Raw genomic sequence first — 72,089 nt, 5'->3', positions numbered from 1 at the left:
CCAGATGATTAAAGGCGCCTAATTATCTTTTTTCACTACATGCCTTCCGGGGCATAGTGAACCTGAATACTTCAGGAGAGCATCCTGCATAAAATAATGTAGCAGAGAGTTTGCCTACCACGAGGGAGAACACCCTTATTGGATTGCTCAATATAAAGTAAATAAAATATTATATTCAGTACCTGAGTTCTAGAAGTGGACCCAGTGTAATTCTATATCAGAAACAATCTATTTCTTGCATGTAAAGTAACAGCATTAGGAAAACTCCTCAACTGACAACTGCCCAGCTTGATAGAAGGATTACTGCCTATTTGATATTTGGACTATTACATTCTTTTGTACTAATGAACTGTACTGACTTCCTGAAGACAAGTGATTTAGTAAAAGTTCTGTTGTTTACTACAATTGACTCCTCATCCTTTCCACCACCTTCATTTGCCTAAGCATACCCATTATCATCAAGGGCACCTCAACTTCCATCTGGCTGGTGTTCCCTGCAATAGAGAGTGCCCCAGAGGATTTAGTACTGTCTTCCCCCTCACTGCACGCCGACCCAGGGAGGCTCTGCTAACCGTGACTAAGAACTATTAATACCCCCATCGGCTCACCATAGCTCACGTGTTACCCTGCAGTCCGGTCCGCTGCAAGAGGAGGAGTAGAAGCAACCGGATTAGCCACAGGGCGATGAGGAAGACGAGGCAGATGACCGAGACACCGTGGCAGCATGCAGTGGAAATGGAGGCAAATTCACAAATGGCCTGATGCATACTTAATCAGCCAGGATTTCCACACACCAGTGCCTGATGCATCAGACTAGATCATCCATGGTGCCACACCCAAACTTTGTAAAAAGAGACCTGTTTCTTCTGGCTACCTGCTTCAGCTACTATTCTGATTCTGCCACCCGCCTGATGCCACACACCTGATCCTATGTGATCCTACTACTCCCAACATCTTGTACTGGTACTGGCAAGGCTTCTGCCCCCCACCTCCCCACTGTTTAACTGGGCCACTCTGTGGTCTTCTTATGCTGCTGCTATCTCACCACTCTGTTGACTTATCATGCTGCTACCACCTCACCTCTTGGTCACTGGGCCACTCTGTGTTCTCCTCATGCTGCTGCCACCTCAACACTCTGTCACTGGGCCACTCTGTGGTCTCCTTATGCTGCTGCCAATTCACTACTCTGTGGTCTTCTCATGCTGCTGCCACCTCAACACTCTGTCACTGGCCCATTCTGTGTTCCCCTCAGGCTGCTGCCATCTCAACACTCTGTCACTGGGCCACTCTGTCGTCTCTTCATGCTGCTGCCACCCCAACACTGATGCCACACACCTGATCCTATGTGATCCTACTACTCCCAACATCTTGTACTGGTACTGGCAAGGCTTTCGCCCCCCACCTCCCCACTGTTTAACTGGGCCACTCTGTGGTCTTCTTATGCTGCTGCTATCTCACCACTCTGTTGACTTCTCATGCTGCTACCACCTCACCTCTTGGTCACTGGGCCACTCTGTGTTCTCCTCATGCTGCTGCCACCTCAACACTCTGTCACTGGGCCACTCTGTGGTCTCCTTATGCTGCTGCCAATTCACTACTCTGTGGTCTTCTCATGCTGCTGCCACCTCAACACTCTGTCACTGGGCCAATCTGTGGTCCCCTCAGGCTGCTGCCATCTCAACACTCTGTCACTGGGCCACTCTGTGGTCTCCTTATGCTGCTGCCAATTCACTACTCTGTGGTCTGCTCATGCTGCTGCCACCTCAGCACTCTTTTACAGGGGCACTTTGTGGTCTCCTCATGCTGCTGCCACCCCAACACTCTGTGGTCTCCTCATGCTGCTGCCACCTCAACTCTCTGTCACTGGGGCACTCTGTGGTCTCCTTATGCTGCTGCCACCTCACCACTCTGTCACTGGCCACTCTGTGGACTTCTCATGCTGTTCCCACCCTCCACACTCTATGACGGGGCCGCCATTTTCTCTTTTTGGCCTTGTTGACATCACCATTTATTTTACCCTTCTTCTGATCTGTCAGAAGGATGGAAAAATGAGACGCAAAACAGATTCTGTTTGTGGAGCAGCCGTAAGGCCTGTATCACATGGTCCCTATTTTTCATCAGGATTGACTCATGATTTGGTAGCCAAAAGCAGGAGTAGGTACAAAACACAGAAGACATGCAAATATTCCATTCACGTGTCATCTCTGTTTTGGATCCACTCCTGGTTTTTTTTTAGCTTTAGCAATACTGATGGATTACTGACCAAATGCTGACCGAGAGAAGGCGGATGCTCCACAGACAGGATCTGTTTTTGGGGGGTTATTGTTCTGACGGATCAGAGGAAGGGCAAAATAATCAGTGACGTCAACACAAACTTACTGCTGACACTCTCTCCACTCTGTCGGGGGGGGGCTCTACTTGTATAAGCGTTTAATAGAACAGGTTCTGTAGACATCTATGTGGAATCAGCTGACGACGGTGTAAAAGGAGTGTGCTCTTTCACTCTATAGTAGAATCTTGGGCCTCTGTACGGTTCTTTATACCTGACGCTAACATTGACCTGTAAGGCTGAGTTCACACTTGAGTTATTTGGTCAGTTTTGGCCTTGTAACTGACCAAATAAGTGAAATGTGACGTGATTCTAAGAGTGACGCCTGTCATCTGCATGCAGGGCTGGGACAAGGCCATTTGGTGCCCAGGGCGAAGATGGCAAACTGCGCCCCCCCCCCCCCCCCCCCCCCCCCCCCGTTTTTAAGAAAGAATCAATGTTGTTTCAAAACAAGAATATACTTAAAGCAATAGAACAAAGGACTGTGGGACTTTGAAAGTATTCATTTTAAAACACGTGTGTAAACACGAATATGAACTTTGCCCCACGATAGCTCTTTTGTAGAACCCCCATAAAAACTTACAGTTACTTGACTTGGCCTTTGGGGATCTCGGACGCCACTTCAACACTTGGCCGGGGGCTCGGCGGAGCTGATGTTGTGCTTTATCCTAATGAGAAAGATTTCATAATAAGGATTTGGAGAAGGGGCAGAGGAATAGCAGAGCAGGGAGAGGCTGGTGCTGCTACTAGGGGGTCATACCATGGGGGAGTAATAAAGCCCACCATAATGCCCCCCCAGTAGTAATAATTCTCCTTATAATATGCAAATGTCACGGCTGAGGATGGGGGAAACCCTCAGCCGTGAGGTGCCAGGTGTTGAAGTAGCTACTCGGCCATGAAGCCACAGGACAGGGAGCAGGTCACCTCCTACAGCGTCCCTACCCTGACCCTAACTCCTAACCTGCATGGGCCGACCTTTAAGGTAGGAGGGCCCATGCGCCGGAACCTCGGAGCCCTATCTTACCCTCCGCAGATCCCTGAGCTAGGAGCTGGGTAAGGCAACCTACTCCTCCTTGACACGGAGGAGCAGGAGCCTCAATGGCCAAGCTGTTGGGAAAAGGGGAACAGAAACAGCAATACGGAAATGGCAGGTGAACAGACATTCACCAACCTGCCACAGCCCTGCTGACTGGATCCCTAAACAGACAGGGATCCAGAACCGTTATGCTGCACAAACACATATGAAAATCCCAACAGACAAACTTGCTACAAGACACACATAAAGACATAGGCATACATAAAACTTTAACTTATACTAAAACTCAAACTCAAACTATGACCACAGTGGTGGCTCTCACTGGCGGATGACAAACACAGGAGGCTGCTATCAGCAAGCATGCTGAAGCAACCTACTGAGCTCTGCAAGAGAGAGGGTCTTTATAGGCCCAAGTGGCCACACCCAAGGATTGGACACACCCAGTGACATCACACACACACTGGGAAGGGAGTTAACCCTTCCAGTAACACAGAAGGGAAAACAAACATACATAAAGGGAAAGTGCACACAATAACTACAACACAGTGCACACAACACACACACCTAACAATAGGGTTGCTAGGTGTGACCGCATGCCAGGGCAGCAAGCTACCTAGCAACGCTCAGGCTGCTCTGCTGCAAATTGCAACACTGGTTGTCCGCGGCAACCACAAGTGAGACCACAAACAAGCGGCCCTCACCCGTGGTTGAACGCCCATACAAAACCACAGACAACCGCATGCGGTAAGAGGAGTCACGGTCATGGGCATGGCCGTGACAGCAAAACATACCCCTTTGTAATGCCCCCAGTTGAGCTAATGTTCCCATAATGTGCCAACATAAAATACCCCTTCTCAGTGCCCCCGTAGATGACCCCCATAGTGCTCCCCCCTTCCCCATAGTACCCACCATAATGTGTCCCAGTATAAAATGCCCCTATACAGAGCCCCCCATATAAAATATCTTCTTTTTAGCCTCAGTAGATGCCCCTAAATAATCTGCAGTAAGATGTGCCCCCATAGATGCCCCCATATCATGTGCCAGTAGCCAGAGCCCCCCCCATATCATGTGCCAGTAGCCAGAGTGCCCCCATATCATGTGCCAGTAGCCAGAGTGCCCCCATATCATGTGCCAGTAGCCAGAGCCCCCCCCCCATATCATGTGCCAGTAGCCAGAGTGCCCCCATATCATGTGCCAGTAGCCAGAGTGCCCCCATATCATGTGCCAGTAGCCCCCCATATCATGTGCCAGTAGCCCCCCTTATTGCCAATAGCCCCCTTATGGGCCAGTAGCCCCCCTTATGTGCCAATAGCCCCCCTTATGTGCCAGTAGCCCCCTTATGGGCCAGTAGCCCCCCTTATCATGTGCCAGTAGCCCCCCTTATCATGTGCCAGTAGCCCCCCTTATCATGTGCCAGTAGCCCCCCTTATCATGTGCCAGTAGCCCCCCTTATCATGTGCCAGCCCAGTAGTCCCCCCTTATCATGTGCCAGCCCAGTAGCCCCCCTTATGTGCCAGCCCAGCCCAGTAGTCCCCCCTTATCATGTGCCAGCCCAGTAGCCCCCCTTATCATGTGCCAGCCCAGCCCAGTAGTCCCCCCTTATCATGTGCCAGCCCAGTAGTCCCCCCTTATGTGCCAGCCCAGCCCAGTATTGTACCTATATAAATAAAAAAAATAATAAAAAAAACTTATACTTACCTCCAGCAATGTGATGCGATGCAGGCCGCCTCTTCCGTCTGTGTCCCTCGCTATACGGCAGTCAGGCGACGCGATGACGTCATCGCGCCGCCTGCACCGGCCTCTGATAGGCTGCCAGCACTAGGCCGGCAGCCTATCAGAGGAACAGGAGGGGACACACCTCTCCCTCCTCTGCCGCAGCGCAGGCATCTGTATTGCCGTCCTGAGGACGGCAATACAGATGACTATGGAGATGAGCGCTTCCGCAATGGAAGCGCTCATCTCCTGCTCTGCCCTGCCGCCGGCCGCGGCCGCCCCCACTTGTCACCAGGGCCGCGGCCTTGCGGCACTCAGGCTTGCCGGCCCACCGGGAAATTTCCCGGTATCCCGGCAGGCCAGTCCGGCCCTGCTGCGCCCCCCTCCTGTCCGCAAATGGTAGCGCCCAGGGCACCCGCTCCTTCGGCCCCTGCCTTGTACCGGCCCTGTCTGCATGTCATACTGACTCACAGTTCTGTTTCAGTACTGTGCAGCCAGGAAATAGCAGTTTTTTTAATGCGATTTGGATCGCTTCAAATCTTTTGGAAAGTTTGACAAACTGACCGAATCGACCAAATGCTTCCTGTAGATTTGGGAGGAATTGCAGACCATTCCTTCCTTCAAGTGTGTTTCAGTTCATCAGTATTTCTGGTTTGTCTTGTGTGCACAGCCCTCTTTAGGTCATAGCATCTCTATAAGGTCAAGGTGAAGACTCTTCAGGTCACAGCATCTCTATAAGGTCAAGGCCAAGACTCTTCAGGCACAGCATCTCTATAGGGTTCAGGTCTGGACACTTCAGGTCACAGCATCTCTATAGGGTCAAGGTGAAGACTCTTCAGGTACAGCATCTCTATAGGGTTCAGGTCTGGACACTTCAGGTCACAGCATCTCTATAGTGTCAAGGTCAGGACTTTTCAGGTCACAGAATCTCTATAGGGTCAAAGTCAGGACTCTTTAGGTCACAGCATCTCTATAGGGTAAAGGTCAGGACTCTTCAGGTCACAGAATCTCTATAGGGTTAAGGTCAGGACTCTTCACATCATAGCATCTCTATAGGGTCAAGGTCAGGACCCTTCAGGTAACAGAATACCTATAGGGTCAAGGTCAGAACTCTTCAGGTCACAGCATCTCTATAGGGTTAAGGTGAGGACTCTTTAGATCATAGCATCTCTATAGGGTCAAGGCCAGGACTCTTCAGGTCAGGCCATAACATTTCCATTAGTTTAAAGTCAGGCGTCTTCAGGCCTTGTCCCAGCATTTCCATAGGGTTAAGATGAGGCTATAGCATTTCCATTGAGTTAGGGTCAGGGATTTATGTTCTGCCAGCATTCCATATCCACCAGTGTCTCTTCTCCACCGGCAGGTGGGCCACAGGAGTACTCACCCCTTCTGCAGCCCTGCCATGGTTGAGGTCTGTGCCCACCAGCAACTTTCTCCTCTTGGCCATGGAAGCCTCCTCTTCTCCTGCTTGCTGTGATCTGTTCCCTAGGATGCATGCTATCATTGGCTCTTAAAGGGTCAGCACATGTGACCTATTCTGTCCCCAGAGAATGGCTGCTATTCCTGGGTGATGTAAAGCACCTTCACCTATAGGAAGGTGCCTGAGCAAAAAGGTTCCTAGCATGCCTGGTGAGCACAGTCGGCTCCTGGCAGCTTTACAAGTACAGCACCATATATAGTACAACGGCTGTGCTTGGTATTGCAGTTCAGCCCTATTCACTTCTATAGGGCTGAGCTGCAACTAGGTTATCTGATGTGACTGATATATGGTGACATCACATGGCCTAGGAAGAGGCTGTGGCTCTCACTGAGCCCCCAGCCTCTTCTAACAGCTGATTGGTGGAGGTCCCAAGTGTCCTGAGTATAGGTCATCAATATATATTACCAGATAACCCTTTTAACTGGATTGTTATAACTAGTGTTGAGCGCGAATATTCGAATATCGAATTTTTTTTGCGAATATCGGCACTTCGCTAATTCGTGAATATTTCGAATATAGTGATATGAATTCGATATTTCGAATATTCTTTTTTTCTTTTTTTTTATTGTTATATTATTTTCTCTCCCACTTCCCTAAAGTTGTTCTTACCTGTCCTTTGGATTCCTGGCTTCCTGGCTGCTCCAGTCAGTGCCCGTTGCCGCTTCTGCCGACTTCCGTGCTCATGGAGCGTCCCCATCACCATGGGAACGTCTCCATATACTAGAATGTACTGTCGGATTTGAGAATTACGTTAAAATCGCAATTTGATTATTTCAAGTTATAATAATAGAATTTCGATTTTAAAGAGGACCTTTCACCAATTATTACACTATGAACTGACTATACAGACATGTAGAGCGGCGCCCGGGGATCTCACTGCACTTACTATTATCCCTGGGCGCCGCTCCGTTCTCCCGTTATGCCTTCCGGTATCTCCGCTCACTAAGTTATAGTAGGCGGAGATTCCAGTCACTAAGTTATGGTAGGCCAGCGCTACAGAAGAACAAGGGCAGACTCCGCCTACCATAACTTAGGGAACGGAGATACCGGAGGACATAGCAGGAGAACGGAGCGGCGCCCAGGGATAATAGTAAGTGCAGTGAGATCACCCAGGAATACAGCTAAGTTTAATTCGCTATGCGATTATATTACTTAGCTTTTTTTTAATAAATAGAATAATTATAATAATTATCAGGTATTATAATTATTCTATTTAATTTATTTTTAAAAAGCAGTCATATAATCGCATAGCGAATTAAACTTAGCTGTCTCTATAGTAAACTTTCCTATATGATTGCTAGAATTAGCGAAGTTGATGAATATGGAGCTAAAACGAAGATGGAGAATACTTCGTTATCTTCGTTTTGTGGAATATGACGAATACATTCGTCATATTCGCTAATTCTACCAAGCCAACCATAGTAAAGTCCAAGTTGAAATCGCAATTCGATTAATTCAAGTTATAATAATCGAATTTCGATTTTAACTTAGCACTGCTATATTCCATATTAGGGTAGAATTAACGAATATGGAATATAGCAGTGCTAAGTTAAAATCGCAATACGCGATTATTTAAATCGCATATTAATCGCGATAACAAGAATAATGACGAATATTCAATTTCGACGAATATAAAACAAATATTCTATTGAATATTCGCGAATTTCGTCAAAATCGAATATGGCACCTGCCGCTCATAACTAGTTATAACTCCGGACCTCAGCTTGTCCACTGACTACGATCCCACTAGTCCACTTGGTGCCACACACCGGTGCCTGTTAACCCACCTGGCTCAGCTGTCACTGAACGGGGACCACTCCAGGAAATAATGGCCAGGTGGTTCCCCTGCGGCAAAGGCCTGATCCCTTGATAAGGGTTAAAGGGTGAAAACCAGGGTATCGTGCACCCACCTGTCTGCTCTCCCGCGGTAAGTCCGGCTGCAAAGGCATTGCTCTGTTGCTATGGCTGACAGTGGGGCTGCTCAACCTATCAGGGAGCTAGGATATTGGACCAATCAGGCTCTGTGCCATGTTACATCTCTCTTGATGAAGGCTATTTAACCCTTTGCCTCTGCAGACAGTTTTGGCCTCAAAGACCAAGCCCTATTTTTCAAATCTGATATGTCACTTTATGTGGTAATAAATCTGGAATGCTTTTACTTATCTAAGCCATTCTGAGACAGTTTTCTCGTGACACATCGTCCTCCATGTTAGTGGAAAATTTAAGTTGATATGTTTTGCTTTTATTTATAACAGAAATCCCAAATTTACAGACATTTTTTTTAAAAATTTCAATTTTCAAAATTTCTCTGCTTTCAAGAGTGATACTGTATACAATAGTTATAACTTAAAATTTCTCATTCGTCTACTTTATGTTGGCATCATTTTGTAAATATCTTCCTTTTTTTTTAGGACGTTAGAAAGCCTAGAATTTTCGAAACAATTTTTTTAATTTTGAAGAAAATTTTCTTTAAAGAAACAATTTAGTTATGAAGTCACTTTAAGGGGGCTGATGTAGTAGAAACCACCCAATGACCTCAGTTATTCAAAACAGATTTTTATAACTTTGTTAACCCTTTAGTTGTTTCATAGGAATTAAAGGAAAATGGAGGTGAAATTTACAAATGTCATTTTTTGTGCAGATTTTCCATTTTAATAAATTGTTCCTGTAGCAAAGCAAGGGTTAACATCAAAACAAACCTCAATATTAATTACCCTGATTGTGCAGTTTACAGTCATAAACTGCTGTATGGGGACATGGCAGGGCTCAGAAGGGAAGGAGCCGTACCTGGATATTCTGACATGGAATTTGCTCTAATCTTTTTAAGGGCCATAACTTTTTTATTTTTTGTTGACTAAGCCACAGTACAGACCAAAAGTTTGGACACACCTTCTCATTCAAAGAGTTTTCTTTATTTTCATGACTATGAAAATTGTAGATTCACACTGAAGGCATCAAAACTATGAATTAACACATGTGGAATTATATACATAACAAACAAGTGTGAAACAACTGAAAATATGTCGTATTCTAGGTTCTTCAAAGTAGCCAACTTTTGCTTTCATTACTGCTTTGCACACTCTTGGCATTCTCTTGATGAGCTTCAAGAGGTAGTCCCCTGAAATGGTTTTCACTTCCCAGGTGTGCCCTGTCAGGTTTAATAAGTGGGATTTCTTGCCTTATAAATGGGGTTGGGACCATCAGTTGCGTTGAGGAGAAGTCAGGTGGATACACAGCTGATAGTCCTACTGAATAGACTGTTAGAATTTGTATTATGGCAAGAAAAAAGCAGCTAAGTAAAGAAAAACGAGTGGCCATCATTACTTTAAGAAATGAAGGTCAGTCAGTCAGCCGAAAAATTGGGAAAACTTTGAAAGTAAGGGCTATTTGACCATGAAGGAGAGTGATGGGGTGCTGCGCCAGATGACCTGGCTTCCACAGTCACCGGACCTGAACCCAATCGAGATGGTTTGGGGTGAGCTGGACCGCAGAGTGAAGGCAAAAGGGCCAACAAGTGCTAAGCATCTCTGGGAACTCCTTCAAGACTGTTGGAAGACCATTTCAGGGGACTACCTCTTGAAGCTCATCAAGAGAATGCCAAGAGTGTGCAAAGCAGTAATCAAAGCAAAAGGTGGCTACTTTGAAGAACCTAGAATACAGTGGCGTAGGGATCTCCATAGCAACCATAGCAGTGGCTATAGGGCCCTACGCCACTGGGGGCCCGTCCGGACCGCATTTATTTATTTTTATTTATTTTTTTATTAACACACTACACACAGGCAGCCAGGCAGTGGCGTAACTACCGGGGAAGCAGCTGCTTCGGGGCCCAGCACCCCAGCAGCATGTGTGACAGTTTATTTTCAAGTTAGTTAAATATTGATTCTTGTCTTAATGTTCAGGGCCCCTTCACAGCAGCAACTGGGGGGTTGGCACCTGATACTGGCACATGGGGGGGAAGAGAGGCACCTGATACTGGCACATGGGGGGGGGGAGGGAGAGAGGCACTTGATACTGGCACTTTTTTTGTGGGAGGAGAGATGGCACTATGATACTGGAACATGGGGGGGAGGAGAGAGGCACTTGATACTGACACCTGGGGGGGAGGGAGGGGTTGGCACCTGATACTGGCACATGGGGGGGGAGAGGCACCTGATACTGGCACCTGGGGGGGGGGGTTGGCACCTGATACTGGCACCTGGGGGGGAGAGGCACCTGATACTGGCACATGGGGGGGAAAGGGGTTGGCACCTGATACTGGCACATGGGGGGGGGAGGGAGAGAGGCACTTGATACTGGCACTTTTTTTGTGGTGGGGGGGAGATGGCACTATGATACTGGGACATGGGGGGAGGAGAGAGGCACTTGATACTGGCATGTGGGGGGAGGTTGGCACTTGATACTGGCACATGGGTGGGTTTGGCACTATGATACTGGCACATGGGGGGGAAGAGAGGCACTTGATACTGGCACTTTTTTGGGGGGGGAGATGGCACTATGATACTGGGACATGGGGGGGAAGAGAGAGGCACTTGATACTGGCACATGGGGGGTTTGGCACTATGATACTGGCACATGGGGGTGGGAAGGAGAGAGGCACTTGATACTGGCACATTGGGGGTGGGGGAGATGGCACTATGATACTGGGACATGTGGGGGGGAGGAGAGAGGCACTTGATACTGGCACATGATGGGGGGCATGAATGGGGACACTTACTGGCACATTATTGGGGGGCATTATGGGGGACACTAGGCCGGCAGCCTATCAGAGGCCGGACACTGAGGGGCATCTACTGGGGCACCAATATGGGGCATTTTATACTGGTACATTATGGGGGGCAATAGCAGGAAGGGGGGAGAGGAGCACTATGGAGGCATTTACTGGGGGCACTATATAGGGGTATTTTATACTGCAACATTATGGGGGCACTATGGGGGGCACTATGGGGACATTAGCTCAATTGGGGGCATTACAAGGGGGTATTTTTGCACTGTCACATTATAAGGAGAATTATTACTACTGGGGGGGTGGCATTATAGTGGGCTTTATTACTCCCCCATGGTATGACCCCCTAGTAGCAGCACCAGCCTCTCCCTGCTCTGCTATCCCTCTGCCCCTTCTCCAAATCCATATTATGAAATCTTTCTCATTAGGATAAAGCACAACATCAGCTCCACCGAGCCCCCGGCCAAGTGTTGAAGTGGCGTCCGAGATCCCCAAGGGCCAAGTAACTGTAAGTTTTCATGTGAAATATGTTTATGTTATACACATATAGCATCCACTGTGCCACACAATATACAGTATACCGCTACACTGTGCCACACAATATACAGTATACCTCTACACTGTGCCTCACAATATACAGTATACCTCTACACTGTGCCTCACAATATACAGTATGCCTCTACACTGTGCCTCACAATATACAGTATACCTCTACACTGTGCCTCACAATATACAGTATACCGCACTGTGCCCCCCAATATACAGTATACTGCTACACTGTGCCACACAATATACAGTATACTGCTACACTGTGCCACACAATATACAGTATACCTCTACACTGTGCCAAAGGAGTGGGGTTTACACAGGAGGAGGGAGGTGCGAAGCGCGCTGGAGGGGCCCTTACAAATATTTGCTGTGGGGCCCAGTCACTTCTAGTTACGCCCCTGCTAGAATATGACATATTTTCAGTTGTTTCACACTTGTTTGTTATGTATATAATTCCACATGTGTTAATTCATAGTTTTGATGCCTTCATAGTCATGAAAATAAAGAAAACTCTTTGAATGAGAAGGTGTGTCCAAACTTTTGGTCTGTACTGTATGTGAGGGCCTGATTTTTGTAAGACAAGATTTTTTTTTTGGTACCATTTTCGGATACGTTTGACTTTTTTATCGCTTGTTATATCAGTTTTTGGGAGGTGAGGTGTGAAAAAATTGCAATTCTGTCAGTGTTGTTTTTTTAATTTATTTTTATGCTGTAAATATGATATGATAAGTTTGTTCTGTGGGTCGATACTGTTATGGCAATACCAAACTTATATAGTTTTTTTTATGTTTTACTACTTTTGCAGCATAAAATCACTTTTTGTATTAAAAATAAATTATATTTTGAATTGCCATATACATAACTTCCATTCTTATTTTTTCACCAATGTAAATGTGTGGGGGCTTGTTTTTTGTGGGATGGCCTGTAGTTTTTATTGGTATCAATTTGGGATACATATAACTTTTTGATCACTTTTTTTTCAACCTTTTTGGCAGCTGAGGTGACAAAAGCAGCCATTTCCATATATTTTTTTTTTTTTACGGCGGTATTAGTAACATGATCTTTTTATAGATCAGGTCGTTACAGATGTGACCATGTGAGATTTATTTAACTTTTTATTTTTTTATCAATTACATATAAATGAGCAAATATGGGAAAAAGCTATTTATTTTATTTTTATTTATTTATTTTACTTTTTTTAACACTTTTTTTTATCAAGTTCCACTTCTGATTGCTATACAGTGCACTGCAATAGTCATCTATTACAATGCACTGTATTGTTAGTATCACACTGACATTTAAGCCTGATCAGACCCTCAGGGTCTGCTAGGCTTAGATACATGGCAAGCCTGGATGCCTTTGTAAGGCACCCAGTTGCCATGGTAACCATTGTGCTGCTGCCGTCGCAGTGCCGTGGGCACATTGGGGAGAGAGGGAGCTCCGGGCTTCACTGTTCCCTACTCTTCCATGATACAGGGGTTCTTTGAGATAACTCCCTTAAGAGTAGCCATAAGCCAAAACCATTCAGTAAAAAAGCGGGTCTATATCTGCTGCTTTACAATTGAACATTTACAAAACTATTCTTTTTCCACTATTCCACCAGAAACAAACCATGATGACTTCTCCAACAGGCCCAACTCATGATGGCACCTCCACCAGCCCAAAACCCTGATAACCTCTTCACCAGCCCTGAATCCTGATGCTCCCACAACAGTTTCCTAACCACAATTCTCCCTCCACCAGTCCCAACCCCTGATGCCACCAGCCCCAAACCACAATGCCTCCTCTACCAGCCCCAAACTCTGGTGTCACCATCCTCAAACCACAATGTCCCCTCCACCAGCCCTATACCACAATGACACCTCCATCAGTCCAAAACCCTGATGCCACCTCCTCCAGCCCAAAACTCTAATGTTCCCTCCACCAGTCACAAACCAAGATACCAGCCCACTATGAAGCCTTACAGGGTGTGACAGGGGATGCATGGATAGACAGATATGAGATAGTAAATACTCTAATTGACCTCTTTGTTTTTCTGCAGGGCTCCATGTCCAAGCTGGGTCCGGGCGCTTCTCTCTTCAAATCTAAACATCCAGACATCGGTGATCTTAGGACAACTGCAGCTGTCCAAGACAGGGAGAAAGATACAACCTCTGACCTGACCAGGAGAGCAGAGGGGAGCCCTGGGAGACCCCTGGGTCTGCATCTCATTCGGCGTTTTGTTGCCAACTCCTGTCTCCTTTGTATAAACTGTAAACTTATGAACATCAAGATAAAACCACTAATATGTGAACTACTGCCGCACTCCTAAACTTCCAGAAATAAATAACATTTCTGCAGAAATATGAGACACGATTGATGTGTGCGCGGCGGATCTCCGCACAGAACAAATGCTTGTGATTGTAATTCATTGTTCATTTTGGAGTTTTAATGGTAAACTCATATGCAGTGAGCCCCCCATTGGTGAATCCAATCATTCAGAATTCTATCATGCATTGCTGTGTCTTTGCAGAATATTTAAAATTCGTTATCTTAGTAAGTGAGATAAATATCTGTACCTGCGGGGTACCCCCCGATGATGCTGCCACCCTGTCTGTTTTTTTTAAAATAGCGCTCTTGCGCCCCGTTATGGCCCCCCGCACATTTCACACTCAGTATGCTAATACTGAGCATCGGAGCAATGGAGAGGAGACGCAGTCGTTCTCTGTGGGCGCCCACAGAGAAAGACTGCGCTGGTACAGATATTTATCTCACTTACTACAAACGCATGAAAGGTCCTCTTTAACACTATATGGAGTTAAGGATCAGAAATCACATCATGTTAATAATTGACTTCAGGTGTTTCATTTAGTCCATTACCACAGGTGTATAATATCCAGTCCCCAGCCACGTAGTCTGCCATTACCACAGTGTATAACATCCTGCCTCTAGCCATGCAGTCTGCCATTACTTTGAAACATTATTACCACAGAGTATAACATCCAGCCTCTATTCATGCAGTCTGCCATTACTACAGGTGTATAACATCAAGCCTTTAGCCATGCAGTCTACCATTACCACAGGTGTATAACATCCATCCTCTATCCATGGAGTCTACCATTATCACAGATGTATAACACTCATCCTCTAGCCATGCTGTCTGCCATTACCACAATGTATAACATACAGCCTCTAGCCATGTAGTCTGCCATTACCACAATGTATAACATACAGCCTCTAGCCCTGGAGTCTACCATTTCCACAGTGTATAACATCCAGCCTCTAGCCATGCAGTATACCATTACCACAGTGTATAACATCCAGCCTCTAGCCATGTAGTCTATCATTACCACAGTGTATAACATCCAGCCTCTAGCCATGCAGTATACCATTACCACAGTGTATAACATCCAGCCTCTAGCCATGCAGTCTACCATTACCACAGTGTATAACATCCAGCCCCCAGCCATGCAGTCTTCCATTACCACAGTGTATCACATCCTGTGGGAGGAGCTGTGTTTCTTCCTCTGTGCTGCACTGTCGAGAGCCTGACATTGTGTGCTGGGGGATACGCTGCCCTTTCCCCAGGGGGTGGCGTGTTCTCCAGGTATGGATCCTCGAGCCCCTGACTGCCGCCGTTTATCTACACGTGCCGGCAGCCATAGTGGAACCCCGCGTGCGGCAGGAAGACCCCCTGAAACTGGAGACTTACCTCCTGATTCTCCAGCATCAAGAAACAGTGGCAATGTGACATCGGCGGCCAGTGGAAAGCCTCAGAGAACCCCGCAGCGTAGAGCAGATGACAGCCCCGCTCAGACTGCGGGCAGGAGAGGAGCAGCAACCAGGAGCAGCAGAGATCCACTGCAGGAATCCCTGTGTGACTCCAGCAATGCACCGGGCGGGGTCAGGAGAGGTCCTGGGAGGAAAACAAGCCTAGGATCCTCTCTGAGCTCCTCTTCAGAGCAGATAACTCTGCACCTGTAGTGTCCCACTAGATAAAGGTGGGCACTGCACAAAAGGGGTTAATGTGTCTTAATTACCTTTAATGTTATGTGTATGCATTTCCCTGTGTTAGCTGGTGTCAGGCCTGTCAGGGTGCAGTTTAGCCTCCCAGACGTTAGAGGGAGCTAGAGAGCCTGGAGATATATAGGAAGGCCCAGACAGGGGAGTGGTAGTTCATTCCAGGGGACTAGAGGAGTTACTTCGTCCACCTGAAGCTCCTGAGGCTAGGATTAGCTCAGTAGAGACACCCCAGTTGCAGGACAGGAACCTCCTGGGAGAAACCCACAGTCAGGATCTTACCAGCAAAGATAAGTAACACTGATGGGCAGATGCTATATAGGAAGCAAAGCAAGGATTTAATACGAGAGGAAGATATATATATACCAAGGATTTAAGCCACCATTTAGGCATCCGGGCCTTGGGATTGAAGCCAGACAGGAGTTCTAGAAAGGACAGTGTACGCTATTTCTGAGGAAAGGTACAACCTGATTCTGAGTGTGTTGTGGATTTACCCTCTGAGTATCTTGCATAATTACTACCTGCCATCGTGTGGAATAAAGCCTGCTTGTAAAGCTGTGATCTAAAGGACTGTGTTACCTTCTGTATGTACAAAGTTGGACTGTTCAGTAAAGCAACGTTTGGTTCACTATACCATCTGTGTACCTCAGTTATTCCAACTATAAATCGGTGTGCCACCGTTACAGGCACTGGCGTCACGAATCCAACAGGGACCTTGCCCCAGGCACTAAAAATACCTGTAACATCCAGGGCACCTCATCCACCATCAGGCCTGGTCCCTATATACAGAGTGTGCCCCAGAGGAACTGTGTCTACCTCTCCTTCACTGCCGCATGCCTGCCCAGGGTTCTCCAATACAGTGAGCAACCCTCGATTGCCCATAACCGTGACCTCGCTTCGCTATACCCTGCAGGTCTGGCGTGCTGCACACCCAGGAAAGCTGGATGGAAAAGAAAGGCCCGCTGATGAACAGGCAGCAGGTGAGCAGAGAGCAGAGCCGGCGGGTCAGGTTGCTGAACAAGCAGCCTGCGAAGTCTCTGGACCAAGAAAAGCTGTAGGAATGGAGCCTGGAACCCCAAAGGGTGAGGTATGTGAAGCTGGGAGTAGTGTTTCTGTGCCTCAGCCCAGAAGGGGTGCTTCAGGTGTAACTAGCAGTGACTTAGCTCCTGGTGTTGTTGCTGGTGTTTCTGGTTCTCCTGGTATCTACTCTGGTGTACAAGCTGGAAAGGCCAGGAGACTGTTTAATTGGGGTGTCATGAGCCCCACTGAAACCCCCTCATTATACTCATCAAGGGTGGCGTATTTTTTAAACCAGTATGAGGAGGTAAAGAAGCAATTAAAACGACTTAAATTGCAGTATAAGAATGTGAAAGTTCAGGACAACATGTTACCAAGAAGTAAAAGAGCGGTCCTCTCCTCCAGGCTGGAGAAGCTGGAGGAGGAGATTGCGACTTTGAAGGAAAAGAGGGCCTCTATAGTGAAAAATGGAGGGCCGTTTATGGAAAAATTAAAAAATGACTGTCGGTTTGAAAGCATGTCTGGCTCCAGTCCGTTAGGGCTGCGGTCTGGAAGCCAGAGGAAGGTGAAGGAGTTGGCGGTGGAATCAGAGGTGGACTCATTACCGGGTGGCCAAGGAGACCCCTCTGAACCAGTTATGTCATCCTCTGGGGATGAAGACAGGTCTGGGGGGAGACTAATGATGGAGATCAGGCAGCTGGAATCCCCAGTGGGAAAATTGTATTTCGGTGATGAGGAGGTCCCGGAAGACGAGGTGGTAAAAGAAAAGAAAAAGAAGATCATAAAAGAAGAAGTATTACGTTTTGTGCCTTCTGAACCCATTGCTGAGCCCAGCCCGGTTCCTGTCGTGGAATCGGGCCAAACAGCACGGGAGAATGAATCTGAGATGGTGGCAGAAGGTGTCCCCCTTTCCTGCAGTGGAAAGGAGAACACAGGAGCAGACAGGGTTAAAACCCCTGATAGTGTTGCGGACAAGGTGAAAGATGGAATGGCTGCGGACAAGGCTCAGAAAAAGGCAGCTGAAAGGGCCAGAGCAAAATCTGGAAGGTTTATAAAGAAACCAGTAAAGAAACCAGTAAATAAACCATTAAAGTCTGTGGAGGTTGCAGAATCTTCAGGGACTGTGCGGGCTGCAGAGAGGGTGAGGGGTGTGGGGGATAAGAAGTCCTCCGCAGTTCCTGAAATGGGGGGCCCTTCAAACCCTTCCCCCAATGACGCCAGTACTTCTCTAGGGAACCCGACCAGTCTGAGGGGAGTGAAGAGCGATGGGATTGTAAGCAAGGTAAAAGATGTTGCGAGTGGTAACTTAGGAAGAGACGCAAATGAGAGTATGAATGAGAGTATGAATGAGGACATTGTTACAAATAAGGATGGAAATAGTGAAATGAATGGCGAGGCAAATGAAGATATAACTGGTGAGAGTATGAACGAGGAATTGGTAGCTGCTTATGCAGCAGATACGGAAGTCGAGGAGGAAGAGGCTGAGGAAGAGGCTGACGGGAGGAGGCAGGTTGAAAGGGAAGCAGGGGATTGTGTAAGTCCAAATAGGAGATCATATGCTAGTGTGGCTGCAGGTGACTCTTTGCCCAGGGAATCAGGTAATGGTAACTTGCAATGGCGCCTCTTGGAGGCTTTGAGGAAGGGGAAAGAGACTTCCATGCAGGTGGAGGGTGAACCGGTTAACCTGTCTTTTTGGACAGAGAGACATGGTCTGAGAACCTTCCGAGAGGAAAGAGCGGGAGAGACCGTTTGGTCTCTCCCTACATCCGGGGGGAGCCGTAGGAATGTGGCCTGTCTCTCTTGGAGGAGTGAAGAAGCAACGCCTTCTAGGAAAGACGTTGTAGAGCTTCTCCTGGGGATGGGCTTTGTGGCAAATGACATCTTTGCCCTAATCCATCCCTACGGCACCAAGAGTTTCGATGTTAGTTTTGTTAGACCAGAGGGGCTTGAGCTCTTCTGGTCTAAATATGAACTGGCAAAGAACACCCCGGCCTGGCGGGGATTTTCTGTCCAGGCTATAACCCGCCAGACGATGGTCAAGAAAGTGACTGTATTAACCTGTAACGAATCACTTTCTAGCGTGGACATTATGACATGGCGAGGTTGGACAATTCCCCGCCAAAGTTTTGGATGATCACGGCATCTGGTCAGGTGCCTGGACCTTCAGCGTAAAGCTGAGGGCACAGGGCAACTTTCTTGGGTAGAGATAGAATTATGGTTTTCTATCAGGGACAGCCGAAGGTCTGCTATAGGTGTGGTAGTCCCACCCACTTTAGCGCACAATGCGACGTTTCGCAAGTGTGCAAAGTGTGGGGACATTGGCCATCTTGCCGCATCCTGTAGGCGGATTCGGTGTAACCTGTGCGGGGACCTGGGTCATCCCTTCAGTCGTTGTCCGCTTGCCTTTTCCAACAAGGCTCAGGGCCAGGCCCGGATTCAAGCGGATGCTAGCCATGAAGCTGGGTCTATTGTTGAAGAAGGGCCTGCTGCCGGGACTGGGCCGGTTGGTGAAGGGACGAGTGCCAGCACTGGAAGAAGCAGACAGGGTACAGTTAAGAACTTAAGGCCTTCCAAGATTAAACGGCAAGAAAAACGCCGTAGAGATAGGGAGCAGGCGGCAGCTGGTCCCTTGGTTGATCCTCTGGCAGGCCTTTTAGCTGGGGATACAGGTTGTAGCGACCCAGGGTACAGCGATGAGGAGGGAGGACCTGAGGTTCAGCCTGAGGAAGCCAACCCCTCTGCTACATCTGCATCCTCGTACGGCGAAAGCATGGACGAGGATTACAGGATGTGGTTGAGGGATAGGAGGAACAAACGGAGCAAGAGGAAAAAGAAAGGAGAGGGTCGCAAGCCCTCTCTGGAGTGGGATTCATCTGTCCCACTCACCCTTGACCAGATGCCAGAGGAAGAATTAGTCGGGGCCCCTCCTGTGGATTTCTCCAACCGGTATCAGGTCCTTGACGAGGATCCCCCAACTCCAGTTGGGGAGGAGGAGGATGTGGTACCGGAGGGCGCAAAGGCCTCCTCGCAGGTTGTCGGGCCCTGCCCTCCTTTTTCTGGAGGTGGGGCTAAGCCTGATTCCGTGGGCAAACAGAACGGTATGGATGTATCAGTGTGTCTGAAAAGGCAAAAGGAAAATGAAGGATCAGGAGATAATGATGAGGAGAGTGGTGGTGGAGGGGGGAAAAAGAAAGCTATCCAACTCGATCATGCATGATGGCGGAACTCACCCTGTTGACGCTAGCAAGTATTAATGTTACTAGCATTAAGTCAGACGTGGCCCGTTTTATGGCCTTTGATTTTTTCAGCCGTATTGATGCTGATATTTTATTTTTGCAAGAGACCTTGTTAACAAGTGTTGAGTTGCTGGCGAAAGCCAAGCAGGAATGGCGGCTCGGTCCGTCATTCTGGTCTCTTGCGGCCGAGCCACGTAGCGGGGTGGCGGTCTTTTTTAAAACCGCCGAAAGAGTAGAATGCAGGAGGATTATCGAGTTGGAAATGGGAAGGTGCCTGATTCTAGATGTCCTCATGGGAAGACAAGAATTAAGATTAATCAACATCTATGGACCACAAAGTAGGTGGGACCGTAAATGTCTTCTTATGAGGTGATCTTTGGAGGAGACTTTAACAATGTGACTAGAGTCTGTGATAGGGGGGTCTCCAGAGGTGGGCTGGATGCTGATGGTGTCGTCTTGAGTAGAATAGTTGAGGAAGCTCGTCTGGTGGATGCTCATTTACGGCACAAACCGGATCACGTGGATTTCACCTTTAATCAGGGAAATCGTAGGTCTAGAATAGATAGGTTTTATTTGAAGGAGGAGGCTGTTTTTTCGGCTTTACAAGCTGAGGAAGTGGAATTCTCCGATCACTGTTTAATTAGTTTCTCTCTGAATGTTACAGAGACTCCCCGCATGGGAAAAGGAATATGGAAGTTGAATTTGTCTCTCATGGAAGAAGCGATGGTAAGACAATCCTTTGAGGATATCTCTCGTGTAAAATCCTTGCTCAAGAGGTGGTTACCGAGAGGGATTTCGGGAAATACCGCTCGCCCGACCCTTACGGGAACTGTAAGATGGCAGTAAGAAGTAAACTAGTGTTGGGCCTGGTTGACAGTACAGGCTCCCTGAATAGGTCCAAATCAGGGATCCTGGAGGTCGTCAGGTCCTTCTACTCTCACCTCTGTAACGCACCTAGTTGATCAGTTAGGATCTCAACTGCGGAAGCAATGGACATGCACTATTATCCCACCGCCCTTGTTCTTGGCTGTGGGATTCGCGGTTACTCAGTATGTACCCCAGGCGTCTCTCTCAGTCTTGGGCGGAGAGTTTGGGGTAACAAAATCATTTACCGCTATCCATCTATTTAGTATTACTGCTGGAGAGGAAGGTCTCCCAGTATTACAGGAGTCACAAGTTAGTATAAGCTTGTGCACAGTTCAGAGTTAGTATCTAGTATGCAATAGGTTCAGGGTTAGTATCTAGCATGTCCTCAGTTTAGTATATTGTATGCCATAGGTTCAGAGCATGTCCACAGTTTAGTATATAGTATGCAGTAGGTTCAGAGCATGTCCACAGTTTAGTATATAGTATGCAGTAGGTTCAGAGTTAGTATAGCATGTCCACAGTTTAGCATATAGTATGCAGTAGGTTCAGAGTTGGTTTGGGAGTATCGTCTCACACCAGTCAGGAACCACCCCACTCAGAGTTCCAGGACATTAATCAGAGCAGGTAACAGGCATATACTTGCGGTTAGTTGGTCCTGGCTAGGAAGCCAGCAGTGGGGAAGCCAGTGGCAAGAAGGTAGACAGTCCTTCACGCTGTTGTTAGGGATCCAGGTCTGGATATGTGGACAGAGTCCTCATGTAGTGTACGGGGACTGTAATACCCGTCACTACCAAAGTGTCACTTCTCACTTGGTGTGCTGTCGTCCCTCCTATTTATGGGGAAGTTGGTATATGTCAGTTTTATAAAATGTCATGTAATGTAATGCATGTATTTCCCTGTTACTGTGAAACTTGCATGTACAGGCCTGCTAGGGGTGTCATTCCAGCTTCTAGTCATTAGAGGGAGCTAGGGAGCCCTAGTTTATATAAGGCCCAGTCAGGGAAGTAGAAAGACAGACGGAGTCTAGTGTCTGTAATCTACAGTTGGAGATTAGACAATGTCAGAAACCAGTCCAGGCCTGAAGCCTGCCGTCAGGAGAAGGTTCCCCTCCTGAATTCCCTTATGCAGAAACAGGAATACTTAAGTGAGCGAGCACCTAAGGAAGCTGAGAGGGACAGAGGCAAAGTGCAGAGAAGAGGTACTCAGAATAACAGAGGAGGTACTTTATAAAGCTACAGCCAAGGATATAAAGCCAGAACTAGGTTAATGGGCCTTGGAGAAGATTTGCTATATTCCAGGATCAGACAGAAATAGAGTGCAAGCTCCTGTACTGCAAGTCCTGTGTTTAACACTCTGTAATCACCTTGCTCAAGCTGTAATTGCCTGCATCAACCGTATTGCAAAATCGACTGTATGCCAAGGAACTGCGATTCCAATATTGTCTCTGCATGAAAACTACTAAAGTTGGAGTTCTGTGTTAATACCACGTGTTCCTCAATTTATTCCTGCATCCGCAAACGGCGTGCCACCGTTTACTTGGCACTGGCGTCACAAACTATTTCTGTCATCACCTGCCCTTGCAGAGAGTCAGCCGTACCAGGTTAGTGTCTATTGCACTACATCACCCAGAAACACCTATTGCACACAACTTGAGTACTCTGCACTCAGATGCAGTGGAGCTAGCAGGGTGCGCACTCCATTAGTGGAACACCCTGCTTAGCACCTGTCTTCTATTTAAGGGCCGGACGGTAAGTGGGCGGAGTCACAGGAGGGCCCAGCAGCCACTGCGTTCCACGCTGGAGCGCAAGCCAGCGTAACAACACAGGCGGTCGCTGCGTTCCACGCTGGAACGTAAGCCAGCGTATCATCGCAGACGGCCGGTGCGTTCCACGCTGGAGCGCAAGTCAGCGTATCGTCACAGGGAGCCGCTGTGATCCAGGCTGTACTGTTACAACCTCTTGGGTAGGAAAAAACTAAATCGGGACAGTCTTTCAGCTTTCTTGGCTGGGGCGATTCCCGGGGTGGGAATGGACCCCTCTCTTGATATTTTGACAGAACCTATCAGGGAAGAGGAAGTGAGACTGGCCATTGATGGGCTTAGGCCCAAAAAATCGCCAGGTCCGGATGGCTTAACATCCGAGTGGTATAAGACTTTTAGGGAACAATTAGTTCCTCTCTTGACCGAGGTGTATAATGAATGTCTTTCCTCGGGCACTCTGCCAAGGTCAATGGGTTAGTCCGCCCTGATTCTTCTGTCAAAGGGTAGGAATCCATCCCGCATTGAGAATTGGAGACCCATATCGCTTCTCAATGTGGACAGAAAGATTTTGGCAAAGATACTCTTCTGCAGACTGGCGAAATTTGCGCCGAAGCTCCTTTTGGGGTCCCAGCATTGTTCAGTTCCCGGGCGGAGCGCTTTTAGCGCCGTTCTCAGTGTCCGGGAGGCCGTGGAACGGGGCAGGGCGGGTCTTTGGAAGGGGCTTTTGTTATCCCTGGATCAGGCTAAGGCTTTTGACCGAGTGAATCACGAATACCTGTGGTCTGTCCTCTTGTGGTATGGTCTACCCGGGAGGGTTGTAGATTGGCTAAAAACCTTGTACAAAGGGGCCGAGAGTTTCTCGTTGGTTAATGGTTGGCTGGGTCGTCCTTTTGAGGTGGCGTCCGGTGTCCGCCAGGGATGTCCTTTAAGCCCTCTGCTGTACGTGTTTGCAATCGATCCTTTCATCAGAAGGGTAGATCGTGGACCGTTGGCGGGGGTGAGGATGGAACTGGCGGTGGGGGGGGCCATCTCTGAAGGTGGTAGCGTACGCCGATGATGTCTCTATTTTTACCTCTTCGGAAGAGGAGGTGGGATGGGTGATGTCGGAGGTGAATCGCTATTCGGAAGTTTCCGGGTCCCAGATTAACCGGGACAAATGTGAGACTCTCTGGCTGGGGGAAGGGAATCCTGTCTTCGATCTCCAGGGCACTCTTCCAGAACCCCAGAAATCAGTAAAGATCTTAGGCATCAACTTTGGCCAAGATGAGGATTATCATCAACAAAATTGGGAGGGTAGACTGAAAGATGTCACCCAAAAGGTGGACCGCTGGAAGGGGTGGTCTTTATCCCTCAGGGAAAGGGTTCACTTGTGCAAAGCTTACCTGATTCCTGTGCTTTTATATCTGAGCAGTGTTTGTGTCTTGCCGGGCTCTCTCTGGGCAACGGTCTACAGACTCTTTTTCCAGATGTTATGGGGAAATAGGCTGAACCTAATCAGGAGAGAGGTGACTTACCGCACAAGGAGACTAGGTGGGTTGGATATGGTCAACCCAGTGGTATTTTTAACAAATACCTTCTTGAAAATAAACATTGCAAACCTCTGGAAAGAGAGGGCTCCTTTGTGGGTAATTTCCTGTAGGGAATGGTTCCGGCCCTTCTTCCAGGAATGGGAGACAGGAGGGCGTGTGAAAGACCTGCGTGCGTCACATGGACATCTCCCGGCTTACGTTGCCCCGGTTCTGAAGCTCATAAGGCGGTGGGGCCTGAAAAGGACTGAGATAGAGACCATGTCGAGGGGTTCACTTGACAGGGGGGTCCTGTCTTCTTTCTTCCAGGCGCCGCTGGCCTTGAAGGATTGCCCAAGTCAGGATCTGGAGGGTGGGCTACTTTTGCTTAATTCAGAAAGGATCCCTAAGAAGGTTTGGGATGTGACTTGGCGCTGCTTTCATGGAAAGCTATATGTATGGGATAATATGAATATCACGGTCGGCGTGGCTATCACATACGTGACACAGAGGGAGGGAACGAGGAAGGCCCTGCCCAAGTGAGAGGGAAGGTGGTGACCCCTGACTCACCTGGCGGCTGGCACCTGGCTGCCCTGACGTCCCTAGACGGGTTCCTCACCCGTAAGCCGATCACGTGCCTAAAGCCCTGGCTTTCCCTGAGCTGAGCCCTAGATAGTGAACAGGGCGATGGGAACACTAGTCCGCACCACTAGCTCTAAGGGAAAACACCAAGGGGAGGACAGACAACACAGACTCAACATATAATCCCAGGTGGGCGACAACAGGAGACAACAATAAGCCCAACAGGGATCCGGAGGGTAGCACTCTGGAACGACAACCAGGATTCACAACTCCAGTGGGTCAGTATAGATGTCCAGGCAGGAAGCTCTATAACTGGCAACTAGAGAAGTGTGAGGGGAGAATATAAGGAGGTTGGGAGTGGCAGACAAGAAACAGCTGAGGAGGAGAAGCTACGGATCCCTGAGTGAGACAAAAAGGATAGCAAGGCAAACACAGAAAACAATCACTAAGAAACAACGTGATCTTTAGATATAGAGCGCGCAGCCACCCGCTGCGACTTCCTGACCCCGGGTATAACGGAGTCAGACGTGGCTCTTGATACCCTCGTGACAGTACCCCCCCTTTCACGAGGGGCCTCCGGACACTCAGGACCAGGTCTCTCCGGATGAGAGGCATGGAAAGTCTGAATTAACCTGTTGGCGTTTACCTCTGACGCTGGAACCCACATTCTTTCCTCGGGACCGTAACCCCTCCATTGCACCAGATACTGAAGAGAGCGGCGGACCCGACGAGAATCAACAATTCTGGCTATTTGAAACTCCAGATTACCAGCCACAATGACAGGAGGAGGTGGCAGCGGCGATGGTTCTAGAGGTGGAACATACTTCTTGAGTAACGATTTATGGAAGACGTTATGGATCTTAAAAGTCTGAGGTAGCTCCAGGCGAAAAGCCACAGGGTTAACGACGGCTACTATTTTATAGGGACCAATGAACCTAGGACCCAGTTTCCAAGAAGGAACCTTCAACTTAATATTCCTAGTAGACAACCACACATAGTCATTCACTCCTAGGTCCGGACCTGGCGACCGTTTCTTATCGGCCATGCATTTATATTTACCACTCATCTTTTTCAAGTTAACTTGCACCTTCTGCCATACCGATGAAAGAGATGAAGAAAACCTTTCCTCTTCGGGAACCCCAGAAGACCCCCCCTCTTTGAAAGTACAAAATTGGGGATGAAAACCGTATGCACCAAGGAATGGTGACTTGCCAGTGGACTCCTGATAATGATTATTTATGGCAAACTCAGCTAACGGTAAATATGATGACCACAACTCTTGGTTTTCAGACACAAAACACCTTAAATATGTTTCTAGGTTTTGGTTGGTACGCTCAGTCTGTCCATTCGACTGAGGATGGAAAGCTGAGGAAAAGGACAAGTGAACTCCCAAACGGGAACAAAAAGCTTTCCAAAACTTAGAAATAAACTGGGTTCCCCGATCCGAAACCACATCGGAAGGGACCCCGTGAAGCTTCACGATTTCACTGATAAACACCTGAGCGAGAGTTTTAGCATTAGGAAGTGCGGGTAGCGCAATAAAGTGTACCATTTTGCTAAACCTGTCTACTACTACCAAGATAACTGTTTTACCCGCCGACAACGGTAAGTCAGTGATGAAATCCATTGACAGATGTGTCCATGGCCTATTGGGGATGAAAAGTGGCAATAAAGACCCTGCTGGACGTGTATGAGAGACTTTCGCGCGTGCACAAGTAGAACAAGTAGACACGAAATCCATTACATCCTGACGCAACCTTGGCCACCAAAAACGACGAGATAAAAGCTCCAAGGTTGCTTTACTACCCGGGTGTCCAGCAAGTGCCGAATTATGATGTTCTTTTAATAATTCAAGACGCAGGTTTAACGGTACAAACAATTTCTCTGAGGGGCAAGAGGCCGGGGCGTCCCCCTGAGCCTCTAACACCTTTCCCTCTAGAACAGAGTGTACAGCAGAGACAACCACTCCTCTTTGTAAAATAGGTACCGGATCACAAACATTACCCCCTCCAGGGAAACTACGAGATAATGCGTCTGCCTTGGTATTTTTTGCCCCAGGACGATAGGTGATTACAAAGTTAAATCTGGTAAAGAATAGCGACCACCTAGCTTGTCTAGGGGTGAGACGCTTAGCCGATTCTTGGTACAGAAGGTTTTTGTGATCCGTAATCACCGTGACGGGGTGGATTGCCCCCTCTAAGAAGTGACGCCACTCTTCAAGCGCCAGTTTAATCGCCAACAGTTCCCTATTTCCAATATCATAATTCTTCTCCGCAGAAGATAATTTTTTGGAAAAGAAAGCGCAAGGACGCCATTTGCCAGGAGACGGACCCTGAGACAATACAGCTCCCACTCCCACCTCTGACGCATCTACCTCGACAATAAAAGGCTGGGAGACATCAGGTTGAATTAGAACAGGTGCCGAGGTAAACCTCTCCTTAAGAGAGGAAAATGCATTTTTAGCGGCGTCAGACCATTTGGAAAAATCCGTCCCCTTCCTAGTCATGTCGGTAAGGGGTTTAACGATCACTGAATAATTTTTAATGAACTTTCTATAGAAATTAGCGAAACCCAAAAACCGTTGTAGGGCTTTAAGGTTCTCAGGAAGATCCCAATCTAAAATTGCCTGGACCTTCCCAGGATCCATGCGGAAACCTGAAGCAGATAATAGATATCCCAGGAACTGTAATTCCTGAACGGCGAAGACACATTTTTCAATTTTCGCATATAATTTATTCGTCCGTAGGACCTGCAGTACTTGCCTGACATGCACCTCATGTGTTTTCAGATCAGCCGAATAAATTAAGATATCATCTAGGTATATGACTACAAACCTGCCGATGAGATGACTAAAAATATCATTAACGAAATGTTGGAAGACAGCAGGAGCATTGGTCAGACCGAAAGGCATAACTAGATTTTCATAATGCCCCTCAGGGGTGTTAAAAGCTGTCTTCCACTCATCCCCTTCCTTGATACGAATCAGATTGTAGGCCCCCCTAAGATCAAGTTTGGAGAACCACTTAGCACCCGCAATCTGATTAAAAAGGTCAGGAATGAGAGGAAGAGGGTATGGGTCACGGACGGTTATCTGGTTTAACTCACGGAAATCTAAGCAAGGACGCAGGCCCCCATCTTTCTTTTTAACAAAGAAAAACCCTGCAGCCACGGGTGAAGAAGAGGGTCTGATGTGTCCCTTAGCCAGACTCTCGGAGATATAATCTTTCATGGCTTGTCTCTCGGGACCCGAAAGATTATACAACCTGGACTTGGGTAATTTTGCCCCGGGAATCAGGTTAACCGGGCAATCATAAGGACGATGAGGTGGTAGTTTCTGACAACCCTTTTCAGAAAAAACGTCCTCAAAGTCCGAAATAAACGTAGGTAGGGAAGCTATGGAGGCGATTAAGCAATTGTTATTTAAGCAATTCTCTCTGCAATGCTCACTCCACTCCAATATCTCCCTGGCCTGCCAATCCACCACTGGATTGTGCGCTACCAACCAGGGAAGACCCAATACCACCGGAGAGGGAAGGCCCTCCAGAACGTAACATGAAAGACACTCATTATGGTGGTCCCCTACCCGAAGGTGTAAATTATGAACAATGTGGGTGAGGTTTCTCTGAGACAGAGGAGCAGAATCTATAGCGAATACGGGAATAGGTCTCTGCAGCGTACAGAGAGACAAACCCATAGTGCGGGCAAAATGGGCATCAATCAAGTTTACCCCTGCTCCACTGTCTAGAAATAGACTCCGTCTTAACACCAAAAACAATGACCGCTGGTAACACAAATTGAGATGTCCGTATGGAGGAAACATATACCCCCCGGCTGACATCCTCCGCACAGCCCGGGGTTAGTAGTTTTCCGACGGTCTTTTGTTTTTGAGAAAGGAGGGACAGACATTAATGAAATGACCCTTCCCCCCACAGAAAAAACAAGCCCCCCCCTACGGCGAACCTCGGGAGGACGGACCTGACGAGAAGTTCCGCCTAGCTGCATAGGCTCATCTAAGTCAGTACAGGCTGACTGTTGCTTGGGAGAGGTAACCAATTGCTCCGGAATTTTCGATCTCTCCCTAAGACGTCTATCTATTCTGATAGAGAGGGACATAACAGCATCAAGGGAAAGGGGGGTCTCATACAGCGCCAGTGCATCCTTAACCCTTTCAGATAACCCAGAGCAGAACTGACTCCTGAGAGCCGGGTCGTTCCACTGAGTATCCGTAGCCCACCTACGGAACTCTGAGCAATATTCCTCTGCTGACCGATCTCCCTGTAGGAGTCTCCGTAACTTCGACTCAGCCAGGGCGACTCGGTCAGGGTCATCATATATGAGACCCAAAGCTCCAAAAAATCCCTCCACTGACCGAAGAGCCTGAGAACCAGGGGGTAACGAGAACGCCCAGGATTGCGGATCCCCCTGAAGCAGGGAAATGACAATCCCTACCCGCTGTTCTTCATGACCTGAGGAGTAAGGGCGCAACTTAAAATATAATTTGCAGGCCTCACAGAACGTCGCAAATTTGTCCCTTCCCCCAGAAAATCTGTCGGGAAGAGCAACCTTGGGTTCTGAGACAACCTGGTTACCCATAGCAACCGCTGAGGGTGCGGTCTGCTGCATTAGCTGCTGTTGTTGGAGAACAGACGCCTTCAATCCTGCCACCTCCAAAGACAGGCTTTGAAGCTGTTCTGCCAAGGCATCAATAGGATCCATATTGGATTCTAAGTAGAGAAAAAAAAACAACAAATAAAAAATTATATAATTTTTTTTTTATTTTTATTTTTTTTCTCAAAAAGTAATGGCCAGTTAAAATATCACGGTCGGCGTGGCTATCACATACGTGACACAGAGGGAGGGAACGAGGAAGGCCCTGCCCAAGTGAGAGGGAAGGTGGTGACCCCTGACTCACCTGGCGGCTGGCACCTGGCTGCCCTGACGTCCCTAGACGGGTTCCTCACCCGTAAGCCGATCACGTGCCTAAAGCCCTGGCTTTCCCTGAGCTGAGCCCTAGATAGTGAACAGGGCGATGGGAACACTAGTCCGCACCACTAGCTCTAAGGGAAAACACCAAGGGGAGGACAGACAACACAGACTCAACATATAATCCCAGGTGGGCGACAACACGTATATACAACACACGTATATACAACACATGTATATATGTGTATATAAGGGGGGGATATATAAAAAATAAATAAAAAAAACGTAATAAAAGGAAAATATATAAAAAATATATATATATAAAAAAAAAAAAAATTGTGTGTGATACAAACTGGTCGACCCCAGTCCAACTGGGGATGAACTTACGGACTGACAGAGCTCAGGGTTTTCTTTTCCCTTTGAACTTTGAGGGTGGTCAGTTTGTCTGTTTGCAGTGGGGGTTGGTGAATGGTTTAATAGTTAGTATTTAAGTTAAGGTTTCTGCTTGTGTTTTGTATATTTGTTTTTTATATACGGCTGGCATATAATTATTACATTTGTATATATGTTTTGCATAAACGGATTTTAGATGAGCATGAAAGCATTTTAATATGTAAATATGTAAAATAGGGGGTTTTGGGGTGAGAGACTGGTCGGGATAAGGGAATAGTATTTTTGCTAGACTCTGTGTTATGTCACTTGTTTGGTTTATTGCTATGTTTGGATAAGTTTTCCATTATGTAAGTTATTTATTTATATTTTAATAAAAAAGTCCAGCCTCTAGCCATGCAGTCTACCATTACCACAGTGTATAACATCCAGTCTCTAGCCATGCAGTCTAAAATTACCACAGTGTATAACATACAGCCTCTAGCCATGTAGTCTACCATTACCACAGTGTATAACATCCAGCCCCCAGCCATGTAGTCTACCATTACCACAGTGTATAACATCCAGCCTCTAGCCATGCAGTTTACCATTACCACAGGTGTATAACATCCAGCCTCTATCCATGCAGTCTACCATTACCACAGGTGTGTAACATCCAGCCTCTAGCCATACCGTCTGCCATTTCCACAGTGTATAACATGCAGCCTCTAACCATGCAGTCTACCATTACCACAGGTGTATAACATCCAGCCCCCAGCTATGCAGTCTACCATTACCACAGGTGTATAACATCCAGTCTCTAGCTGTGCAGTCTGCCATTACCACAGTGTATAACATCCAGTCTCTAGCCATGCAGTCTGCCATCACCACAGTGTATAACATCCAGCCTCGGCTGTGCAGTCTGCCTTTACAGACACTGGTGATAGAATGGCTCATTGTAAAAATCTCCCTGAATTCCGGTGTGGACCTGTAACAGGATATCACCGCAGCCACAAGTCACTTCCTGAAATGTCTTCCCCTCTAGCTGTTCCACCATCACCTGTGAGCAGTAATATTGTAAAGTGGAAGGAGCCACAGAAACTCAGCCACAATTTGGAGACCACATAAAGCTACAGAGCGGCGACACCAAGCGCTGAGGAGCAAAGTGCATAAAAGTCCCCAACGCTCTGCTGACTCCATAACTGCGGAGTCACGAACTTCTCTAACATTAACATCAGCACAAGAACTGTGCCATGAGCTTCATGGTGGCAGCATGCCAGCCTTCTATCACCGAGCACAATGGCAGGCGTGTGGTGGAGGGTGTAAAGCCACCACCACTACTCCCTGAGCAGAGGAGATGTCTTCGGTGCAGTCACCAATCACTCTTCTCTGTCTAGTGTCTGATGGACGAGTCTGGTGAATACCAGGAGAATGAAACCCCCTGACCGCACTGTGCAGCTGTAAGGTCTGGTGGTGGTGGGGTAATGCTATGGTGGGTTTTCAGGGGTCGGTGGAGGAGGGGTAACGTTATGGGGGTTTTCAGGAGTCGGCCTTGGACCTTTAGTTCCAGTGAAGCAAAATCTTAATGCTCCAGCAGACAAGACATTGTGGACAGTTGTATGGTGACAACTTAATGGGAGCAGTTTGAGGAAGGCCCTTTTCTGTTAGTTGTAGCCGAATCCCGGCTCTCCTCCCTGAACTTCCTAAAAGGGAATCAGAAGAAAGAGAGCTAAACTAGCTGTCCTGCCAACAGTTAGCACTGGCAGCAACTCAGATAGCAGGGTGATGGGCAGTAGGTTAGGGCACATGTACATAGTTGGAGATGGGAGAAGTGACACGAGGCAGGATGGAGGCTTCTGTATGTTACACGCAGGTGCAGGTGTCTTCAGCACCCAGTAGAAGACTAAAGACTGAAGACTGAAGAAGAACCCTTCAGTCAGAGGAGACCATTTACACCCTGTTTTCTAGTAGAAAGAAACATCTTTCCCTAATAGAGTACATTATAAAAACATGTAACATCCTTGTCCCTACCCTAAATTACAAATAATCTGAAACGACAGTCACACTAAAGTGATGAGTTAGTATCAGGGCTTCCTCTGACATCTCCCGGACTACTTCAGTAATTACAGGACATTAGCTATTTATATCCTGCAATTATACAGACCTGCCTCAGTCATCAGCATTTACGGGGTACTTACCTGTAGTTTATACACTGTGTGTAATAGTGTCTGAGGAGCATCCAGTGGTGAAGGTGTGGGTGCACTATATAGTGTGTGGAGAGAGACGAGAGGCCATCCTCTGGGATAGGACCGCACTGGGACTGGACACACTGAGCATTATCTCTGCACCATGAGGTGGTCAGACGTTGTCGTAGTCGTGGGTGTTGCTGTTGCAGTTGTTTCTGTGAAACCTTCAGATGTTCCACAGGAAGGACAAATGTGCTGCAACAACACAGGCTGTGGGGGTTGTGAATGTCGCAGTACAAGTCATCTGGTGAGTCCCTGGTGTCCTGTGTTTGGGTCTTCAGTTTTCTTAAAAGCTTCTGTGTTTACGATTGACTGTCTCCATTTTGTCACTTCTTGACCTCTTCTCCTGCTCTTCTGAACTTTAATGTCTTCTCTGATTCCGATCCTCTCCCAACATCTGTAAAATAAGATCAACTTTAAGGATACAGCACCCACATTGGCTGCTAGAAGCTGAGGCAAAGCCATGGTGAAGGCTGTAAACCTGTAAAACTGCTGGGCCATCCACAATTATTTAATCATCAGTGTAAAATAAAAAATAAAAAGATTACAGCCTCATCGGCCGTCAGATCTCTAGACCTGCTGGCTGCAATGTGGGACAGCACCCCCCCCCCCCCCTTTCCCCAGTCTCATCATCTAAACTTCTCAGGGAAAGGTGGATTTGGTTCTGTCATGGCTTGACTTCCAGACTGTCCAACCAGACTTCTATTTCCCTCCAGAATCCTGTATCTCCTCCAGAGATGCCCCCCCCAAAAAAAAAAAAAAAAAACTCCTCCGTCTCCTCTAGACTTCCCTGTCCCCCTTCAGACTCCTCTGTCCCCTCCAGACTCCTCTGTCCCCTGCAAAGTCCTCTTTCTCTCCAGACTCATCTGTCTCCTTTAGACTCCTTGTCCCCTCCAGATCCCTCTGTTCCCCTCCAGATCCCTCTGTTCCCCTCCAGACCCCTCTGTTCCCCTCCAGATCCCTCTGTTCCCCTCCAGATCCCTCTGTTCCCCTCCAGACCCCTCTCTCCGCCTCCAAAATCCTCTGTTCCCTCCAGACCCATTTGTCCTCACTAGTGATGAGCGGCAGGGGCAATATTCGAATTTGTGATATTTCGCGAATATTTGGGCGAATAATCGCCATATATTCGCGAATTCGCAAATTTGTTATCTCCAGTCATTATTTTCTTGATTGCAGAAATTGGCAATTGAAAAATTCGCATTACGAAAATTCGCAATCAACACTACTCCTAAAGTCAAAGATATTGCAGCCTTCTGATTGGCTAGCAAGCTAGAAGTAGGGAGGGATCATGTGTACTGATTTAAAAAAAATCTACGAATTACTATATTCAAAATATTCGCGAATTCTCGAAGTGCCGATATTCGCGATAAATATATTCGCAATTCGAATATTCGTGATCAACACTTCTTTTCATTTTGGATCCTCTGTGTAAACTTGGGGAACAAAGGATCAGACACAGAATTTCTGCATGTCATTAGATGCCCACTGCGCTGAAAATGTTAGTTTGGGATATGCGAGTGGCAGTGACATGATGCAGGTGGAGGGCGATAGTAACACAGAGGCAGGTGATGCAATGACCAGTTCTTTACAGGACACACGTGCAATGTCTCTTAGCTATAGGGACCCTTCTAGTGTCAGTCCAGTGCTTGCACTGATATCACTCTGCTCCTCTGCTGTGGTCTGGTGCACAGCTCATGGCTCTGTACTGTGACTTCAGCTTGCAGTGACTCTGCTGTCCTCTCGGTGATGGCTTTGTTCACTAGAATGAGCGGGACGCACCTGAGCCATTCTCAACAGCATTTACACAGCATTATGAAAACTGCTTTATGGCAGCACCATGGGCCATGGACACAGAGGTCTGGGGGGCGGGACCTAGGTTCTGTGACCTGTGCAGAGGTCATTGTACAGGGAGGGAATAGATAAGCTCTGACAATCACCTTTTGTGAATGGAGGATCCTGTCTTATCTACACACAGAGGTGATACCATTTCAGGCAGGATTAGAATGACAGATAAGCAGATAACTGCAGTAAAGTGATCTGTGCAGATCAGGAAGTGGCGCCTGTTATTAGGCTTAATGTCCAGTGTAAAATCTGCAGGATTTCACTTTTTTTTAAAAAATGGATATTGACATGGAAAATTAAAAATAACATAAAAAATTATTTACAAATATGTTAAAAATAAAAACACGATTTAAACAATAGGTGATTTTCTGATGTTACATTCATTTAACTCCTGGTGATATTTTTTTCCCGTTGTTACTGTAATTCTGCTTCTCACCACTGGAGGGCAGTATAAGGTTATACATCTGGATTCTCGGTACTTCTGGCCTTTATTCTTTTGGTAACTCCGGTTTCATCAATTGTAACAATGTTTTCTTCATGGGAGTAAGAAGAATAGCGAGCATCTCCTCCTGCGGTCCATCACTCTCCCCGAGAAGGACGTCTGCTGAGAAGCAGGTCATCTGTCAGGAGACACTCTGCGACCTGTGCTCATGTCATCTACAGGATTGTGCCCCAATTTTTGCCACCTCCTTGCCCAACCAGGAGGATTCCTGCGATCCTCATCATCTGCCCTGACCCCATAAGATAAACAGACGAGTTGTTACAATCAACGATGCAATTATAATCAATAACTTTGAATCAATCATAAGGCAAACATTGTAACAACCACGGGAATGTTTTTCCTACAACGAATCAAACCTCCTGAGATGTGTTTTATTTCTGTGTACAGGATTTGTGACTGCTGTGGTTTTATTATATATATTTTTATATGAACTATAATTTAATTTTATGAAGATTATAAGGGGTGAGGACATGAACTGGTCACACACCGACAGATAAGGGTGTAGCGATAGGTTTGCAGTCATACACCTGCCTGGGGTCTGCGGCCCCTTCTGTCAGGGGGACTGGTACAGATTTGCATTGGGTTTAAGAAGCTTCAAGTTTTCCCCCATCATCACCACCATCATCAGTACCAACACCATCACCATCATCACCACCACCATCAGTACCAACACCATCACCATCATCACCACCACCATCAGTACCACCACCATCACCATCATCACCACCATTATCACCACTACATCATCACCACCACCATCAGTACCACCACCACCATCATCACTACCATCATCATCACCATCATAATCACCATCATCACTACCATCATCATCACCATCATAATCACCACCACCATCATAATCATCACCACCATCATCACTACCACCATCATCACTACCAGCATCATAATCATCACCACCATAATCAACACCACCATCACCACCACTACCATCATCACCACCACCATCACGACCATCATCACTACCATCATCATCACCACCATCATCATCACCACCACCATAATCACCACCATCATCACTACCACCATCATCACCACCACCATAATCACCACAATCACCACCACCATCATCACTACCACCATCATAATCATCACCACCACAATCACTACCACCATCATAATTATCACCATCACCACCACCATCACCATCACCACCACCATCATCACGACCATCATCATCACCACCATCATCATCACCATCATCACCACCACCATAATCACCACCATCACCACCATCACCATCACCACCACCATCATCACCACCACCATCATCACCACCATCACCACCACCATCATCACTACCACCATCCTCACCACCACCATAATCACCACCATCACCACCACCATCATCAGTACCACCATCACCACCATCACCACCACCACCACCATCACCACCACCATCATCACCACCACCATAATCACCACCATCATCACCACCACCATAATCACCACCATCACCACCACCATCATCACCACCACCATAATCACCAACACCATCATATTCCCCCATCTTCTGTAGAAACACCTTACTAGAAGAACTCTGGTGACCTACTGTTCAATGGACTACAACTCCTGTCCTTTTTCTCCTTATAGGTCAGCAGTAATGTATCAGGGACCCATTCTCGTGGAGAGGAGCACCTGAAGCCGTCCCACCCCGTCTTCTCCAGCATGAGCCGGAACCAGAGCCAGACGGAGCTCGTTCACTGCTTACTCTGCAAAATTTATAAGTGTAAATTTAACATTAGAAACTCCACAAACGGCTGGCAGTGAGACCCCCAAATACCCCATGGACCCCCGATAATTCAGCTCTGATTAAAGCTGACTGATGAGTGACAGTGCACTGATTTCTTCTCTGACCAGTTTGGCACCAGTTCTAAAATACATCTATCTATGTAACCGTCATGTCCGAAAGCCTTCTACACTTCCTGTGTCAATTGTTCTAATTTGTTATAGGTTTAAGATCTCTGCTTGCTGTTAATAAATTTGAAAATTGTTTGCAAACAGAACTCGAACATTTGTCCTTTGTCCTGACAAGTGATATTTGCGGAGGTGCAAGGCTTGGTGCACATAGGGCCCGGGAGGCAAGTCCTACGACGCTGAATTTGACGCAATTCTCCTCTAAAATCTGTGTCGAGTCGACAGGAAAGTCCAAGGAGATCTGTTCAGATCTGATGCAGCAGCAGAATCTACCCTTGCCAAGGTGAACGAGCCTCTAGGAGCAACAGGGGCCCTTACAACCAAAGTCTCCGGATTCTCTGCAAAGCCCTGTTCACTTTCATTGACAGGACCAGGAGTAATGACGTTCTCGCTGCAGAGGGGGCGGCAGTTGCAGAGAGAGCAGAGCTTCTACCTCTAAGGGCAACGCCCATTTGTATATAATAAAGCCTCACTTTTCTCAGCACTGCGGACGCACATGAACATGGGTCCAACACAGACGTCTTCAGCTGCCAGACGCCCATGTAACAGGTCAGCCAGTGTCAGAGGGACAAAACTGCTGACAGACGCCCTTTGCAGAATCTGCTGCTGCTAAGTCTTCTTGTAGCAGTCCACTGGCAGCTGAAGACGTCTGTGTTGGACCCATGTTCATGTGCGCCCGCAGTGCTGAGAAAAGCTTCTATTTATTTCTAGAAGGCACTCCGATTACAATACCCCCTCCCCCACCTCTCCCCTTCTCATTTGTAATCACTTTCCTGTAGTGTACTGTAACGGATCACCTGGCACCCCGACCGGGTACCTCCGTTGAATGAATGCTCCTAGTGCTTTCCGAGGACTCCAAGCACTCCACTTGACACCGTACGCACTGCAGACCCCACGAACCGCCGAAGCTTGGTGGAGGTCGCGCCGTCTCCTACCCACCCTGGACCTACGACAAGGCTCCAGGCTCCAGTGGGTGGACCTCTCCTAAAACCAGAGAGCAGGAACAGCCCTTAAAAGAGCTATTAGTTATAGCCAGGGGAGTATACACGTATAGCAATCCCCACACACATGAGACGAGGCTCTATGTTGAAGGTGAAACAGGAACTGACTGTACTTCACGTACAGCCTCTTTTATTCACAAACCAAAAACATAGTACTGCCCACAGGGGTTTGAAATACAACCAATCAGTAATTAACAACACATACAATGTAACTACAGCAACCAATCGTTCACGCCCCCAGAGGACCAGAATGAAGACTGACATAGGACAACATATCCCCACAATGCATCATGGTCTCCTCCCCTCTGTCTGGAGACAACCTGAGGAGCAATCCAATTATCTCTCAGAACAAAGGGAGATCGCCAATACACATGTAGATACAACAGGACAGACATCACCCTTTAAACACACAATGGGACAATGGCACAATAGAAACACACCCAGCATTTTCCTCCCAAGCTGACAAGTTACAATTATTATAGATTGTTACAACTTTGTGAGTTTACATTGGCCATACATATAACTTACATTAATTCAAACAGTATAACGTGGGGACAAACCTATCCAAAATTCACTTGAATCGGTTCAGGGGTTTAAAAGTTAGTATATGGCCCATAATCCTGGGGCAAGAGGCCAGCAGCCAGTCCTCTCCAAAACCCAGTGGCGAGGTCGGTTTCGCCACACATCTCCCCCTCCCAGGGAAGACTAACCAGATACCTGAGTTAGTCTGGCAGTCCAACCACAACCCAATACTGGACCTGTTGAATCTTGGGGCCTGGCTCTGTTCTGTATGTCCCCAGCTGTTGAGTGGGCATCTGCTACTCCTCGCTTCCTTGTGGTTCTCCAGCTTGGAACTGTAGGTACTTGGTGGGCAGAGGCCGACTGCGCTCTGCCCAGATGCCAGCTCTTCCGCTGGGGTAGCCTGTGGGAAGTCCGGCTCTGGAGAAGAGGATAGGGGAGGGCAGAGGCCGACTGCGCTCTGCCCAGATGCCAGCTCTTCCGCTGGGATGTGGTCAGGGAATCCTATCCCCAGGACCTTGTTGCAGATCGGCTGTGGAGAGGAGGAATCGCTTACCTCCTCCTCCTGGCATTCCTGCAGGGTTGGTGGGGGATCTGAACCGGCCGTCCAGCATCCCGGTAGGCCTGGTGCAGAGACCGCGGTCCCATCTGCACCATCGGAGTTAGGGGTGCTGTCCCCCTCCTCCTCCTGGTATCCCTGCGGAGATGGCTGGAGATCTGGACCGACCGTCCAGCATCTCTGTAGGACTGGTAGAGAGACCTCGGTCCCATCTCCACCTGCCATCTGTGGGTCCTCCCAGGACCAGTCTGTGAGGTCCCTCAACATTTGCGAGTAAGGACCACCTGCGTCCACACCTGGCAACTCCGGCTGCTGTTGAGGGTCTGGGCCAGCTGCCCAGCATCCCGGTGGAGAGACCTCGGTCCCGTCTCCCCCTGCCTGTTGTGGTTCCTCACAGGACCAGTTTATGAGGACTTCTACCTCTGTAGCTGGTACTGAAGCAGGGGATACTTCAGTCGGGTCTTCCCAGCTGTAGGGTTGTAGGTCTGGGACTGCCACCCAGCTCTCTGGCAGAGTATATTGGGACCGAATTGAGCTGAAGAAGTATTGGTAGTCCTGCTCCAGCTCCCACTCCTTTGTCACTAGAGATGCCAGGTCTTGTCTCACCTCACTCGCTGTAGCCCAATCATGCATCGCCTGCCTGTAGTCATAGATATCCCAGAACCGGGACCCTCCAGCATCTCCGAACTCCGGTTCTGCGAAGGCCTCAAACAGCAGGCCAGGGCCATCAGAATTCTCACCCTCGGGTCTGTCGTGCTCAGCCATCCAGGGGGAGTGCCGAATCACATACCACCAGAGTGCCTGGTAGGCGTCATCTAGCCAAAGCTCCTTCCATACCAGGCTCTCGAGTTCTGTCACCCACTCATTCAGGGGCTTCTCTCCCAGAAGGGGCATTCGCAGGGCCACTCGCATCCGCAACTGCTGTTCCTCACTGGGGAGACACTCGCCCCGCCGCCGCTGGGCATTTTCCAGGGCATCATACAAGACGCCTTTCCGGACTGCATCCCTCCAGTCCGGGTCATCCTCATCCTCGTAGTGGAACGCTGTTTGAAGACTAGCCGATTCCATCCTGCTGTAGCCAGGGGCGCTGTACGGATACTAGCGTTACCCTCAATTTAGTAAATCCACGAACGGTGTCTCCGAGCTGCTTCTCCTCACACTAGGACGCCATCCCACTGCTTGCCACCAATGTAACGGATCACCTGGCACCCCGACCGGGTACCTCCGTTGAATGAATGCTCCTAGTGCTTTCCGAGGACTCCAAGCACTCCACTTGACACCGTACGCACTGCAGACCCCACGAACCGCCGAAGCTTGGTGGAGGTCGCGCCGTCTCCTACCCACCCTGGACCTACGACAAGGCTCCAGGCTCCAGTGGGTGGACCTCTCCTAAAACCAGAGAGCAGGAACAGCCCTTAAAAGAGCTATTAGTTATAGCCAGGGGAGTATACACGTATAGCAATCCCCACACACATGAGACGAGGCTCTATGTTGAAGGTGAAACAGGAACTGACTGTACTTCACGTACAGCCTCTTTTATTCACAAACCAAAAACATAGTACTGCCCACAGGGGTTTGAAATACAACCAATCAGTAATTAACAACACATACAATGTAACTACAGCAACCAATCGTTCACGCCCCCAGAGGACCAGAATGAAGACTGACATAGGACAACATATCCCCACAATGCATCATGGTCTCCTCCCCTCTGTCTGGAGACAACCTGAGGAGCAATCCAATTATCTCTCAGAACAAAGGGAGATCGCCAATACACATGTAGATACAACAGGACAGACATCACCCTTTAAACACACAATGGGACAATGGCACAATAGAAACACACCCAGCATTTTCCTCCCAAGCTGACAAGTTACAATTATTATAGATTGTTACAACTTTGTGAGTTTACATTGGCCATACATATAACTTACATTAATTCAAACAGTATAACGTGGGGACAAACCTATCCAAAATTCACTTGAATCGGTTCAGGGGTTTAAAAGTTAGTATATGGCCCATAATCCTGGGGCAAGAGGCCAGCAGCCAGTCCTCTCCAAAACCCAGTGGCGAGGTCGGTTTCGCCACATAAGGAATTGTAACAAATGGGTCACAGGCGCCAAAATGGGATCCGGGTCCAGTTCCACGCACCAGCTAACCCAAGATCCCCAAGCTGCACAGTAAGACTTTCGGGTGCCGGGAGCCCAAGCATTGTCCAGGAGGCGTCTAGTTGCCTCCGAAATTCCCTCGACCTCTCCGGGAGTCCTGAGATTCGGCACGCCAGAAGTTGAAGGGATCCGTCGACCAGCAGGTCATGTGGAGCACCGAGAGGGTCCTGGAGGAGATCCGTCCGAGCCGGAAGGAGGAGAGGTACATCCACCAGGAGTTCCAGGAGGATCGGGTACCAGGCTTGAGTCCCCCAGAAGGGGATCACCACCACCAATTCCGCATCCTGACGACGAGTCTGTAGCAACATTCTCGGGATCATGGCAAAAGGTGGAAACGCGTAATGTAGGGCTGACGACCAGTCCTGGAGAAACGCGTCCACCGCCTCCGCCTCCGGATCCGGGCGCCAGCTGAAGAACCTGGGCAGGTGAGTATTGAGCCGTGACGCAAAAAGGTCTATGGCGCAAGGACCCCAGGTGTCCGAGATCGTGGAGAACATCTCCGGTGCGAGCCTCCAGTCGCTGCCATCCGTGAAGCATCTGGAACTCCGATCCGCTCAGTAGTTGTGTAGACCCGGAAGGTACTCCGCTTGTATCATGATGTCCCTGGAAAGACAGTAGGACCAGAACTCTTTAGCCAGTCGGGCCAAGGTAGCCGATTGGGTGCCGCCCAGGTGATTGACATAGCGGACCGCCGACACATTGTCCATGCGTAATCGGATGCAGGCATGTGCGATGCCATTGGTAAAACTCTGGATGGCAAATGAGCCCGCCAGGAGTTCCAGAGCGTTGATGTGAAGTTGGGTCTCGGCCTCCGACCATCGACCCCCTGTGGAAATACCCTCGCAGTGGGCACCCCAGCCTTGGAGACTCGCGTCCGACTCCACCGTGAATTCTGGTTGAAATCCGAAGATTGCTCTGCCGTTCCAGGCTTCCAAGTTGCATATCCACCAACGAAGTTCCTCCCGCGCTTCCTGGTCCAGGACCACCGCGTCCGCGAACGAGGCCCCGGCACGAAGGTGAGCAATCTTCAGGCGCTGTAGGGCCCGATAATGGAGAGGAGCGGGGAACACTGCCTGGATAGAGGAGGCCAGCAGGCCAATGATGCGAGCCAGGTGGCGTAGGGATAGAGAGGTAGCTGAGAGGGCATGTCTCAACTCCTTGCGTATCGTCCGCAACTTCTCTGACGGAAGACTGAGAGATTCCGCAACAGAGTCCAGCGTGAAGCAAAGGAACTCCATCCGTCGAGACGGCATGAGGCAGGATTTCTCGGGGTTGAGCAGAAATCCAAGAGCCGTAAGGAGGTTCGAGGTCCACTGAAGGTGTTGTAGCAGCGTCGACTGACATTGATGCATAATGAGGATGTCGTCTAGATAGATGACTAGACGCACACCCCGACTCCGTAACCAGGCCATGACCGGGCGCAGAAGCTTGGTAAAGCACCAAGGCGCCGAAGAAAGGCCGAACGGCAGGCAAGTGAAGCGCCACACTTCGCCCCTCCACAGGAAACGCAGGAGATCCCTGGACGAAGAGGCAATTGGGACCGTCAGATAGGCATCTTTGAGGTCCAGCTTCACCATCCAGTCCCCCGGAATCAGCAAGTCCCGAAGGAGGTGAATTCCCTCCATCTTGAAGTGGCGATAGCGCACCACAGCGTTCAGGGCACGGAGATTTATCACCGGACGCATTTGCTCACCCTTTTTCTGCACTAGAAAAATGTTGCTGAGTACACCCTCCGGAGTAGGAGGGGCCCTTTCTATCGCCCTTTTTTGAAAAAGGGAATACAGTTCTAAATCCACGAGCTCCCTGTCTGGTAATGCCAGAGGAAGTGGTGGGGTAGAAGGGACAAGATCTGGCGAGCCCGTAAGTTCTATGTGGAACCCCTGCACAGTGGTCAGCACCCATGGGTCTGATGTAATGCTGGACCAAACGTGGGAACAAAGACAGAGTCTGCCCCCGACACAAGGAACCAAAGAAGTCCCCACTGGGGAAAGACTTACCGAAGGATTTTCGGAAATTCGGATTCCCTCTAACGGACCTTGAACACCATTGGCCCCCTCTGGCCGGGAAGAATGGAGGGGGATTCCTTTGGTCCTGGAAGGGTGGTCTTTGGGTGAAGGAGCCTCTGCCCGAGCTGCGGGTCTGGAAACTTGAACGGCCGGACAGACGGCCCCTACTACTGCCGGCCCTAGTGGAGACCCATCCCTGAAAAACCCTACGCATAGAGGACTGGGCCTTGTCCAGGGCAGTAAATGCTCCCACATATCTGCTGAGGTCCTTGATAAAGGAATCCCCAAAAAGCAGACCCTGTGCATCCTTCCCTGCCTCAGTAAGTGCCAGGTTGGCCAATTTAGGATCTATTTTGAATAGTATGGCTTTACGCCGTTCAATGGCCAGGGAGGAGTTGGTGCTGCCCGCAATACAAATGGCTCTCTGTATCCAGCCAGTAAGCTCCTCCGGATCTATCAGAGAGCCGTCCGCTCTGGCCGATTCGGCCATTTCAAAAATTTTGGCAAGGGGGCCAAAAATGTCAAGGAGCTTGTCCTGGCAGCTCTTAATTGCCGAATCCAACCCCTTACGGGGGTTCCAGCCGGATTTCGCCAAGAACTATGTAATCTTGGGATCAACTGCCGGCGTTTCACAGACCTTGTTGGGGATCAATGGTCTGAGGCACTCAGATCTGAGCTTGCTGCGCGCCTCTTTGCTCAGAGGACGGCGCACCCAATGCTCTAAATAATCGCTCACATGAGCTATAGGCATCCACTCCGCCGACCTAGGGTGGTGGAGGGCATCAGGGTCGAACAATGGGGCCCCAGAGGGATCCACCAGGGTAGATGCCGCATTAGGGGCGATGGAGGCAGGACCCATAGACCCAGAGGTGGAAGGCATAGGGCCAGTAGTGCCTGGAATATCATATTCCATCTCCTCCTCGGAATGGCAGCTCGCCTCCGCATTAGCCTCCGTATCAGAATCCAATTCTGATTCCACATCGCTAGTTTGTGCTCTAGCACATTTCCACGTGCGCGCCCTTTCTGCCTGGCGCGGTAAGGCTCTTTTGCGTGATCTATGCACGCTATCAAGGGTAGCTGAAATCACACCAGTCAGGTTCTCCTGTATATTAGGAGTATCATAAACGGCAGGCTGCGGATGAGGTATAGCAGGCGCCAGACTAGAGGGGCCAGGGGCATGGGCAGACAAAGCCTGGGAGATGGTCTGGGAAATCATGGACGACATGGATCCCATGGCTTCAATTATTGCGCTAGATACTGAGCGCTGCAACTCCAGGGCCTGTGCATTCATCTCAGACCTTCTGGGCTCCCCAGATGGAGGGGGGGTAGGCCCAGATGGGGATCGGTCGGATGACATGCTTGGTCTATTCAGATAATAATGATAATAATAAATCAGGTCTACAGCTGCAGGTAACCTAAGGGGGAGCTAAAATGGCAAGTGCTAGCCTAACAACCCCCCAACTAACCAAAACGAGGGGTTAATCACCCCAGGAGCCGCAGAGATGGAGCCGAAACCGTCCGGTGTAGAGGCAGTGCCGAAATCCCGCGAGAACACGCGCGGGAGCTCCCAAAATGGCCGCCGAGATCGCGCGACCCGCGGGAAATAAGCAGAGCCGGCGCCGGAGAGAGATGGTGAACGGAGCACCAAGGAGAAGAGAGGAAAGAGTGGAGGAACACCTCCGGACGCCGGAGCAGGCCGCAGGTAACTGACAGAATATGGGTGGGAATCGGAAGCCCAAAATCGCAAACGGAAAATAATATAGGGAAAAACAAATCGGGTAACAATAAGAAAAAGGGGGGGGAGAACCCCCAAGCAAGGGAAGGGGCCTAGAATGAATCCGTAAGATATGAAGGCCTAGAAACAATATACAAATATATATAAGGGGAATAAACTCAGTTAAGAGACACAGTCTGACATACAGCAGTCTGAGCAAGCAGAAGCTCAGAGCTTAACCCTTAAATCACAGCAATCATGCAACAAAAATACACTGAAATAGATGTTACTTATCTTGGTGGAAGCAGCAAAGAAAGAGGAAGATACAGAAGAGGACACTGCTTATTATAGGATCTGTCAGGGGAGGGGCCTTTATTGTTATGATTATGTAAATGTCTTCTTTGCTGCTATTGGTGGAAAAGTAAAGAAGGAGATAGCAATAGGAGCCTCCGTGTCTTGCTGTAAAACTCAGGATCAGTACTGGATAGTGGCGTACCGCCAATATAGGCAGACCACGCCGTTGCTATGGGGCCTGCGGCACTGGGGGGCCCGGTGCGCAGGAAAGGCCCCGCCCACTCTGTTTGGCCCCGCCCATTCCGTTTACTGTGGGGGGAAAAAGTTAATATGTGGCGCAGCGGTGCACTTGTGTTCATTCAGCATCCAGCGACCGTCTACCCCGCTCCCAGCCCAGTTTCTGTCTGACCTGCGGATCCATCCAGTCAAGGGCTTGCTGCACGTAACACTGGACAATCAGCGCAAGTCAGCAGAAAGAGGCATCTGCTGATTGGCCAGTGTATTGCTGGCACAGGCATGCTCCACCCAGACTCCGACCCGGAGGGTAACGTCGCCACTCACCAACAGCCGACAGGCACAGCACAGGCCAGTGGAGGACCGCTGCTGACGGGACAGACAGAGTGACACGGTCACCAAGGTCTATATCGCTGGTTGGTGTGGTTCAGTAGTTCATGTATAACTTCGAATTGAGCATGCAGCAAGAGAGGACTCATAGGGAGGGAGGGGGACACGCTTTTTCTCCTACACTGTCCTCTATGAGCCTCCCCCCCCCCCCCCGAGTCCTCTATGAGCCCCAACCCCTAATGCTCCCCCAAAATGCCCGGGAGGAGGGAGTAGGAGGAAAGCACACTGGCCCCTATGAGACTCCCCCACATCCCTCCCCCCCCAGGTCCACTATGAGCCTCCCTAACCGGGCCCAATGCCCCCCAAAATGCCAGAGGGGGGTAGGAAAAGAGTAGTAGGAAAGCACACTGGTCTCTATGAGTCTCCCCCTGAGTCCTCTATGAGCCCCCACAACCCCTAATGCCCCCCAAAATGCCCAGTAGGGGGAGGAAAGCACACTGTCCTGAGAATTTTGAGGGGCATTAGGGGTTTAGGGGGCTCATAGAGGACTCGGGGGGAGGCTCATAGAGGACAGGGTGCTTTCCTCCTACACCTACTCCTTCCTTCCCCCTTCCCTGGGCATTTTGGGGGGCATTAGGGGTTGGATAACCCCTCTAACTCCTTGCTGCTGATTCTGAGTGTGCACATAGCCACCAATCATATTCCATAGCCACCAATCATATTCCCCCAACCCCCCACCCCCAACCAACACATCAGTCACCTTTAGGGGGGGGATATGATTGGTGGCTATGTGCACACTCAGCATCAGCAGCAAGGAGTTAAAGGGGTTTGGGCAGTGGCGTACTGCAACCGTTTGGGGTAACAGAAGTTATGAAAAAATGGGGGTGTGGCATGGGAGGAGCCAGGACAGGAGGTGAGATGGGCCAGGGGTGGGTAGTGGGCGGAGTTAGGGGGCCCAATTCATATTCTTGCTATGGGGCCCGGTGATTTCTATGTACGCCCCTGGTACTGGATAAGTAATGTATGTACACAGTGACTGCACCAGCAGAATAGTGAGTGCAGCTCTGGGGTATAATACAGGGTGTAACTCAGGATCAGTACTGGATAAGTAAAGCAATGGCCGGACTGAGAGGGGGCGGAGCCCCCTTTAGGGGAGGCCCCCATGACGGGGGTTTGGTTTAGTGAGCTGGGGGGGGGGGAGTGGTCGGGCTAGGGGAGAGGGAGGGAGCTATGGCAGGGAGAAAGGTTAGGATAGGTTAGGTTGAGTGAGGGGGTGGAGTTAAGGGGTTAAATAGGCAGGGAAGAGGAAGGACGGGGCAATTTTGGGAAAGAGAAAAAGCTCCCACCCACCCTTCCCCTTTTTTCTGGTTTTGGAGTCGAAGGGATTGGGGTTGTGGTATTGGGAGATTTGTGGGGATTGGTTTTGTCACGGCGCCTTGTGGCGGTGGGGGGGGTCCTTGGAGTTGGGCACGGTGGAATCTGAGGACAACTGGGGGGGCCCCATGGTGGGGGCTGAACTCCCAGGTGGACCAAGTGGTTGTGGTGAATCGAGGGGGGGTCATTCGGTGGTGCCTTTGAGCTGGGCGTTACGGCTGGAGGCAAGAATGGCTCACTCCGGTTCGACAGCTCGATGTTTTTGGGGCTTCAAGGACCTTCCCCCATTGGGGTTTACAGTATTATGTTATGTTATGTTACATTTCCAGTTGGTGGTCCGAGTTGTTATTGGGATTGGGGCTCTGTGGCGGGGAGGTGTAATGGTGGTAAAGGGGTAAAAGAAGGATATGAAGGAAAATGGAAGAGGCGAACGCGGATAACCAATACCCTCGTCATGTATGTACACAGTGACTGCACCAGCAGAATAGTGAGTGCAGCTCTGGAGTATAATACAGTATGTAACTCAGGATCAGTACAGGATAAGTAATGTATGTACACAGTGACTGCACCAGCAGAATAGTGAGTGCAGCTCTGGGGTATAATACAGGATGTAACTCAGGATCAGTACAGGATAAGTAATGTATGTACACAGTGACTGCACCAGCAGAATAGTGAGTGCAGCTCTGGAGCATAATTGTCATGCCCCACTCTGACGATGTGCGGAGGTCGGCCAGGATAGCAGCACGAGTTTAGTATTTGTTTTGGTGTCGTGCTGGATCCGCCTCTCATAAGGTGCACTGGGTGGAGTCATTAGTTTAAATGGCCTCCAGCTTAGTGCTCTGAGCGGATTACACTGTTCATTTTGGTCTGGGAAGTTTGGAGGGAAGGTTGGCTGTCTGTTCCTGCTCTCAGAGATAAGTGGCATTTCTAGTTTGGTTGTTTGTGTCATCTAGCCCATCCAGGTTCTGTGCGAGCAGGCTGCTCCTTTCTCCCCACCACCATCTCAGTGAGTTCAGGGTTTTGTTAGTCCAGGCTGGTGGACACAGCAAACCTACCTTTAAGGTCTGCCTGTGGGCTGAGCAGTGCAGGGAAAGAGGTCAGGGATTTACTAGGAGGTGACCCTTCCCCTGTCTCTCGTCCAGAGCCTGGTTGGTGTATTATCGTTTAAAGTGCACGCCCGCCGTGACATTATAATCCGCCATACTGTGACTGCCATTGCTCAGCGCTTTTGTGATGGCGTCAATTGAGGCACTGGTTGACCGCATGCAGGGTTTATCCCTAGAGGTTGCGGATCTGCGTAGTACGGTCACACAGTGTCAGAGAGTGCTGGCATCAGGTACAGGTCAAATTGTTTGGGAGCCTAAAGTCGCTCTTCCTGAAAAATTTGCAGGGGGTACTGATGATTTTTTCAGTTTCAAAGAGTCATGTAATTTGTACTTTCGATTGTGCCGTTTTTCATCAGGTAATGAGGATCAGAGGGTGGGTATCATCATGTCTTTGCTTAAAGGGGACGCGCAATCCTGGGCTTTTTCTCTGCCGCCCGGTTCTCTGGCCCTCCGGTCGGTGGAGGAATTTTTTAAAGCCCTGGGATTGATTTACGATGACCCAGATCGAGTTTCGATGGCTGAATCAAAATTACGTAACTTACTACAGGGTAAACATACTGCTGAGGTTTACTGCACAGAGTTTAGGAGGTGGGCTACTGAGTCGGGGTGGAACGACCCCGCGTTACGTAGTCAGTTTTGTCAGGGGTTATCTGAAGGGTTGAAAGATGCCCTGGCTTTTCATGAATACCCAGATACTTTGGAGAACGCAATGTCTTTGGCTATACGTTTGGATAGACGTATCAGAGAGAGGTGTAAGGGTCCCTCCGTGCAGAGGATTCCTCCCGCGTGTGGTTTTATTTCACCAGCTGACCAGGGTGATATTGCTTGTTACTCTGGGGTAGGGGAGGAACTCATGCAGTTTGGTCAGATATCTTCCCATTCGGATAGCAGAGACTTTCGAAAAGTGCACAATCTATGTTTCTATTGCGGGAAGAGGGGTCATTTTGTTTTTTCTTGTCCTTATGTTAAACCACAGGGGGAAGAGAAAAAGAAAAAAAGAAAAAAAACCTCCCCTCACACTTGGTAGTATGAATGGAGTGGTGGAGCAGACTGGTATGCAAGTTCCCTGCAGTTCTCATTTTCTCCTTTCAGCTATGGTGGCGCTAGAGTCTAGAAATGTGTCTGTTGATGTTTTTCTTGATTGTGGTGCTGGGGTAAATTTAATTGACTTTCTGTTTCTTCAGGGCCTGGGACTAAGTACTTGCACGTTAGAGAACGAGATTCGTGTTTTTGCAATTGATTCTTCCCCTCTTTCTCAAAGGAGCCTTACTCACATTGTTCATGGTATTCATTTAAGGGTGGGTGAGTCACATGCTGAGATTATTTCTTGTTTTGTTATGAAGGATTTGCCAGCTCCAATAGTTTTGGGGTTGCCATGGTTGTCTAGACATAACCCAATTATAGACTGGCAAGCGAGACAAATCATTGGTTGGAGCAAGTTTTGTTCGGATAATTGTCTTGTCACATCTATTTCTGAAGTGTCCATTTCGGCCTTGCCTCAGTATCTCTCTGATTTTTCGGATGTTTTTTCGGAGGGTGGGGCTCAGGAATTGCCCCCTCATCGTGACTATGATTGCCCAGTGAATCTCATTCCGGGGGCTAAATTGCCTAAGTCTCGGCTTTACAACCTCTCTCAACCCGAAAGAAAGGTCATGCGAAAGTATGTCGCCGAGAGTTTGGCAAAGGGTCATATTAGACCATCTAAGTCTCCAGTGTCAGTAGGTTTGTTCTTCGTGAAGAAGAAAGATGGATCACTGAGACCGTGTTTGGATTTCCGGGAGCTGAACCGTATTACAGTCCGGGATCCATATCCCCTGCCTTTGATCTCTGATCTTTTTGATCAGATTGTTGGAGCCAAGGTGTTCTCCAAGTTGGATTTGAGAGGAGCATACAATCTGATCAGGATCAAGGAGGGGGATGAGTGGAAAACGGCCTTCAATACGCACGAGGGTCATTTTGAGAACCTGGTGATGCCTTGTGGGTTGACGAATGCGCCAGCGGTATTTCAGCGATTCGTTAATGATATTTTTCATCACTTGGTGGGGTGGTTCGTAGTAGTCTACCTAGATGACATTTTAATTTATTTTCCTGATCTGAAGACCCATCAGGATCATGTGAGACAGGTTTTGACGATCCTTCGGGAGAATAAGTTATATGCCAAATTGGAGAAATGTTTGTTTGCGGTGCAAGAGCTTCCATTTTTGGGATACATGCTTTCTGATTCCGGTTTTCGTATGGACCCTGAAAAGGTCCGGGCGGTTCTGGAGTGGGACCGACCGGAGAATCAGAAAGCTTTGATGCGATTCTTGGGGTTTACTAATTATTATAGAAAATTTATTTTGAATTATTCCACTCTAGTCAAACCTCTTACTGATATGACCAAGAAGGGCGCTGATGTCTCTGTCTGGTCGGATGAGGCATTGCAGGCCTTTTCGTCTATTAAGGAGCGTTTTGTGTCTGCTCCCATTCTGGTGCAGCCGGATGTATCTCAGCCATTCGTGGTGGAGGTTGATGCATCAGAGGTGGAGGTTGGGGTGGTCCTTTCACAGGGTCCTTCTCCTGGCAAGTGGGTTCCGTGTGCCTTCTTCTCCAGGAAGCTCTCGGTCGCCGAGAGGAATTATGATGTTGGAGATAGGGAGTTGTTGGCTATCAAGTTGGCCTTTGAGGAATGGCGTCACTGGTTAGAGGGGGCGTCTCACCCCGTTACTGTGTATACAGACCATAAGAATTTGGCTTACCTGCAATCTGCCAAGCGCTCTTAACCCTAGACAGGCCAGATGGTCATTGTTTTTTAACAGGTTCAATTTCGTGGTTACCTTTCTCCCAGGGGTCAAGAACGTCAAGGCAGATGCCTTGTCTCGCAGCTTCCCTGGGGGAGGTGATTCTGAAGATCCAGCGCCGATTTTGGCGGATGGGGTGGTGGTCTCCGCTCTGTACCCTGAATTGTAGATGGAGGTGTTGGGAGCTCAGGAGGAGGCTCCTGGTTCGTGTCCCCCAGGGAGGTTGTTTGTTCCTGAGGGCCTACGATACAAGGTGTTCAAGGAACATCACAATACTGTTCTCGCTGGACATCCTGGTGGTAAGTCCACCTGTGATCTGGTTTCCCGGAAGTTCTGGTGGCCAGGGTTACGTAAGAGTATTGAGAATTACGTGACAGCTTGTGAAACCTGCGCTCGGTCAAAGGTTGCTCATACTCGACCGCCTGGTTCACTTCTTCCATTGTCTATTCCATCTCGTCCTTGGACGCATTTGTCCATGGACTTTATTACGGACCTGCCGAGTTCCTCCGGGAGAACAGTGATTTTGGTGGTAGTCGACCATTTCAGTAAGATGGCTCACTTTATACCACTAACGAGTCTGCCTAATGCTAAGACTCTTGCGCAGATTTTTGTGGAAAATATTGTGAAATTGCACGGTATTCCTTCGGATGTGGTCTCTGATAGGGGCACGCAGTTTGTCTCCAGGTTTTGGAGGGCGTTCTGCTCTCGGCTTGGTATTCAACTTTCTTTCTCGTCGGCTTTTCATCCACAGTCGAATGGTCGCGTACCAATCAAAACCTGGAGACCTACTTGAGGTGCTTTGTGGCTGAGAATCAGGAGGACTGGTCCTCATTCTTGTCCTTAGCAGAATTTGCATTGAATAACCGTAGGCAGGAGTCCACGGGTAAGTCGCCATTTTTTGGCGCATACGGTTTCCATCCTCAGTTTGGTACCTTTTCTGGGTCTGGTTCCTCCGGGATGCCAGAGGAGGAGAGATTCTCTTCTGCCTTGTCCTCTATCTGGCGGAGGATTCAAGGGAATTTGGAGAGGATGGGTGAGAGGTATAAACGAATGGCTGACAGGAGACGTGTGACTGGTCAGGACCTGTGTGTAGGTGATCTGGTGTGGCTGTCCACTAAGAATATCAGGTTGAGAGTGCCATCTTGGAAACTGGGTCCAAGATTTGTTGGTCCGTATAAAATTTCTGCGGTGATCAATCCTGTAGCGTTTCGGCTGGATCTGCCGCAGACTTGGACATGTCTTCCACAAGTCTTTACTAAAAAAATATGTTAAACCGGTGGTACCATCGCCATTGCCTCCTCCTCCTGTTCTAGTCGAGGGAAACTTGGAGTTCGAGATCTCCAGGATTCTCGACTCAAGAGTTCTGCGGGGTTCCCTCCAGTACCTGGTGCACTGGAGGATATACGGTCCTGAGGAGAGGATGTGGGTTCCGGCGTCAAATGTCAACGCCAGCCGACTGGTGAGGGCCTTTCATAGGTCCCATCCGGATAAGGTTGGTCCAGGGTGTCCGGAGGTCACCCGTAGAAGGGGGGGTACTATCATGCCTCACTCTGACGATGTGCGGAGGTTGGCCAGGATAGCAGCACGAGTTTAGTATTTGTTTTGGTGTCGTGCTTGATCCGCCTCTCATCAGGTGCACTGGGTGGAGTCATTAGTTTAAATGGCCTCCAGCTAAGTGCTCTGAGCGGATTATACTGTTCATTTTGGTCTGGGAAGTTTGGAGGAAAGGTTGGCTGTCTGTTCCTGCTCTCAGAGATAAGTGGCATTTCTAGTTTGGTTGTTTGTGTCATCTAGCCCATCCAGGTTCTGTGCGAGCAGGCTGCTCCTTTCTCCCCACTTCACCATCTCAGGGAGTTCAGGGTTTTGTTAGTCCAGGCTGGTGGACACAGCACACCTACCTTTAAGGTCTGCCTGTGGGCTAAGCAGTGCAGGGAAAGAGGTCAGGGATTTACTAGGAGGTGACCCTTCCCCTGTCTCTCGTCCAGAGCCTGGATGGTGTGTTATCGTTTATACTGAATGCACGTCCGCCGTGACAATAATACAGGCTGTAACTCAGGATCAGTACTGGATAAGTAATGTATGTACACAGTGACTCTGCTCTGTAGGATTTTATTCACACAGCCACTTAGGAATTCCTCTGCCCAGAAGAGAAGAGCCCAATGGGGCACATTTAGTATGGTGTCTGTTTGTAGTCTAAAGAATGCTGAATTCCACCATTCACTGGTAACAGGAGTCGTCCCAGAAGATTGGAAATTAGCAAATGTTGTGCCCATTCACAAGAAAGGTAGTAGGGAGGACTCGAGCAACTATAGGCCAGTAAGTCTGACATCAATAGTGGGGAAATTAATGGAAACCATTCTTAAGGAGAGGATTGTGGAACATCTAAAATCCCCATGGATTGAAAGATGAAAAACAGCCTGGGTTTACATCATGTCAAACTAATCTTATTGATTTTTTTGATTGGGTGACTAAAATAATAGATGGCGGAGGTGCAGTAGACCTCGCTTATCTAGACTTCAGTAAGGCTTTTGATACTGTCCCACATAGAAGGCTTATCATTAAATTGCAGTCTTAGGGCTTGGACTCCCATATTGTTAAATGGATTAGGCAGTGGCTGAGGGACAGACAACAGAGGGTTGTAGTCAATGGAGTATATTCAGACAAAGGTCTTGTTACCAGTGGGGTACCTCAGGGATCTGTTCTGGGACCCATATTGTTTAATATCTTTATCAGCAAAATTGCAGAAGGCCTCGATGGTAAGGTGTGTCTTTTTGCTGATGACACAAAGATTTGTAACATGGTTGATGTTCCTGGAGGGATACACCGAATGGAAAAGGATTTAGGAAAACTAGAGGAACGGTCAAAAATCTGGCAACTAAAATTTTATGTTGATAAGTGCAAGATAATGCACCTGGGGCGTAAAAACCCAAGAGCAGAATATAAAATCAGTGATACAGTCCTAACCTCAGTATCTGAGGAAAGGGATTTAGGGGTCATTATTGCAGAAGACTTAAAGGTAGGCAGACAATGTCATAGAGCAGCAGGAAATGCTAGCAGAATGCTTGGGTGTATAGGGAGAGGCATTACCAGTAGACAGAGGGAGGCGCTCATGCCGCTCTACAGAGCACTAGTGAGACCTCATTTGGAGTATTGTGCTCAGTACTGGAGACCATATCTCCAGAAGGATATTGATACTTTGGAGAGAGTTCAGAGAAGAGCTACTAAACTGGTACATGGATTGCAGGATAAAACTTACCAGGAAATATTAAAGGACCTTAACATGTATAGCTTGGAAGAAAGACGAGACAGAGGGGAGATGAGAGAAACTGCTAAATACATAAAGGGAATCAACAAGGTAAAAGAGGAGAGAAGATTTAAAAGAAGAAAAACTGCTACAAGAGGACATAGTTTTAAATTAGAGGGGCAAAGGTTTAAAAGTAACATCAGGAAGTATTACTTTACTGAGAGAGTAGTGGATGCATGGAATAGCCTTCCTGCAGAAGTGGTAGCTGCAAACACAGTGAAGGAGTTTAAGCATGCATGGGATAGGCATAAGGCCATCCTTCATATAAGATAGGGCCAGGGGCTATCCATAGTATTCAGTATATTGGGCAGACTAGATGGGCCAAATGGTTCTTATCTGCCGACACATTCTCGGTTTCTATGTTTCAGCTTCTTTTGGAGTCTTTTGCGCTATGTTAGTCATGTTTTGATTTTTTAGAAGCTTTCTAGCTTTTGCAACTTTTTTCCGACCAATTATTGTAGGTTTTGGTGTTGAGCGAATCAAGCTTTAGAACCTAGATCCGAAGTCTATTCGGACAAAACGTCAGTTTAATGCGGTATGGAGATCTGTCTCTGTACAACATTAAAATGTTTGGCCTCCGATAAGGAGAAGGGAGTTATTCCCAAAGTCTCGCGAGACTTTGGTGAATAGCTTCAGTATTTAATTATTAAACTAAAAAACATTTTAAAACAAATATCCGAAGTCGGTATCGACTGGTGCCTCAGAACTCCTACTTCACCCTAGGGCTGGTGAACCTTTCCTCATCTTCTTTCAGTGGTGCAGAGACCTGACTTTTCTCATGAGCAAATAAATGTGACCAGTCTTAGTGAAACTGAAGTGTAACTGAAAACCAACTACTACAGGTCAGACTAATAAAAATACGCTGCGTCTTATTCATCAGCGGCAGTGCGACTATTAGAGGGAGTGGTGGGACACATGTCTTCTCTTCAGGTCTTTCAGGTTTCTTTCAGGATGTTTTCTCCTGGTTTCAATATCTGCTCTGCACCTTAAGATGATTATGAATCACAACATAATTATTTATAGGGAAACTTCATGTTTATCATCTGGTATTGTGGGCTTTCCCTCTAATTGTGGTTTACATCAGCAGCGTCATCATCGTGCTGTTTATAAGTCATTGTCACCTCCAGAGCCTTCATCTGCTGGAACTGAAGGAACAGGTGGTGGAGTCTCCAAGAAGAAAGAGAACAATGAGTAGAAAGTGCAGGAGATTCTCATCTCTGTCTCTGGTCCTGGTGCAGCTGATTTTGGTGTCTCCTGTCAGAGCCGCATCAATTCCTGTCAAATGTCAGGATCAGAAGAGCAAGGACGTCAGTCTGGAATACATGAAGCCTTGTGAGGAGCAGGAGCAAAACCACCAGCCCCTTCCTCGCCTTGAGGTAAGACACAGCGGAGGGATCATTCACCGTCCACCACTAGGTCTACACATAGTTGCAGATCTCCAGCATCCACAAAATCTCAACTATACACAACACAGTGTAACTAATCACACATAGACACTTCTTCTTCTTCTTCTTCTTGTCCATTACTGAGCAGGGAGAAAAAGAAAGTGAACCCTTCATTTTAATAACCAGTAGATGCAATTTGGCAGCAATCACATCTAGAGACGAGCGAATCGAAGTTGAGGAAGTGGAATTTGAATATCTTTTCCTAAAATGGCTGCTGCACATGTGTGGACATGGAGCAAGGAACTCTGGGAACGAGGGATCACCCACAATGCCATGCATGCAGCCAATAAGCAGCCAGCCAGCCCTGTGATGTCACAGCCCTATAAGTAGCCTCAGCCATCTTGGATTCTGCCATTTTCCGGCGTACTTAGTGCGGGGAGAGATGTCAGCAGGTGCTAGGGACAGTGCTAGGAAAGACTTCATTGTGCTGAAAAACGATTTACAAGTTCAGGGAAAGATTATTCAAGGTGTAGGGAAAGGATAGGGAGGAATCATCTACACTATAAAAGGAGAACAGGGTGCAATAGGAGAGTGTACAGCCTGGGTAATAGGAGCGATTCTATTACACCTTGCTGCACTAATTGGGGATGTAAATTGCTGTTATACTGCTGCTTTTAGGTTTGCACTGTATGATACCTCTGTAATTTCAGCAAACCTTGCTTGTGATTGGGGTGCAAGTTCTGTGTGATACAGCCATTTACAGGGTGTATTAATATTAGCCGTTCTGTGGTGCGACTACATTGTGAAACAGCCATTTTTGATGTGTATTTATTTACTTTTGATTTAATTCTTTTAATTTACAGTATGTTAGACAGACAGGTGACAGGCCCTTCAAAGGGAACGGGCAATGAGCAAAATGTTTCTGTCACAGGCATCAGAAGAAGGGGGGGTGGCAGCAGGAGTCGCAGCGAGAGACCTGAGCTCCCAGTGTCATCTAGCGGTCGTGTCTTGACCAGCAACCCAGCGGTGCTTGAATGGTTGACTCGGTCTTCGACTTCATCGCAAGTGACATCAGACACCCCCAGCCAAGAGTTGATGGATTCCTCTGACACAAATCTTATTTGGCATGGCCCGGGAGCAGGCCCTGTGCCCTCACCTGTCCTGATCCTGCCTCTGTCATTTTCTGTTCCCTCAGCGCAAGAAGTATTATCTGCCGTAGGCTCGGCTCCACTTTTCAGCGAGGACGAGCTGCTAGAGGAGAGTCAGCAGCTACTGCCCAGCCAAGATGTGGAGGAGACATCCACCGCTTACTCCAGTAGGCGGGCAAGTAGTGATGATGAGAGTCGCGTGGGAGATGGGGTTGTGAGCGGTCAGGCTCCTGGCCCTGAGACCGTTGAGGAGGACATCAGTGACGTGCAGACAGTAGCGGATGATGATGTAGCTGATCGCACTTGGGAGCTGGGTGAAGAAGGGGCTTCATCATCAGGAGAAGAGGGTGGCAGCTTGACCGTGAGGCAGTAGCTGAGCCAGCAGGGTGGCAGCAGTGGGAGTGCCCGGGGTAGACCACCCACTCCGCAGGAGCCTACCAGCCCAGAAAGTAGCAGTGCAGGGGTTCACAGAGGCAGCGGTAGCAGTCAGTCAGCGAGGAGTGTTGGAGGGGAAATGCCATACTCGGCAGTCTGGCTGTTTTTCCAACAAGCCGCAAGAGGAGGCGAACATGGCCATATGTAGAATCTGTGGGCAGAAGGTGAAGCGTGGCCAGGTTGCCAATGTTGGCACCATGGCGCTGTGTCAACATATGCAGCGTCACCATACAGTGGCCTGGGACAACTGTGGCTCCGATGTGGTGGTCCAGCCTGCCGCAGCAACAGCTGCATCACCCAGTGGCACGCACCCGATTTCAGGCAGTCAAGGCTCCACAACCTCAGCCGAAAGGAGCTGTCTGTCCTTCCCATCATCTGCAGGTCCTGATGTTTATGCTCCTCGCACTCCTATTCCTCATCAGTCATTCCATCAGCAATTGATCACCGAAGCGATTGCCAAGAGATAGCAGTATGCGCACACTCATCCAACGGCGCAGAAGCTGAACGTGCTCCTGGCCAAGTTGCTGGTGCTGCAGTCCCTCCCTTTCCAAGTGGTGGACTCTGCACCTTTTTAGAGAACTGATGGCTTGTGCCGAGCCGAGGTGGAGAGTCCCAAGCTGTAATTTCTTTGTGAAAAAGGCAGTACCAGCCCTGCACACGTATGTAGGAGAGAAGGTGGGCCAGTCCTTGAGCCTGTCGGTGTCTGCTAAAGTGCACGGCAGCGCCGACGTGTGGAGCTGTAACTACGGTCAGGGCCAATATATGTCTTTTAAAGCCCACTGGGTGAATGTGGTTCCTGCCCAGCCACACCAGCAACTTGGCCAGGTGACGCCACTGCTGCCTCCACATTCTCAAGCTATGGGTCCTGCGCCAATGTCCGCCTCTGCCTCCTCAGCCTCCACTGCAGGAACAATTCACAGTGCCCTTCCAGCATACCACATGTGCAGGGCACGGCGCTGCCACGCTGTTCTGCACCTCGTTTGCCTGGGCGAGCGGAGTCACACAGGGGAGGCACTGCTCCAATATGTGGGTGGTTTTTCTGCACAGGTGACAGGAGAGTGCAGTGTCCCACTATGTGTTATATGTGGGCACTTTAAACTTTTGCTGCTGTCATATTTAATGTATTATGGTATTATGCAGTTATCCTAATATCAGGCTGGCAGTGTCATTACATCTATTCGCCACTAGATGGTGATGGCATCACTTATATTTAACTTGGGGTGTGCTAATAAAGTTAGTTCAAGTTGGAGGAGGAGAGAGTTAGTTCAAGTGGAGAGGAGAAGGAGCAAGTGTATGGAAGAGCAGAACAGGCCTTGTCCACAATGTAGCTGCCTTTTCACCCTCTGGGCCCTGATCAAGCCTGGAGAGGATCAAAACAGTATTTACAGCAGCACAGCACAGACAAGTAAGTCTATGTCTGAGTATAGAGAAAGACTAGTGAAGATAAGAGCTGAGTGTAGCCAATGGACTTCACAAGCACCAGTGACCAAGAGAGACTTAACAGTACCTGGACACAGCCAGATGATTAAAGGCGCCTAATTATCCTTTTTCACTACATGCCTTCCGGGGCATAGTGAACCTGAATACTTCAGGAGAGCATCCTGCATAAAATAATGTAGCAGAGAGTTTGCCTACCACGAGGGAGAACACCCTTATTGGATTGCTCAATATAAAGTAAATAAAATATTATATTCAGTACCTGAGTTCTAGAAGTGGACCCAGTGTAATTCTATATCAGAAACAATCTATTTCTTGCATGTAAAGTAACAGTATTAGGAAAACTCCTCAACTGACAACTGCCCAGCTTGATAGAAGGATTACTGCCTATTTGATATTTGGACTATTACATTCGTTTGTACTAATGAACTGTACTGACTTCCTGAAGACAAGTGATTTAGTAAAAGTTCTGTTGTTTACTACAATTGACTCCTCATCCTTTCCACCAACTTCATTTGCCTAAGCATACCCATTATCATCAAGGGCACCTCAACTTCCATCTGGCTGGTGTTCCCTGCAATAGAGAGTGCCCCTGAGGATTTAGTGCTGTCTTCCCCCTCACTGCACGCCGACCCAGGGAGGCTCTGCTAACCGTGACTAAGAACTACTACTACCCCCATCGGCTCACCGTAGCTCACGTGTTACCCTGCAGTCCGGTCCGCTGCAAGAGGAGGAGTAGGAGCAACTGGATTAGCCACAGGGCGATGAGGAAGACGAGGCAGATGACCGAGACACACCGTGGCAGCATGCAGTGGAAATGGAGGCAAATTCACAAATGGCCTGATGTATACTTAATCAGCCAGGATTTCCACACACCAGTGCCTGATGCATCATCAGACTAGATCATCCATGGTGTCACACCCAAACTTTGTAAAAAGAGACCTGTTTCTTCTGGCTACCTGCTTCCGCTACTATTCTGATTCTGCCACCCGCCTGATTCCACACACCTGATCCTATATGATCCTACTACTCCCAACATCTTGTACTGGTACTGGCAAGGCTTTCGCCCCCCCACGTCCCCCCTATTTAACTGGGCCCCTCTGTGGTCTTCTTATGCTGCTGCTATCTCACCACTCTGTTGACTTCTCATGCTGCTACCACCTCGCCTCTTGGTCACTGGGCCACTCTGTGTTCTCCTCATGCTGCTGCCACCTCAACACTCTGTCACTGGGCCACTCTGTGGTCTCCTCATGCTGCTGCCAATTCACTACTCTGTGGTCTTCTCATGCTGCTGCCATCTCAACACTCTGTCACTGGGCCAATCTGTGGTCCCCTCAGGCTGCTGCCATCTTAATACTCTGTCACTGGGCCACTCTGTCGTCTCTTCATGCTGCTGCCACCCCAACACTCTGTGGTCTGCTCATGCTGCTGCCACCTCAGCACTCTGTCACAGGGGCACTTTGTGGTCTCCTCATGATGCTGCCACCCCAACACTCTGTGGTCTCCTCATGCTGCTGCCACCTCAACTCTCTGTCACTGGGGCACTCTGTGGTCTCCTTATGCTGCTGCCACCTCACCACTCTGTCACTGGGCCACTCTGTGGACTTCTCATGCTGTTCCCACCCTCCACACTCTATGACAGAGCCGCCATTTTCTCTTTTTGGCCTTGTTGACATCACCATTTATTTTACCCTTCTTCTGATCTGTCAGAAGGATGGAAAAATTAGACGCAAAACAGATCCTGTCTGTGGAGCAGCCGTAAGGCCTGTATCACATGGTCCCTATTTTTCATCAGGATTGACTCATGATTTGGTAGCCAAAAGCAGGAGTAGGTACAAAACACAGAAGACATGCAAATATTCCATTCACGTGTCATCTCTGTTTTGGATCCACTCCAGTTTTTTTTAGCTTTAGCAATACTGATGGATTACTGACCAAATGCTGGCCGAGAGAAGGCGGATGCTCCACAGACAGGATCTGTTTTTGGGGGGTTAATGTTCTGACGGATCAGAGGAAGAGCAAAATAATCAGTGATGTCACCACACACTTACTGCTGACACCATCTCCACTCTGTTGGGGTCTCTACTTGTATAAGCGTTTAAAAGAACAGGTTCTGTATACATCTATGTGGAATCAGCTGACGACGGTGTAAAAGAAGTGCGCTCTTTCACTCTATAGTAGAATCTTGGGCCACTGCACGGTTCTTTATACCTGACGCTAACATTGACCTGTAAGGGTGAGTTCACACTTGAGTTATTTGGTCAGTTTTGGCCTTGTAACTGACCAAATAAGTGAAGTGTGAAGTGATTCTAAGAGTGACGCCTGTCATCTGCATGTCATACTGACTCACAGTTCTGTTTCAGTACTGTGCAGCCAGGAAATAGCTGTTTTTTTAATGCGATTCGGATCGCTTCAAATCTTTTGGAAAGTTTGACGAACTGACCGAATCGACCAAATGCTTCCTGTAGATTTGGGAGGAATTGCAGACCATTCCTTCCTTCAAGTGTGTTTCAGTTCATCAGTATTTCTGGTTTGTCTTGTGTGCACAGCCCTCTTTAGGTCATAGCATCTCTATAAGGTCAAGGTGAAGACTCTTCAGGTCACAGCATCTCTATAAGGTCAAGGTGAAGACTCTTCAGGCACAGCATCTCTATAGGGTTCAGGTCTGGACACTTCAGGTCACAGGATCTCTATAAGGTCAAGGTGAAGACTCTTCAGGTCACAGAATCTCTATAGGGTCAAGGTCAGGACTTTTCAGGTCACAAAATCTCTATAGGGTCAAAGTCAGGACTCTTCAGGTCACAGAATCTCTATGAGGGTCAAAGTCAGGACTCTTTAGGTCACAGCATCTCTATAAGGTAAAGGTCAGGACTCTTCAAATCATAGCATCTCTATAGGGTCAAGGTCAGGACCCTTCAGGTAACAGAATCCCTATAGGGTCAAGGTCAGGACTCTTCAGGTCACAGCATCTCTATAGGGTTAAGGTGAGGACTCTTTAGATCATAGCATCTCTATAGGGTCAAGGCCAGGACTCTTCAGGTCAGGCCATAACATTTCCATTAGGTTAAAGTCAGGAGTCTTCAGGCCTTGTCCCAGCATCTCCATAGGGTTAAGATTAGGCTATAGCATTTCCATTGAGTTAAGGTCAGGGATTTATGTTCTGCCAGCATTCCATATCCACCAGTGTCTCTTCTCCACCGGCAGGTGGGCCACAGGAGTACTCACCACTTCTGCAGCCCTGCCATGGTTGAGGTCTATGCCCACCAGCAACTTTCTCCTCTTGGCCATGGAAGCCTCCTCTTCTCGTGCTTCCTGTGATCTGTTCCCTAGGATGCATGCTATCATTGGCTCTTAAAGGGTCAGCACGTGACCTATACTGTCCCCAGAAAATGGCTGCTATTCCTGGGTGATATAAAGCACCTTCACCTATAGGAAGGTGCCTGAGCAAAAAGGTTCCTAGCATGCCTGGTGAGCACAGTCGGCTCCTGGCAGCTTTACAAGTACAGCACCGTACATAGTACAACGGCTGTGCTTGGTATTGCAGTTCAGCCCTATTTACTTCTATAGGACTGAGCTGCAACTAGGTCATGTGACTGATATATGGTGACATCACATGGCCTAGGAAGAGGCTGTGGCTCTCACTGAGCCCCCAGCCTCTTCTAACAGCTGATTGGTGGGGGTCCCAAGTGTCCTGAGTATAGGTCATCAATATATATTACCGGATAACCCTTTTAACTGGATTGTTATAACTTCGGACCTCAGCTTGTCCACTGACTACGATCCCACTAGTCCACTTGGTGCCACACACCGGTGCCTCTTAACCCACCTGGCTCAGCTGTCACTGAACGGGGACCACTCCAGGAAATAATGGCCTGGTGGTTCCCCTGCGGCAAAGGCCTGATCCCTTTATAAGGGTTAAAGGGTGAAAACCAGGGTATCGTGCACCCACCTGTCTGCTCTCCCGCGGTAAGCCCTGGCTGCAAAGGCATTGCTCTGTTGCTATGGCTGACAGTGGGGCTGCTCAACCTATCAGGGAGCTAGGATATTGGACCAATCAGGCTCTGTGCCGTGTTACCTCCTGATGAAGGCTATTTAACCCTTTGCCTCTGCAGACAGTTTTGGCCTCAAAGACCAAGCCCAATTTTTCAAATCCGATATGTGTCACTTTATGTGGTAATAAATCTGGAATGCTTTTACTTATTTAAACCATTCTGAGACTGTTTTCTCGTGACACATCGTCCTCCATGTTAGTGGAAAATTTAAGTTGATATGTTTTGCTTTTATTTATAACAGAAATTCAAAATTTACAGACATTTTTTTTTTAAATTTGCAATTTTCAACATATCTCTGCTTTCAAGACGGAGAGTGATACTGTATACAATAGTTATAACTAAAAATTTCTCATTCGTCCACTTTATGTTGGCATCATTTTGTAAATATCTATTTTTTTTTAGGACGTTAGAAAGCTTAGAATTTTCCAATTTTTTTAAAAATTTTGATGAAAATGTTCAAAAACAACTTTTTAACCCCTTAGGGACGCATGACGTACCGATACGGCATGTTTGCCGAGTCCTTAAGGACCCATGACGTACCAATACGTCATGGGTTTAAACCGCGATTGCGGCGCGGCGGGGGTTAATCGGGACAGGATGCCCGCTGAAATCATTCAGCGGGCATCCTGTCACAACGCCAAGGGGGGTCATGTGACCCCCCATATCAGCGATCGCCGCAAACCGCAGGTCAATTCAGACCTGCGGTTTGCGGCTTTACCTGCGGTTGCGGCGGCGATCAGGCGGTGCCATCAGGTCCCCATGCGGCTGTGGAGGGGACCCGATGGCATGGAAGACAGCGCGATGTCTAAGCAATGCATCGCGCTGCCTTCCGGTGAAGAGCCTGTGAGATCCAGCCCCCTGGATCTCACAGGCCCCGGAAGCTGTATGAGTGAGGCTACTTTCACACTAGCGTTCGGAGCGGGTCCGTCTGATGTTTCATCAGACGGATCCGCTCCTATAATTCAGACGTTTGCATCCGTTCAGAACGGATCCGTCTGCATTATAACTTAGAAAAATTTCTAAGTGTGAAAGTAGCCTGAGCGGATCCGTCCAGACTTTACATTGAAAGTCAATGGGGGCGAATCCGTTTGAAGATTGAGCCATATTGTGTCATCTTCAAACGGATCCGTCCCCATTGACTTACATTGTAAGTCTGGACGGATCCGCTTGCCTCCGCACGGCCAGGCGGACACCCGAACGCTGCAAGCAGCGTTCAGGTGTCCGCTCGCTGAGCAGAGCGGAGGCTGAACGCCGCCAGACTGATGCATTCTGAGCGGATCCGCCTCCACTGAGAATGCATTAGGGCCGGACGGCTGCGTTCGGGGCCGCTCGTGAGACCCTTCAAACGGAGCTCACGAGCGGACACCCGAACGCAGGTGTGAAAGTAGCCTAATACACACAGTATTACTCATACAGCCAAAGCATTCCAATACAGAAGTATTGGAATGCATTGTAAAGGAATATACCCCCCAAAGTTCAAGTCCCAAAGTGGGACAAAAAATAAAGTGAAAAAAAGTTGAAAAAATAAAGTTTTCCCCCCCAAAAAATTAAAGTTTCAAGTAAAAATAAACAAAAACGTCATTTACCCCAAATAAAGTAAAAAAAAATTGGTAAAAATTGGGGGGAAAAAAAGTATACATATTAGGTATCACCGTGTCCGTATCGACCAGCTCTATAAACAAATCACATGACCTAACCCCTCAGATGAACACCGTAAAAAATAAAAAATAAAAACTGTGCTAAATAAACAATTTTTTTGTCACCTTACATCACAAAAAGTACAACAGCAAGCGATCAAAAAAGCGTTTACCCACCAAAATAGTACAAATCTAACCGTCACCTCATCCCGCAAAAAACTAGCCCCTACCTGAGACAATCGCCCAAAAAATAAAAAAAACTATGGCTCAGAATATGGAGACACTAAAACATCATTTTTTTTTTTTTTAAAAAGCTGTTATTGTGTAAAACTTACATAAATAAAAAAAAAAGTATACATATTTGGTATCTCCGCGTTCGTCTCGACCGGCTCTATAAAAAAAATCACATGACCCAACCTCTCAGATGAACACCGTAAAAAATAAAAAATAAAAACTGTGCTAAATAAACAATTTTTTGTCACCTTACATCACAAAAAGTTTAATAGCAAGCAATCAAAAAGTCATATGTACCCCAAAATAGTGCCAATCAAACCGTCATCTCGTCCCGCAAAAAATTAGACCCTACCTAAGATAATCGCCCAAAAACTGAAAAAATTATGGCTCTCAGAATATAGAGACACTAAAACATGATTTTTTTTGCTTCAAAAATGAAATCATTGTGTAAAACTTAAATAAATTTAAAAAAAGTGTACATATTAGGTATCGCCGCGTCCGTATCGACCGGCTCTATAAAAATATCACATGACCTAACCCCTCAGATGGACACCGTAAAAAAAATTAAAATAAAAACTGTGCTAAATAAACCATTTTCTGTCACCTTACATCACAAAAAGTAATAGCAAGTGATCAAAAAGTCACACACACCCCAAAATAGTTCCAATAAAACCGTCATATCATCCCACAAAAATCATACCCTACCCAAGGTAGTTGCCCAAAAACTGAAAAAATTATGGCTCTCAGACTATGGAAACACTAAAACATGATTTTTTTTTGCTTCAAAAATGAAATCATTGTGTAAAACTTACATAAATAACAATAATGTATACATATTAGGTATCGCCGCATCTGTGACAACCTGGTCTATAAAAATATCACATGATCTAACCTGTCAGATGAATGTTGTAAATAACAAAAAATAAAAACCGTGCTATTTCTTGTTATCTTGCCTCACAAAAAGTGTAATATAGAGCAACCAAAAATCATATGTACCTTAAACTAGTACCAACAATACTGCCACCCTATCCTGTAGTTTCTAAAATGGGGCCACTTTTTTGGAGTTTCTACTATAGGGGTGCATCAGGGGGGCTTCAAATGGGACATGGTGTCCAAAAAAAACAGTCCAGCAAAATCTGCCTTCCAAAAACCGTATGGCATTCCTTTCCTTCTGCGCCCTGCTGTGTGCCCGTACAGCATTACGACCACATATGGGGTGTTTCTGTAAACTACAGAATCAGGGCCATAAATATTGAGTTTTGTTTGGCTGTTAACCCTTGCTTTGTTACAGGGAAAAATTGATTAAAATGGAAAATTTGCCCAAAAATTTAAATTCTGAAATTTCATCTCCATTTGCCAATAACTCTTGTGGAACACCTAAACGACGTTTGTAAAATCTGTTTTGAATACCTTGAGGGGTGTAGTTTCTTAGATGGGGTCACTTTTATGGAGTTTCTACTCTAGGGTTGCATCAGGGGGGCTTCAAATGGGACATGGTGTCAAAAAAACCAGTCCAGTAAAAAACCTGCCTTACAAAAATCGTATGGCATTCCTTTCCTTCTGCGCTCTGCCGTGTGCCCGTACAGCGGTTTACAACCACATATGGGGTGTTTCTGTAAACTACAGAATCAGGGCCATAAATAATGAGTTTTGTTTGGCTGTTAACCCTTGCTTTGTAACCGGGAAAAAATTATTAAAATGGAAAATCTGCCAAAAAAGTGACATTTTTAAATTGTATCTCTATTTTCCATTAATTCTTGTGGAACACCTAAAGGGTTAACGACGTTTGTAAAATCAGTTTTTAATACCTTGAGGGGTGTAGTTTCTTAGATGGGGTCACTTTTATGGAGTTTCTACTCTAGGGGTGCATCAGGGGGCTTCAAATGGGACATGGTGTCAAAAAAAACAGTCCAGCAAAACCTGCCTTCCAAAAACCGTATGGCATTCCTTTCATTCTGCGCCCTGCCGTGTGCCCGTACAGCGGTTTATGACCCCATATGGGGTGTTTCTGTAAACTACAGAATCAGGGCCATAAATATTGAGTTTGGTTTGGCTGTTAACCCTTGCTTTGTAAGTGGAAAAAAATTATTAAAATGGAAAATCTACCAAAAAAGTGAAATTTTGAAATTGTATCTCTATTTTCCATTAATTCTTGTGGAACACCTAAAGGGTTAACAAAGTTTGTAAAATCAGTTTTGAATACCTTGAGGGGTGTAGTTTATAGAATGGGGTCATTTTTGGGTGGTTTCTATTATGTAAGCCTCGCAAAGTGAATTTGTGAAAAATTTCAAGATTTGCTTTTAAACTTCTAAGCCTTGTAACATCCCCAAAAAATAAAATATCATTCCCAAAATTATCCAAACATGAAGTAGACATATGGGGAATGTCAAGTAATAACTATTTTTGGAGGTATTTCTATGTATTATAGAGGTAGAGAAATTGAAACTTGGAAATTTGCAATTTTTAAAAAAAAATTGGTAAATTTGGTATTTTTTTATAAATAAAAATGTTTTTTTTTTACTTCATTTTACCAGTGTCATGAAGTAAAATATGTGACGAAAAAACTATCTCAGAATGGCATGGATAAGTTATCAGCACTTTCAAAAAATGGCCAAGTCCTTAAGGTGAAATAGGGCTGAGTCCTTAATAGGTTAAAGAAAAAATTTAGTTATGAAGTCACTTTAAGGGGGCTGATGTAGTAGAAACCACCCAATGATCTCAGTTATTCAAAACAGATTTTTATAACTTTGTTAACCCTTTAGTTGTTCCATAGGAATTAAAGGAAAATGGAGGTGAAATTTACAATTTTTTGGGCAGATTTTCCATTTTAATAAATTTTTCCTGTAGCAAAGCAAGGGTTAACATCAAAACAAACCTCAATATTAATTACCCTGATTGTGCAGTTTACAGTCATAAACTGCTGTATGGGGACATGGCAGGGCTCAGAAGGGAAGGAGCCGTACCTAGATATTCTGACATGGAATTTGCTCTAATCTTTTTAAGGGCCACAACTTTTTTATTTTTTGTTGACTGAGCTATGTGAGGGCCTGATTTTTGTAAGACAAGATTTTTTTTATTGGTACCACTTTCGGATACGTTTGACTTTTTTATCGCTTGTTATATCAGTTTTTGGGAGGTGAGGTGTGAAAAAATTGCAATTCTGTCAGTGTTTTTTTATTTATTTTTATGCTGTAAATATGATATGATAACTTTGTTCTGTGGGTCGATACTGTTATGGCAATACCAAACTTATATAGTTTTTTTTATGTTTTACTACTTTTGCAGCATAAAATCACTTTTTGTATTAAAAATAAATTATATTTTGAATTGCCATATACATAACTTCCATTCTTATTTTTTCACCAATGTAAATGTGTGGGGGCTTGTTTTTTGTGGGATGGCCTGTAGTTTTTATTGGTATCATTTTGGGATACATATAACTTTTTGATCACTTTTTTTTCAACCGTTTTGGCAGCTGAGGTGACAAAAGCAGCCATTTCCATATTTTTTTTTTATTTTTTTTTACGGCGGTATTAGTAACATGATCTTTTTATAGATCAGGTCATTACAGATGTGACCATACCAATTAGTATGTGTAATTTATTTTACTTTTTAATTTTTTAATCAATTACATATAAATGAGCAAATATGGGAAAAAGCTATTTATTTTATTTTTATTTATTTATTTTACTTTTTTTAACACTTTTTTTATCAAGTTCCACTTCTGATTGCTATACAGTGCACTGCAATAATCATCTATTACAATGAACTGTATTGTCAGTATCACACTGACATTTAAGCCTGATCAGACCCTCAGGGTCTGCTAGGCTTAGATACATGGCAAGCCTGGATGCCTTTGTAAGGCACCCAGTTGCCATGGTAACCATTGTGCTGCTGCCGTCGCAGTGCCGTGGCCACATTGGGGAGAGAGGGAGCTCCGGGCTTCACTGTTCCCTACTCTTCCATGATACAGGGGTTCTTTGAGATAACTCCCTTAAGAGTAGCCATAAGCCAAAACCATTCAGTAAAAAAGCGGGTCTATATCTGCTGCTTTACAATTGGACATTTACAAAACTATTCTTTTTCCACTATTCCACCAGAAACAAACCATGATGACTTCTCCAACAGGCCCAACTCATGATGGCACCTCCACCAGCCCAAAACCCTGATAACCTCTTCACCAGCCGTGAATCCTGATGCTCCCACAACAGTTTCCAAACCACAATTCTCCCTCCACCAGTGCCAACCCTTGATGCCACCAGCCCCAAACCACAATGCCTCCTCTACCAGCCCCAAACTCGGTGTCACCATCCCCAAACCACAATGTCCCCTCCACCAGCCCCAAACCACAATGTCCCACCCACCAGCCCTATACCACAATGACACCTCCATCAGTCCAAAACCCTGATGCCACCTCCTCCAGCCCAAAACTCTAATGTTCCCTCCACCAGTCACAAACCAAGATACCAGCCCACTATGAAGCCTTACAGGGTGTGACGGGGGATGCATGGAAGACAGATATGAGATAGTAAATACTCTAATTGACCTCTTTGTTTTTCTGCAGGGCTCCATGCCCAAGCCGGGTCCGGGCGCTTCTCTCTTCAAATCTAAACATCCAGACATCGGTGATCTGAGGACAACTGCAGCTGTCCAAGACAGGGAGCAAGATACAACCTCTGACCTGACCAGGAGAGCAGAGGGGAGCCCTGGGAGACCCCTGGGTCTGCATCGCATTCGGCGTTTTGTTGCCAAAACCTGTCTCCTTTGTATAAACTGTTTACTTATGAACATCAAGATAAAACCACTAATATGTAAACTACTGCCGCACTCCTAAACTTCCAGAAATAAATAACATTTCTGCAGAAATATGAGACACGATTGATGTGTGCGCGGCGGATCTCCGCACAGAACAAATGCTTGTGATTGTAATTCATTGTTCATTTTGGAGTTTTAATGGTAAACTCATATGCAGTGAGCCCCCCATTGGTGAATCCAATCATTCAGAATTCTATCATGCATTGCTGTGTCTTTGCAGAATATTTAAAATTCGTTATCTGAAAAATGAAGCTTAGTAAGTGAGATAAATATCTGTACCTGCGGGGTACCCCCCGATGATGCTGCCACCCTGTCTGTTTTTTTAAAATAGCGCTCCTGCGCCCCGTTATGGCCTCCCGCACATTTCACACTCAGTATGCTAATACTGAGCATCGGAGCGATGGAGATGAGACGCAGTCATTCTCTGTGGGCGCCCACAGAGAAAGACTGCGCAGGTACAGATATTTATCTCACTTACTACAAACGCATGAAAGGTCCTCTTTAACACTATATGGAGTTCAGGATCAGAAATAACATCATGTTAATAATTGACTTCAGGTGTTTCATTTAGTCCATTACCACAGGTGTATAACATCCAGCCTCTAACCATGCAGTCTACCATTACCACAGTGTATAACATCCAGCCTCTAGCCGTGCAGTCTACCATTACCACAGTGTATAACATCCAGCCTCTAGCCATGCAGTCTGCCATTACCACAGTGTATAACATCCAGCCTCTATCCATGCAGTCTGCCATTACTTTGAAACATTATTACCACAGAGTATAACATCCAGCCTCTATTTATGCAGTCTGCCATTACTACAGGTGTATAACATCAAGCCTTTAGCCATGCAGTCTACCATTACCACAGGTGTATAACATCCAGCCTCTATCCATGGAGTCTACCATTATCACAGATGTATAACACTCATCCTCTAGCCATGCTGTCTGCCATTACCACAATGTATAACATCAAGCCTTTAGCCATGCAGTCCACCATTACCACAATGTATAACATCCAGCCCCCAGCCATGCTGTCTACCATTACCACAGTGTATAACATCCAGCCTCTAGCCATGCAGTCTTCCATTACCACAGTGTATTACATCCTGTGGGAGGAGCTGTGTTTCTTCCTCTGTGCTGCACTATGTGAGAGGATCGAGAGCCTGACATCGTGTGCTGGGGGATACGCTGCCCTTTCCCCAGGGGGTGGCGTGTTCTCCAGGTATGGATCCTCGAGCCCCTGACTGCCGCCATTTATCTACACGTGTCGGCAGCCATAGTGGAACCCCGCGTGCGGCAGGAAGACCCCCTGAAACTGGAGACTTACCTCCTGATTCTCCAGCATCAAGAAACAGCGGCAATGTGACATCGGCGGCCAGTGGAAAGCCTCAGAGAACCCTGCAGCGTGCGGCTGCAAAGCCGCAGGGAGCAGGTGACAGCCCCGCTCAGACTGCGGGCAGGAGAGGAGCAGCAACCAGGAGCAGCAGAGATCCACTGCAGGAATCCCTGTGTGACTCCAGCAATGCACCGGGCGGGGTCAGGAGAGGTCCTGGGAGGAAAACAAGCCTAGGATCCTCTCTGAGCTCCTCTTCAGAGCAGATAACTCTGCACCCAGGAAAGCTGGATGGAAAAGAAAGGCCCGCTGCTGAGCAGGCAGCGGGTGAGCAGAGAGCAGAGCCGGCAGGTCGGGTTGCTGAACAAGCAGCCTGCGAAGTCTCTGGACCAAGAAAAGCTGCAGGAATGGAGCCTGGAACCCCATATGGTGAGGTATGTGAAGCTGGGAGTAGTGTTTCTGTGCCTCAGCCCAGAAGGGGTGCTTCAGGTGTAACTAGCAGTGACTTAGCTCCTGGTGTTGTTGCCGGTGTTTCTGGTTCTCCTGGTATCTCCTCTGGTGTACAGGCTGGAGAGGCCAGGAGACTGTTTAATTGGGGTGTCATGAGCCCCACTGAAACCCCCTCATTATACTCATCAAGGGTGGCGTATTTTTTAAACCAGTATGAGGAGGTAAAGAAGCAATTAAAACGACTTAAATTGCAGTATAAGAATGTGAAAGTTCAGGACAACATGTTACCAAGAAGTAAAAGAGTGGTCCTCTCCTCCAGGCTGGAGAAGCTGGAGGAGGAGATTGCGACTTTGGAGGAAAAGAGGGCCTCTATAGTGAAAAATGGAGGGCCGTTTATAGAAAAATTAAAAAATGACTGTCGGTTTGAAAGCATGTCTGGCTCCAGTCCATTAGGGCTGCGGTCTGGAAGCCAGAGGAAGGTGAAGGAGTTGGCGGTGGAATCAGAGGTGGACTCATTACCGGGTGGCCAAGGGGACCCCTCTGAACCAGTTATGTCATCCTCTGGGGATGAAGGCAGGTCTTGGGGGAAACTAATGGTGGAGATCAGGCAGCTGGAGTCCCCAGTGGGCAAATTGTATTTCGGTGATGAGGAGGTCCCGGAGGACGAGGTGGTAAAAGAAAAGAAAAAGAAGATCATAAAAGAAGAAGTATTACGTTTTGTGCCTTCTGAACCCATTGCTGAGCCCAGCCCGGTTCCTGTAGTGGAATCGGGCCAAACAGCACTGGAGAATGAATCTGAGATTGTGGCAGAAGGTGTCCCCCTTTCCTGCAGTGAAAAGGAGAACACAGGAGCAGACAGGGTTAAAACCCCTGACAGTGTTGCGGACAAGGTGAAGGAGGGAATGGCTGCGGACAAGGCTCAGAAAAAGGCAATTGAAAGGGCCAGAGCAAAATCTGGAAGGTTTATAAAGAAACCAGTAAATAAACCATTAAAGACTGTGGAGGTTGCAGAATCTTCAGGGACTGTGCGGGCTGCAGAGAGGGTGAGGGGTGTGGGGGATAAGAAGTCCTCCGCAGTTCCTGAAATGGGGGGCCCTTCAAACCCTTCCCCCAATGACGCCAGTACTTCTCTAGGGAACCCGACCAGTCTGAGGGGAG

At 47.7% G+C, this 72,089-nt stretch overlaps 1 protein-coding gene across 1 annotated transcript; it reads left to right on the top strand.

Moving 5' to 3' along the window:
* Window positions 1-44,437: 44,437 nt before the first annotated feature.
* On the top strand, window positions 44,438-69,163 carry LOC121002641. The gene is made up of 3 exons (XM_040434079.1): window positions 44,438-44,567; window positions 55,025-55,377; window positions 68,894-69,163. Exons 1-3 carry the CDS (start codon window positions 44,438-44,440, stop codon window positions 69,161-69,163), a joined length of 753 nt encoding a protein of 250 aa, XP_040290013.1.
* The last annotated feature ends 2,926 nt before the right edge of the window (window positions 69,164-72,089 follow it).

Source organism: Bufo bufo, chromosome 5, assembly GCF_905171765.1.
Source record: "Bufo bufo chromosome 5, aBufBuf1.1, whole genome shotgun sequence".
Taxonomy (NCBI): Eukaryota; Metazoa; Chordata; class Amphibia; order Anura; family Bufonidae; genus Bufo; species Bufo bufo.
The sequence above is the reverse complement of the archived record's forward strand: the minus strand, read 5'-3'. Positions and strand labels throughout refer to the sequence as shown.

What these genes read in the sequence shown, in the direction of transcription:
- LOC121002641 (XM_040434079.1), top strand. Translation starts at nt 44,438, where the DNA reads ATGGCCGCCGAGATCGCGCGACCCGCGGGAAATAAGCAGAGCCGGCGC. An exon ending in GACGCCGGAGCAGGCCGCAG is followed by an intron (nt 44,568 to 55,024) that starts GTAACTGACAGA and finishes AATTATTTATAG; the next exon opens with GGAAACTTCATGTTTATCAT. An exon ending in AGCCCCTTCCTCGCCTTGAG is followed by an intron (nt 55,378 to 68,893) that starts GTAAGACACAGC and finishes GTTTTTCTGCAG; the next exon opens with GGCTCCATGCCCAAGCCGGG.